This window comes from Lissotriton helveticus, chromosome 7, assembly GCF_964261635.1.
Source record: "Lissotriton helveticus chromosome 7, aLisHel1.1, whole genome shotgun sequence".
Taxonomy (NCBI): domain Eukaryota; kingdom Metazoa; phylum Chordata; class Amphibia; order Caudata; family Salamandridae; genus Lissotriton; species Lissotriton helveticus.
The window spans coordinates 1,126,957,989-1,127,030,077 of record NC_136068.1 but is presented as its reverse complement, the minus strand read 5'-3'; positions in this window follow the sequence as shown (position 1 = coordinate 1,127,030,077).

Genomic DNA, 72,089 nt, shown 5'->3' with positions numbered 1-72,089 from the left:
AGTTACCTGAAAAATTAATAAATATATGGAAGAGGCAGTAAAACACATTACATTCAGATTAATCTCGGATTTACCTACAAAATTCAGATATTTTAAATTGCAGTCCATTTTCTTCATTATTTAGAAAGCACACCTCACCATACCCTTCCTACATAGGGTATTGTGGGACTTGGCCCTTTTTGCAGGATTATCCTCAAACCTTTTTGCTTCTTCCTCCTATAATTTTCTGACCTGTTGTTGTTGGTTTTAGGACTCTGAGCACTTTACACTGCTGATCAGTGCTAAAGTGCATATGCTCTATATGTAAATTGTGAACATGATTGGTAATCAATGAATCCCCTGCTCTCCATGCCACTGGAATCAAGCTATCCTGGCTGAAACCGGTCCTAGGATGCTTGATTCCAGTCCAGGGAAGACATGGCTTGGCAGTTCGGGCTGGACTGTTCCCATGAGGCACAGGGTCAAGGCTGATTTGCATATGGCCATGTCTGAACTGGTGTGGCTTGGTGAGCAAAAAAACGATGGATTTAGGCCCAGATCTCTGTACTGGGGTGAATGTATGACATTGTTCTGCATTCTGTCCATCATCTGTTGTTTTTGATTATCCATGAATGGCATATTTTATTTACTGATAAGCCCCATGTAAAGTGGACTGAGTGTGCCAGGGTCTGTAAATCAAATGCTACTAGTGGGCCTGCAGCACTGATTGTGCCACCCGCATGAGTAGCCCTGAAAAGGTATCTCAGACCAGCCACTGCAGTGTCTGTATGCAGTTGTAAACTGACATATCGACCTGGCAAGTGCATCCACTTGTCAAGCTTTAACCTTCTATTTTCTTACATGTAAGGAACCCCTATGACAGGCTCAAGGTACTCTCCAGGGCAGGGTGCAGTGTATGTGAAAGGTAGGATATGTACTGGTGGGTGTGACATGTCCTGAGAGTGAAATACTGCCAATTTCGTTTTTTGCTAATGAAAGGCTATATTCCCTCATAGGATAGAATGGGAAATGTTTTGTAACATCATACAAGTGTAACTTCCCATTGAGACAAGATAGAGAAACTGAACTCATAATTTAATAATACATCTTTTAGTAAAGATGATTTTTTAATTATGTTAAAAAATGCCATGTTTAGAAGAAAGTAAGACTATTCTTGTTTAACCATTCTGTGTGCCTCTGCCTGTTTGTTTTGTTACCTGTCTGGTTTTGGAGTGATGGGGGTTGGGGATGTGTATTCACTGTTGACAGCCACTGGGGGGGAGGGGGTTGAGGTGTGCCTGGCCCTTCCTGGATGATTCACAGCTGAGCTGAGCTTAACAGACCTTGGCTGAATTTAGAGTAGTGGGAGGAGATTTCCTTGCACCTGAATGGGGCCTGTCTCCCTTGCACAATGCTGCCTCCACCCCCTGAGGTCATACTGTACCAGTAAGGACAGAACTGGTTTGGACTGGGCTCAGAGACCCTTGCACAAGGAGTACAAAGACAAAATGGGTATAAGTAGTAGCCCGTAAACCTCAGAACTTTAGATTACTTCTGGACTCAAGAGGATCCATTGACAAGGAGAAAAGATGAAGAGCTGTGAGGAGGAGTACTGCCCCTTTGCTGTGTGCTGTGTGGGGTTGGCCTTCAGTTGCTGTTTCTGCCAAGGAAAGGACAAAGACTGGAACTTTGCTGGGAACATGCTTGAAGAAGATCTCCAAGGGCCTGAAGTATGCTGGCCTCTTATTCTAAAGTACCAGGGACCCTCTTGCTGAGAGTTCTGACCTGCCAGGAGGTGCAAATTCCAGTTTTGGACCTCTGGAGGTTGTTCCTGAGAGAAGAAGCAAGAACACCTGTTTATGATGCCATCAGCGATGCAGCTGTGATGCAATGACCTGCACCGAGGCCCGGGGCACTGCTCGTGAAGTGAAGGATGCACTGCCCGGCATGCACCGCAGCTCCAATGCCCTTCGACGACTGCAGTTATCGGCGATACCCGACGCAGCACTTGCACCGACTGTGCCTGCATTCCGTTAAAGCGGCGCTGATAAAAGCCGTGGGTGACTCCACAAACTTGCTGACTTCGCATTGTCACCGGAACTGATGCCTCACCGCCGATGCAGCCGTCTTCCCTGTAATGGACTTGACATGTTGCCTCCTCGCAGACACGAAGCCAGATGCCCACGTGGCAGCCAGGAAGCCGGCCTTGACCTCGGCACCGACGCCGCTCCTACAGGACACCATGCATCATCATAATCTTGGTTTCCAAGGTACTGTTTGTTTGGGGGTCTGTGTAACTCCGTGCCTGATGTCGCACTCCTCGTGGGCGGAACTGTACTTTGGATTTATTGCTCCCGTGGTGGAGCTATTTATTTTCTATAAGCTTTTTATTTGCAATCTATCTATACTACTATTATAAAGAGAGAACTTGCACCTTTTGGCAAGGTAAACTCGGGAACCACAGCGCCAATCCACACACCCAATACATTGATGTAATCCTCAGGGTGTGTAGATGGACATAGGCTGCATAAAATAAAAAATAAACGTAAATTAAAAAATTAAAGTTTAAAAACAAAGTAGTCCCCTAAAACAAGCGCCGGCCGCGACGTAGCGCTGACCGCGACCTACACCTGCGTGATGACGACAGGCGGGGAGGTGCGGTCACGAGCGGCGATGTGCTGCGAGGAGTGACGTGCGGCGAGGAGTGGCACGGCGGCTCAGGTAAGGGGAGGCGGGAGGCGGTCCGAGCAATGTCAGGGCGGGCGGGGGCCCGGGAGTGGGGGCTAAGTCCGAGCGCGGCTAAGGTAGAGCGCAGCTGAGGTAAGGCAGAGGTGAGAGGCGGGTGGGAGGCAGGCGGGCGGGCAATGTCGGGTCGGGTCGGGTCGGGCGGGGGGGACCAAACAAATGCTCAAAATGCAGCCCCCAGCCCCCTTCTGCCCCCGGGCAACGCCGGGGCGGGCTGCTAGTAACCTTTATAAAGTCATAATTTTAATTGTGTATGTTGGATTTTTGTTGTTTTGGTCTTGTTTGCTTTAGATAAAGATACTTTATTTTTCTAAACTGGTGTGGTGTCCATTTGTGGTGTTTTCACTGTGTTCCTGTGAGTGTTTGTACAAATACTTTACACATTACCTTTGAGATAAGCTTGTCTGCTTGTGCCAAACTACCAAGGTGGTGAGCAGGGGTTATCTAAAGTGTGTATCCCCCTTACCCTGACTAGAAGCAAGGGTCCCTATTTGGACAAAGTTTCCTACCTCTGCCAACTAGAGACCCCCATTTCTAACAGGCATACTACAAACTTACAACTCTCCAACCAAAGAGTTCCATCTATAAAAATCACTCTAAACAGTTAGAGTGCCACCATGCCGAATAGTAAAGCAAAATGAACATCTTGTTTCTTTCTAATTTTAAGGTAGATTGGACTGCATCACACGTCCTAGAAGCTATTTGTGATACTTGTGAGGTTTTCAGGAATTTTGTGTGAGTTGTCATTTTTTTTTGTTTGCATTTCAACCACTGTTGGCTATCTTTTCTTTCCAAATTGAGGTTTCTTTAGAGGGGAAAGAATGTTGGGGTGGGCATCTGATTTAGTAACATTTTTACTTTTTTCAGCTTGCTTCTAAAATAAAGAAGGCCACTTTGTGCTTTGCAACTCCAGTTGCTCTACCACAAAATATTCAAACAAATATATTTTTAAAACATGTTTTATGCAAACAATGTTTAGAGAGCAGGAGTCAGCCTTTTTTTATTTTTTAGAAACCAAAATGTGTAAGAGAGTGCTAAAACTATCAGAGGCAACTTCAGTTGTTTGTTACAGAAATGTGGGCCATCTGATATATTTGCAAACATGCTAAGCACAACCGTTCATATAAAGTAAACACTGCAAAAGATAGCAAAAGCACTTTTTTGTAAACTTTGTAGGAAACGGGATCTATAGAGAACACGAGGAATCCAACTTGTTGAATAAAGAAAACATTGCTGCATTATAACTTGACAAAATGTTTCTTATACAGAAATATTTAAAAGACAAGGTACCTACTTTTATTTCAGATGCAGCTAAAACACTAACATAATGTTGCTACTAAATTAGATAGAATATTTTTCGGCAACCTACTTTGGCGTTTAGGAATGTTCCAAGAAATCAAACATTTTTCGTTAGCACCCATCTCTAGACCCCACCCTTGACGTGAGCTCATTTGAATACATAAAATGCATACATAATTGTAAGAGAGGTTTCGCTCTGTATGCTCTTGTTTGCCATCTATTACCTTACGTCACAGAAGCAAGATTTCCAGTCTTGCCACAAGGTGGCAGATGTTCTCAAGCGTTAACAACGAAAATAAAGTGATTTTGAAGAATAACATTGCACGGCTTTCCAGTCTATCAATTCTCTGTGAAACCCTTCTCGCAACACGTTTTTAAAAACATAAGTGTCATTTGGGATAATGTTTCTCAGAAATAATATCAAAGTTAAATGGCAGAGTTCAGTGTTCTTGTCATGACGGTTTCAACAGCAAAGAACATATAAAAGAGATTTGGCTGATAAAGCCTAGAGGAGAGACTGTTAGGAAGCTGAGCGTGCCTCTGCCTGCAGGGAAACTCACAGAGTCCCTCTATGCCAGCTGACCAGTGGGAATCACTGTTTGAGGTTCCGGTTGGTAACATCAAATGTACTTTTTGGCTCTGTGTGTACAACATGCATGGTTAGAGAAGCCTCTGATTATAAGTTCGTGGAGCCAAATTACCATATGGAATTCTGCTCTGTCTGATTCTGAGTGTTCTCTTGTTACCCTATCCGATCATCTCATGTGTTTACCTGATTTTACCGGGCGGTAATTCTTCAAAAAAATCACAAGTCTTTTGCTGAAACAGCAACCATACTTCTTACCAGCAGTGGCTTAAGGGCCTAGGGGCAGGGCTTTAAGTGGGAAAAAAAACCTGGGGGTGCTCTAAAAGGGGCGTGGCACATTTCTTACATGGGTGTGGCCTATCCGAGTAGGGGCGTGGTCTAAATCAAGAAAACTAGCATTGTGTGCTTAAGAAAATCATGATCTCACATCCAGCAAGGGATACAAAAATAGGCAAAAAAGTATATGTATTAAGTATACGCCATAAAATACCAAATACTTTAAAAAAACATTTGCTATTTCTAAACTTAGAATTTAAAAAACATCTTCACCAAAGGAAGTGTAATTAAATTCTGAGTTCAGGCACAGGCGCAACTAGAGCCAAATTTCAGGGGGGCTAAGAACATTTTTTGGGGAGGGCTGATTCTTTAAGCCATAGTCAGAGTGGAGCAGCAGGAGCTCTTAGAAGGGGTGAGACAGCAACAATTCTTCATTAATATGCAAATGGTATTTTAAAGACCTGTGAAGTGCTCGGGTGTGGCTATGTGTGTGTCCGGGAAGCGTCTCATCCCGGGCTGCCACACACGACGGGGGGGCTGAAGCCCTTTGAGTCCAGTGGGTGTTGGGCGCCTGAGTTCAGGGATTCCAGATTCCATATGTCTATCTTGCCGTTATGGGAAGATATGCAGGTAAACATGTCACAAAGCTTTCCCCATTTTATCCTATGGGCAAGATAGCCTTTCAATAGTGAAAAAAGAAATTGGCAGTATTTCACTATCAAGACATGTTATCCACACTAGTAACACCAAACAAAAACCGGGACGTCTGCTCACCCTACCTTTGACCTTTGCGGCCCAAAAATAGAGCCTCCTAGAGCCCCCTTTCGAGGCCCTCCATAAAAAACTGGGGGGCTCAGCCCCCCACAGACCCCCCCACTTAAAGCCGTGACTAGGGGCCGCGTAGCACCACTTTTTGGCGACATGAAGAGTGTCTGTCAGGCTGATAGACACTCTTTAGGTTCAGATCCGGTAGCCAGGTTCTGTACATGAATTAAATGTGCAGGTGCCTGGCTCCCTGAGCTGAACTTTGCACCACTCCAATACTATGCAACTCGTAATCAGGGTCTAAATCTGGAGGAATATTAACAGGCCTGTGTATGAAGGGAGATAGTAGCTAGAGTTCTCCTAATGTTTAGGTTTTTAATATATCGCTAACTTGTGGCTGCTTTTGAGCGCTATTTAACTCTGCAAGCATGCAGAGATACAGAAACTGCAGCACAGTTAAGACTATAGTGATGACCGCTGTACTCATTCATCAAATGGTGTAAGTGGGTTGGTGAACCAAGTGAGTGAACCCCGAGGTACGCAGAAGCCCTCCTTACGGTTACACTATGCAGATCAATAAAACGTGATGACAGAAAAAGACCATCGAGCCTGCCATTTGCCACTTTGTCCTTCTGGAACACTGAAAGGCCCAAAGGAGTCTACAGGTTTGTTCAGACCGTCCCAGCTCTTGCTGCTCTTGGCAAGCATAGGCTTTTCAAATCCTCTTCCTTTGAGGCACCCTCTGCCTCCCTTCAACTGGTAATCAAAGGGAATTTTTACTCTTGCTGGATTGTGCCTGTGGCGGGTGGATAAAAAGCCACCCAACTCAGTTATGAATAAATACAAATTAATGTATTTTGTTCTGAATTACTGTGTGTCAACTGAATAAAGTGTTGGCGTTTCACAATTCTGGCAGATAAGGGAACCGAAGAACACAGAAATAAATGTATTTGTCTTTATAGGTTATAGCCACACATTTTCTGAGATAACTAATTCTGAGCCCGGTGCTTTGGGCACCCTGGGCAAATCAATGTTTGAGTGAAGGTTGCAACTCCGAGTCAGGTGGTATTTAATGCACCAGGTAATTATCGGATGCAATATACCTCGCCTGTTGTTGAATGTAAGTAGATCAAACTTTGCCGTAACATGTGTATTTTGGTGCGTCAAGGATTCAAATTCACAAGTAATTCTCCAAAAACTTAGAATAGATGCTGTTTATTGTACATTTATCACCCCTGTTCGAGCGATTAAGGGGTATATTTTCGAACATTTTGCTCTGGGTTTAACTTTTTTTAAATTTATTTTCCAGCACAAAACTTTTTTTGTGATGGAAAGTACCCTAAAAGTAGCTCAAAGCAGCATGAAGCACTGCTTTGCATTACTTAGTGCCAATAGGGCGTTACATGGGTGGTACATGGACGTTCCCATGCAACTTACCATGCCTTTTGATGCCAAACCCTATCTACAAAGAATTGTAGAAGTGGTTTGCACCAAAAGTTAATGCCACTTCAAAGAAGGCACTAACAGGAGAAATGTTTTTATTTCTCCTTTTTTTTCCAACTTTGCATGCATGCTGCACTGTGCAGCACACTTACACATTGGGAAAAGCTTTTAAACTTGTCTAGGAATGGTATTTTGGACAGGAAGGGTACCCTTCCTGTACAAAACCTATGCTAGACTCAGGCATGCACCCCAGAGCTAAGGTGTGTGCGCGCCGCTCAGCAGCTGAGATCGGTGCCGGCTCGGCGCTGTCCTGCTCCCTCCCTGTCTTGCCACGCAGCCTTTTTGGGTGCTGCACTGCTTTTCGTGTATTTTTTTAAAATATGCCGCCAAATGTTTGATGTGGTGTTGTGTGCAGTTCCCTAAATAGCGCTCTGTGCAGTTATTTAGCTAATTTCCACGGGCTGCCAATTCTGGCAGACGACGTAATTTGGTGAACAAGGAGATACCGTGGACATACCCAGCATCCATGCACTTAGCAAAGTAGAGAACCTGGCATTAGAATTCACATCTTTCAGCTGGATTGGACTGGGAACCAAAAGCAGCCCGCCTGCAAAGGTTCGAAACAGCCTCTCTCCCTACATGCCTCTTTCCTTCTTATCTTTTTCTTTCCAATCTTTCCCTCGTTTTCGATCTCCCTATTGTTGCGTGCCGTGCTTGCTGACATAAGCAACGGAGAAGTGGAGACAGAGGTAGTGATCCTGGAACTTTAAAAACTGGCCTCAAATAGCTCCAGATCTCCGGCCTATCATGCCCTGTCTCCCCCTGTCTCCCGGGCCCACAGTACATCACATCTCATCTCTGGAACGATTTTTTTTAAATTCAAACCATTTTTATTTAATGTAATAAAAAAGAGCATTATAAAACAGAGCAGAAGTTGAGAGCATAACAAGTAAGTTGACAACATCCAACATCTGTTGTAGGGTAAGTATGAGGATCTATACAGTATAGAAACAAAAGACTGTCGATATGGGAAAAACTGGATGGGCCGTGGTTGAGACACTGCAGATCGTCACGATAGAGTCAGAAGTAGGTCCGAACTCCGTGAAGTACGGCTATTAATGTCTCCGAAATATTGTAGATGAATACCCAAGAGAGATTGATCCCATGGGCTGGGCAGAAGAGGATTGGGAAAAAAAGACATTTGCAACAAGAGAAAATAATGGAAAAAAGGCATGCAGGCGGGGATGGGAATTAGGTTTGTGTATGGCTCTTGGGAGTGAGTGACTAATAAACTGTCTCTAGTGTTAGATCAGTTGCAGTTGTAGTATAAGAGAGATATGTAGCTAGTTGTCTCAGAGGCTATGCAGGTTCTAGACTGACTTGTTGATGCTTTCAAGGCGGTTTGCTTTTTTGGAGGTAATTTTGAAGGCTGTTCCACAGCTTTTTAGAGCTTTGGATCCAGTGTGTTTTACTGAGTATTATGTTGTCAGCGCTTCTAGTGAATCGTAACATTTTCCACCACTTTTTCTATGATAATTTGATTATTGAGTGTGAGTATCAAGACTGGAATGTTTGTCTGCTGCATGTGGGACAGTGTATAGCGTTCTAAGGCATGCTATTGCCAGCATCAAAATCTTTCCTTTCTTTTCCATTGGATGAAGCTATCACTGGAAAATCTCACTGAAAAAAGAGGTGACGCAGGGAGTACATGCAGGAGATTAAATGGCATCATGTCTGACCCCTCTTGACGATGGTTAAGGAGACAGAGTACAGGTTCTGCCCACTGGCAGACCGCGATCACCTTTCTGCTCCCACTACGGTCCTCCGACCATTTGCATGCACCATGACCTGTGGATCAAAGGCAGACTCCTGGTTCCAAAGCTCCTGCTCCTCCGCCCGCCCCAGGCACAACAAAAACTGCACGCACACGATAAATACAAAAATAAACAAATACAAGCGGTGGCTTCTGGCTTGATGGGGCAGGCTGTTTCATTTCAATGAAAAGTGGCACCGTTTTGCTGTTTTTCAATTTCCTTCACTGCCCGGGCATTTCTTATAAAAGAATGAGCTCTCTGTGTCCCACACGTTTCACAACCTAACTCCTAGCTAGAGATCTGTGAAATACAAACCTCTCAGAGGGTTACACTTGAAAGAATCCAAGGTGTGTTCGTCCAGGTCATGGGTGTCTATGGTCTCTTTGTGCCAACTTAATTTGGTACTACACATGCGCTCTAGCATGCGCTACAACTTCTATCGTGGCATCAATGTCACTCAGAGGTCGTACAGAGATGGTTGGATTTTGCCCATCTCTCAATTTTCTATTACTCCATTTAAATTATTAGGGGGAATCCACGCAACTTTCTCAGATCCCAGTTTTCTAGCATCCTCAGTGACTGCAGTGATTGCATTCCCCAATTCATCGGAGTTCTCAGCTTCTGTCCAAATCTAGTCTCCATAGTGAAATCCTTCTAAATATTTCTTTATAAGCTCACAATGATAAGGTCTCAACATGGAGCAGAGTTGTAAAATGTTGTTTTTACTGATAAAGATAAAATACTTTTTTGTCTCTTTGTCTCTTATTAGAAATGTGATAAGCCACCAACCATGTGTCAGTCAGGGACGACTGACCCTAGGGAGTCCTATGTTCAACCACTTAGACCACTTCAAGTCTCGGCTATCTCAGTTGACCCCAAATCACTTGGCTACTGGAATATCCAGTCATCAGTGTCAGGGATTCCATGCAGATGAACTTTGTTCTGGAAATGCTGTTTGCCTTGACCTGACTCTCTACGACTTGAAGACAATTTCCATTCTCCTGATCACAACACTTGACGGTGACCAGCCTTTCTACCTGTCAGTCCAGTTTTGCTCCCCTCACCCCCCTGAAACGTGGCCAAACAAAAGGAGCTTTTTTTAAGACACAAGGGGGACCCAACGGATAGCTAAGTACCATGGGTATAACAGCGTTATAATGAACAAAGGTCCTTAGCTTATTTGAGAATCAAAAAAACAATACTGTATAGAAACACAATGGAAAGCTATACGTTATAAAGTTTCCAAACCCAGCCGGGAAAGGAGTTTATTTATCAAGAAACAATGTTCAATCCTACAATACAAACGTAATAACAAGACACAAGCCTGTGCCGTACAAAAAAGAGGGAAAGGAAAAATAGGATAAAGGTGAAAGCGGTGTCTATCAGGCAAAGGAAGAGAGCAAGGACAGGGCACTGTAAATAGGTAAAAGATCAATAACAGTGTCGCCTGGAGTGGAGTATACACAATCTTATTTGACAATATTGTAAATGTAAACCCACTCATGGGTGTCGACGTTTCGATCCCTATTGCTCAACTAGATACATGGGATCATCATCAGGACTTTTGTAATGAACAAAACATGCCTGATTGTGAGAAAGCCTCAGTAAATCTATGCATGAAGCCTCACATGGGAGGTGTACTTCACTTCAAGGTTTATGGCCGAAGAGATCGTGCACGTAGTAAAATGTCGTGGAGGTCTTTTTTGGGGGTCCAGACGAATTGTTCTTAAAGAATTACTGGTACAATTCGTAGTTCGTTTCCAACTGCATACGATGGCAGCGCTTACTTAGCTCATCAGGGGAGCGGGGTAAAGATTTTACGTGTAGGCAGCAGTGGCCATACACGGGGGTTGCCAACAATGTGGCGTTCAGACGAAAGTCAAGGTGAGGACTCGTCTCTCCCGTGGCTTCTCGGTCAATGCCGGTTGCAAGTCCGGCATTGACCGAGAAGCCACGGGAGAGACGAGTCCTCACCTTGACTTTCGTCTGAACGCCACATTGTTGGCAACCCCCGTGTATGGCCACTGCTGCCTACACGTAAAATCTTTACCCCGCTCCCCTGATGAGCTAAGTAAGCGCTGCCATCGTATGCAGTTGGAAACGAACTACGAATTGTACCAGTAATTCTTTAACGAACAATTCGTCTGGACCCCCAAAAAAGACCTCCACGACATTTTACTACGTGCACGATCTCTTTGGCCATAAACCTTGAAGTGAAGTACACCTCCCATGTGAGGCTTCATGCATAGATTTACTGAGGCTTTCTCACAATCAGGCATGTTTTGTTCATTACAAAAGTCCTGATGATGATCCCATGTATCTAGTTGAGCAATAGGGATCGAAACGTCGACACCCATGAGTGGGTTTACATTTACAATATTGTCAAATAAGATTGTGTATACTCCACTCCAGGCGACACTGTTATTGATCTTTTACCTATTTACAGTGCCCTGTCCTTGCTCTCTTCCTTTGCCTGATAGACACCGCTTTCACCTTTATCCTATTTTTCCTTTCCCTCTTTTTTGTACGGCACAGGCTTGTGTCTTGTTATTACGTTTGTATTGTAGGATTGAACATTGTTTCTTGATAAATAAACTCCTTTCCCGGCTGGGTTTGGAAACTTTATAACGTATAGCTTTCCATTGTGTTTCTATACAGTATTGTTTTTTTGATTCTCAAATAAGCTAAGGACCTTTGTTCATTATAACAAACAAAAGGAGCAGCAGGGAGAAAGCTGGGGCCTTTGCAATTTATTTACCAGCTCCGTTGCAAACCCTTTCCAGAGCTATTGGGAGGGTCAGTACAGCACCTTCTTGCTAATATGTTATTTCACGCATATGTGTACTCGGGAGCTTGTGATCAATCATGTTTCTTTTCCTAACCACTGGCATCTCATTATCTATGTCACTGCTTAAACATAGCGCTTTCTGATCCTCAGTAAAAGACACTACCATGATGATGCAATGTTTAGAGGTTCTCAAGTCCATGAGAGCATGCCATTCCACAGAATCCGCATCTCTCCTGCCCCAGGACAGCCCATCCTCTGGATTGCCCACCTCCTTCACCCATGCACGTGGCAGGCATGGTGCATATTTCCGAGATTCCTGTGTGAGGTACTGTTGAATCGGCTGCACCTGCCTCTGAGCTTTCTTCCTAGTCTCCATTTCACATCAGTATGTCCTTGGAAATCCATCCATAACGTTGCTGCATGTCTGATTTATGCATCTCTAAAATTCTACCCCATCAATGCTCTTTAGTTTAATCTACACGGATAATTCAACTGCATCGGAGATATTTCAGATTCTGCTGTACATCCTTTAAGTCTCTTTGTCAGTATGGTATTTGGTAACGACCTGGATGTCCTTGGGATGCAAAAATGTATTTTTGTTTTGCATTCTTTCTCCTTGAATTTAGTGTTGTTTTTTTCATATTATCATTTATTGAGCTACATTTTTTTATTCAGTTATTGTATCTGGAGTAGCACTCTTTTGTGCTTTGGGATCAGGGTACCTTTACTTAATAGATGTTTTAAATAAAATAAATAATAAAATAGTCACTTGTTGAGGTCATCTTTGACATCTGTCCTAATGCAACAATCCCGAATTCATGAACACCGTTGGAATCATCATACTCAATTCAATTCAGTAAGCTTTATTCGATTATAATAAAACAATCATAAAAGCACATAAGAACAATAAAACATATGCAGTTCATTACAGTTAAGTGGCAACAATCATGACAAAATATTAAAATATCATACTCTTTCTAGCAGCAATTGATTTTAAAATGTAGGTTGAAGTAAAAAAAACAAATGTCTGGGTCATCTAATGAGAACAGCAACCTCATTGCAGCATTCACAGATAAAGTGCCGTGCTTTTTAAACAGGGGTTTAAGGAAAGTGATACGGAGGTGTAAGTACAAATCACATATGAGGAGAAAGTGCAAAGTGCTCTCTATGGTGACGCCGTCACAAGGACAAGGGGCAGCAGGATACTTTTTAGTACGTGGGAATGCAACCAGATGGTGTACAATGCCTAGTCTCATTCTAGTAAGAATAAAACGGTGTGAGGTTATAGTAACCGTAGTTAGGTATTGTTGGAAGCCCTCAGTATCCACGTATGATGTATAGAACTTGAGAGTTGTTAGTTGCCCAATATTAATTTGGCGACCACTGACTTTCTTCCTCAGGTAAGTATGTTTTATTTCCTTTTTGGGAATATCGATTGCACAGCTGGGGTTTTCCATAATATTTATTTTAAATATGTCCTTAAATGTTGACACTACATATTTGAACCATGGGATCTTTTGACAGTTGTCCAGGCGAAGGCAATCATTTATAATACTTCTATTAAAATTGTTTCTTCCTTCAGCCAGATTGATCTCCAAACCAACAGGAGTCTTAGCCCAATTAGGTCCGTCAAGTATTCCAGCCCCACTTCATTATGTATAAGCTCAGAGGAGGCTGACAGGGGAAGACAGAGTAACTTTTTGAGAAACCTATTTTCCTCTGTTTGTAATTCTTCGTGACGGCAATGGCCCCAAACCCCAGCTCCATACAGTGCTACCGATGTGCATCTAGATTGGTAGATGTGTAACATATCGCGAATACGGCGGTCCGCAAGTTTAACAGCAAATTTAAAAACACCGTAGGCACTTTTTGCTAATTTGGCCCTGACGTTCATTACCTCCTGTGTCCACATCCCATTACTGGAGAAGATTATGCCCAGGTAGCAGAACTTCTCAACAGTTAATTTTTTTTGACAATCTACATAGAATGGTTTCGTTTTTCTTACACTTGGACCACAGATCGGGGCATATGTTTTAGTTTTATTAATCTGCAGTTTCCGACCCTTAATAAAATCTGTGAATTTATCAATGAGCCTCTGTAGGCCCAATGGTGTCCTTGAGAGGAGTACCGTGTCATCTGCATATAGCAGCACCGGTACATCCTGGCCCCCCACCTGGGGTGCATCTGACTTTACGGTTTTAAGTTCAGCATTGATTGCATTAATAAAAAGGGTAAAAAGGAGAGGCGCAAGGACACAGCCTTGCCTAATACCTAATTTAACCTTAAATTTAGAGGTACATTCGCCCGCTTGTCCATAGCGCACACATGTGGATAATTTGGTATAGAGCCTTGCAAGAAAATAAATAATAGGTTCTGGGGCGCCAAGATCCAATAAAGTCGGCCACAGCAGGGCATGGTCTACTAGGTCAAGTGCACTACTTAGATCTGCAAAGCAGAGTAAAAGAGACCCTTGCTTTGCACGCGTGTATTTCCCTATTAAAAGGTCCAAGTTAATGCATTGTTCCAAAGTTCCTTGTGCAATTGAAGAAATTTAAATAGCCAAAAAAATCTACTTGCAAATACCATCTAATATTTTTTTTGAGATTTCTATTGAAGGCATTCATTTTAATGTTCTGACTTTGTGTTATAGCTTCCTACAAATATATATTTGATTGCCCCAGTGTCATTTTAAACTTTGTCAATTCGATGTTTTCAATATTTAAGTATTCTGGCTCAGACTCCTACAAAACCATTTGACAATGAGTGAGAGTTGTCTTGCAAGAGTCTTTAGATTACTGACCAGGTAAGTGAATCATGACAGGGGAGGAAAAAATCTCTAAGTGGGATTATTACCTCTACATTCAAATAACATCTCAGATAAATATGTGTATGTGTGTTATATGTATTTATAAAGCGCACAATCAGCGGTAAGGCCTGGCGCTGGGCAGGCTTACTATTGTAGGTTGGTTAATTGAAAAGCCAGGTCTTCAGCTTCTTGCCAGATTCAAGAAGAGAGGAGACAGCTCTGATGTACAGTGGGATGCTGTTCCACACTTGAGGAGTGATGTAAGATAACACCTGTCCTACTGTTTTAGTTATGTGTATGCGTGGGATGTTTGTGAATAGGAGCATTGTGGAGCAGAGGTGTCTGTGTGGTTGGTGGAAGGAGAGGCAACTGTTTAGATAGGTGGGTTCTAAGTTGTGTAGTCCCTTAAATATGTGTGTGGGGAGTTTAAAATTAATGCATTTGTGTATCGGGAGCCAGTGCCGCACCCTGAGGTGTAGTGTGATGTGAGTTCTATATTGGAGGTTGAGGATAAGTCTGGGTGCCAAGTTCTAGATGGTTTTCAGTCTTCTAGTAAGTTGCTTGGCGATCACGGAGCAAAGGGTGTTCCTGTGGTCAAGCTTGCTAGTGACTAGGGTGTGAAGAAATTGTTTCTATTGCTGCTTGGGAGCCATTTGAAGATCTTTTTTAGCATCTTCAGGGCGTTTGATGCAGGATGCATTGACAGTGTTGAATTGTGCAGTAATGTCGAGTTTGCTGCCAGTGATTATTCCAAGGTTGCTGGCATGGTTGCTGGGTGTAGGTCCAAGTTTAGTCAGCCACCAGTTTGAGTCCCACCAAAAGGTTTTCTTGTCAAAGATCACTACTTCTGACTAGTTGTTCTTGAGTTTGAGACCGTTGGCTTTCTTCCGGCTAGCAACTTCAGGTATGCGTGCAGTGAACTTGTTTCTTGTGTTGGGGGTCTTGTCCAAGAGGGAGAGTATGAGTTGCATGTCATCTGTGTAGGAGAGTGTTAATGTCATGTGTCGTCTGTGTTAGAGAGGATGTTTATTTGTGAAGGGATGACATTGGCCAGAGGGATCATGTATCCATTGAAGAGGTTGGAGTTGAGTGATGAACCTTGAGGCCCTCCACAGATGAATTTGTGGGCTTCCGAGGATTAAGGTGCCAGGCTGACAGCTTGTGTTCTATCCATTAAGAAGGAGCAAATTGAGTGGAAAGTATGTCCTTTGATGCCAATCTTGTGCAGGTGCCTGATTTAAATGGGGTGCGAGACTGTGTCAAATACTGCAGAGAGGTGCAGGAGGATGCAGAATGCCATGTCTCTTCAGTCAAGGGTCATGTGGATGTCACCTATGGAGGTGATGAGTGCTGTTTCTGTACCGTGGTTGAGCCTGAATCCTGATTGCATAGTGTTGATGAGCTAGTGGTTGCCGAGGTGGTCAGTGAGATGTTTCTTGATTAGTTTCTTTATGGCCTTTGCCAGGAATGTAGGAGGGAGATTGGTCTGTAGTTGGAAAGCGTGGCTGGGTCAGTGGATCGTTTATTGAGCCTGAGGATGATGCTGACATGTTTTAAGGTGTCTGTGGCTGAGTTGATGGAGGGACATTGAGGATGGGTGTTAGGGATTCGCTGATCAGTAGTAGTCTTTTGGTGAAGGCGTTGTGGGATCAAGGGCCAGATGGGGCCCTGAATGGACAGTCTTCATTTGTGGCATCAATTTTGATGGTGGTGATGACAAGGGTTTGATTTTCGGCTGTTATGGAAAGTTGAGTTGTGACAGTGACGGGGTCAGGTTGACGGTTGAAATTGCAGTATATGGAGGCTATTTTGTTATAGAAGAATTCCCCGTGCTTGTTGCAAACGTCCTGTGAAGGGGAGATATTGCTTGAGGCGGCAGGAGTACAAAGGATGTTCTTTCGTGGGCCCATTGAGGAATCTTTGTGTAGAGTGATGCTCTTCACAGCAGAACAGTATGCATCCTAGTACACCAACAACAGTGGCACAAAGAGGTCCGAGCAGTGCTTAAGGGATAGAAAAAAGGCTGGCCTTACATAATAGGGTCCTTTTAACCTTAACATCAGACACTGGGTCAACTATTTACCCTCTCATCTAACCAATGGCAGTGCTGTAGGAAGGCTAATCACTGGTTCCTCTACACAAAAGGCCTATTTGAATTTCCAAAGCACATTTGTTTCCTCTGTCCCCCTTCACTGTCTAGGTCTCCTGCTACCAGCCTCAGGAATTTCAGAAATACACTTCCATTGTCTGGGAAAACAACCTCATCTCCATCCTGTGCACTGGAACCAGCCAGTGGTTCCAAAATACAACCCACAGGCCTCCTTTACACTGGCTCACTCATACTCACAATGCATGTGCCACACAGGCCACATACATAAACCTAGACAACATAATCTTTAATATTAGTACTAGGGTCTTGGTTAGTGCATAGAAGTTGAACTTTACACAAGAGTGCCAATTGGACTCCAATTCAATGACAATGACTGACCATTATCCTTTAATTCAATATGCTTTGGCCACAAGGCCAACCACATCAATGGTCCACCTTTCATTAAGTTAAACTTTGGTGGTACATGCAAACTATCCCACTGTTTTAAGAAAACGCACATTGATGGCGCATCATTCTGTATTTAGACAGTCAAACTTTGGAATTCTTTGGTGGAAAAGATAAGAAATATCCATGATCACCTGGCACAGAAGAAGGTAGCAAAGCATTGTCTATTCCCTAATAGAAAACACCCTTTCAGTGAAGACCATAAAACTAGTGCTAGAACCTAATTACATTCACAAAGGAAGAATCAGTGTGATGCATATGAAGATGGTACATACTAGCATGTGTGACTGTACCATTAACACATCTTCATTCCAAGATGAAGCACAGATAGACACATTAAAAACGCACACTCTCCGAGCGACGCCCAATAATGGTTTTTATTAGCATAAGCAATTCTATCTCTCACTCTGCTTAAGTGCAGATACACGTTTTCTACAACACAAGAGGAAAACCCTCCAGTCCTCATGATGGTTATCAAAACTCTTAGTCTTCCCTTTGATACTCTACTTCATCACCCAGGCACAACAAATGTAGTAGTTCTCTACCTGACTAACGATAAGCCCTCTCAAGAGGCAATCAATCTAGGATGGAAGGTAATCCTAGTTGGCACAGGTTCCTTCAAGAAGTGATTTCTTAACGCCTTGCTATAGGCCAGAAAAATGTCCCATAGATTCAGAGAACCCTTAAATTTACCTTGAAACAAGACATAGACCTGTATGCCATCGGCAACCGGTGATATAATATGGTATTCATTCTAATGACATTCTCCAGAGACTTTATAAACTTTGCAGAAAATAAGCAGGGATCCCTGATGATAACTGGGAGTCCTAATCATTTACTCTTCTTTCTCTAGTAGGCACAATAATTCAGGGGGAAACGGTTGCTTTTCCAATTCCTGCTAGGTGCATCACCTGTCACTCTATATCATAATCAACCATGCCAACGGCTGCTGGTGGATCCAGAATGACAAGACTCAGCAAACATGGGAAAATATGTCAGGTGGTCACAGACCCGAATGGATGCAACTTAAGCATGTTGATCTGCTGCTTGTCCTCAAAAGTTTGCCCTACAACACAAGTCATCAGCTTGCAAGTTCCCAGAATTACATGCATAAAGTGTAGGTGTCCTGCATGCATTGGCTTCTCTCTAGCGTCATTCTACTCAGTCATTACGCCCTCGGTCACGCCTTTTCTCTTCCTGTCTAGGGTCAATATGAAGGTCAGAATATTATCAATCTCCTCCCCCATACTCTGGCAGTGTGCCATATAGTGTAGAGTAACTACTAGCCAAATTGGAGAAATACCAAATAGTGTTGAAAAAGTATTCTAAATGTTTCTCCTACAAGGAAAAAGGGAATCTTGATAATATTTTGAGGGGAAAATAAATGAAGTAGTTTTGAGGTATTTTGGGGGCTCAGGCATTTCCCTCTACCACAGTAGACTAAAGCAACTTTCAAAAGTCTTAGAGCTACCCCTCTAAAAAGGGCTGTCATTAAATTCAACACATAATAAAATGTCTGTGCTTGGCAAACATTTGGGAAACATAGTCAGTGGCGATCAGTGTTCCTGTAAAGTAGTGAGGGATACACATCTGCTTAAAATACAGCTATGTGAGTGAGTGAAATATGAAAGTAAGAGTCTTTTTTAAGGTAGTTAATTTGGGAGGGGTTCCTTATGCCAAATGATAAATTCTGCCCAAAGTAAGAAAGCACGAGTGAGCAATATTAAAATACTTCAATAACTTTGAGGTGTATCAGGCAAGTCTTACCCTCTCATGATGTAATTGCCGCTTAGCCACGCCAAGAATATTTGTGAAGAAATAGTGGCAAAATAGAGGACATTTCAGTACAATTTCCTTGAAAATTGGATACGGAGTCGCCTGCATTGTAGGCAGTTAGAGAAATATGTGTTTGTGCAATTTAGTAAGGCCTATTACTTATCAAAATGTATAGAGCATCTCCCTTTCATTTATTCATCCATTTGGATTCTGAGCCACGTGTTTAGATGGAGAATCAACTTAGAAACAAACAGCAAGGTGAAAAAAGTCAAATTTGAACAAGTGTCACAAATACATTACTAGACAACAAATGCTAGATAAATCCTACGGGATTATAAAGCCATATTACTGCTTGACTATACAGAGTTTTCGGGAACAGAAAACAGGTTAGACCAATCATACAAGCAAAGGCCATATACATTGTTGTAATGGGTTTCTTGCATTGTCTGGGCTTGGCTGTGTCCAGCCCCAGAGTTCTATTCCTATGAAACGTTACCATCACGTGGTCCCACCAGCGGCAGTTGGTTTGTGACTGGCGATGGTGGATCAGGCTTCGTTGCTGCTGTTGTGTACGTTGGCTGTTTTCTTGTCCTAATAAGGAATACAGTATGGCAAATGTGGCATACATGTGGGAGTGGGGCAGAGTGCGGGGGTTATTGCAGAGGCTGCTCCCAAAGGGAGCTCGAAAGCCGGCGCCATAACTAGCGCCGTGCCCCCGGACACAAACTAGTGGGGGCTGGTTTTGGCGCGCAAAAGCGACCAAGGAACAAAGGAAATGCCTGCGCCCTCCCTACCACAGCAGCCACCAAAGAGGCGCCAGCCCCCGGCCAATGGAGGCTGAGGCGGGAGAATAACCACCCAATGGACATAGGGCATACCGGGCTGGCTGGAGGGCGAATGGCGGGGGGCATATAAGCAACGCTCCCCCAAGCAAGCTCCTATCTTATCGGAGCGGGGAGCAGCACCGGAAGCAGGGCCCACATTTTTGTTCCATTTCTCGAAGGCAAAGCCCTTCACGGCCAGGGAACTGGCCGCTGCTGCCTAAAAGATTAACAAAGGGTTGCCAGGGACGTCTGGGTGCCCACCCCGCTCCACCTGCAAGAGAGAGAGGGACTGCCCGGAACTCCCCGCTCAGGGCCACCAACGGGAGAAAGTGAGCAGGTCATAGGCGAACGGGAGCCTACCCTGCAGCACCAGGCACCCCGGGGGGTGGGCTCAACCATGTGCGGCGACCAGGAAGAAGACGGGTGCCCACGCTGCATCACCAGACACATCAGGGAGCTGGAGGAGGAGCGCAACGGATTTCGAGTCCGCCACGGGCCAGCAGTATCGAAGTACCCCACCTCGCCATGCAGCCACCAAAGAGAAAGGGACCCTCGTGGAACAGGCCGAGCAAGAGTCAGAAGTGAAGGTACCCCTCCTTCTCGCAGGACAGATGAAGGGCCGGCCAGCGCAGCAAGCGGCAGAACGATACCAAGAGGGGGGACGTGATCCAGGCGACACCTCGCGGGAACCGGGAGCCAGGATGCCGGGGATCGATGACCAGCGGTTGGACGAGCGATCGAGGCAGAGCAGGGGGCCAGAACGGCTACCCAAATGCACCTCAGGCCAGAATGGCTACCCAAATGCACCTCAGGCCAGAACGGCTACCCGAATGCACCTCAGGCCAGAACGGCGGTGCTCAGGAGAACGCGAGCTGCGGCACCCGGCAGCCTTGGGCACAAGCAGCTGGAGCAACTAAGGGACAGCAGCCATGCCACAACCAGGCGGTGATCGGTGCGGGTGGTGGTGCCCCCGAGATGACAAAGGCCGGGGCGGGCGGCAGTGCCCCCGCAGACATCAACGGAGGTAAGAGACAGGGCCGCTCGAGCATTGTTACTGCCCCTTCAAGGTACCAGAAACTAGACATGGCCAGCTTAAGAATAATGTGCGAGGTCCCTAGAACATAGCGCCAAGAAAGGATATGAAGCGCCCGATACCTACGTAACTGGGGCTATTGTACAGTGCTTTGACACCTTCCGGTAAAGTTCGCGTGTTAAAAAAAAAAAAAAAATGGTTTTAATCAAATTAGATAGATAAACAGCCGGGGTATACTGAATGTCAATTTTTGAGGCGCTTCTGGCGCGCCCTCGCAGGAGGGCCGAGCAGCAATAGTGCTACGGGCTGGGCTGCACCGTGCGGTGTGGCAGCAGGTGGGCAAAAGGGCAAGAGGGAACGAGATGGCGATAGTGGCCAGTATCCCAGGTTGCTCAGGTCACCTCACGAGGTGGCTACTGACTGGTGGGTAGGACAAGAGTTGAGCCTCGGGTTAGCCCCGCGCGGCTGTTTTTTATGAAAGGTACATAAAGAAGGGAAATACTGATTAGGGACGCAGCACAGGTGCTGGTGATGGGGCCTCTAGTGTAGCACCGATGTTACCTACGGGAAGAATAAGGTGGGAAACGACCTAACACACAAAAGCACAATTTTCAGTTTTCTTTGCGCCATGGGATGCTGCAGTAAAATAACCGGAGGCCTCAAACCTCATCAGGAGCCTCACTATATTTGGTTAATCCTGGTTTAACGGCGCTGTTTAAAGTTTGCATTCCCGCATTCTTTTATGTTGGTCCAATTGTTGTTATGAGAAGGGGAAAGATACTTTTGTAGAGCAAAAGACACACATAGAGCTGCACAGCAGGCCACACAGAGGGGATTGTAAATGCAGAGAGGCATTGCACTGTGCTGTTGATGTTCTGTAATTCCGCAGCAGATGTGTTTTGCACTTAAATATGGATGGGAAGCACTGGTATCTAATTCTCCCTCTTCTGTATAATTTGCAGACGTAAAAAACGAGCGTTCTGACTCGTACAGAAGTAAACAGCCCTAGTAAGTGTATGTTAATACACCTCATGCTGGCAGAAGTTAACCGATCTTTTTCACCTGTTGATTCTGTATCCAGGCGCATAAGAGTTGCTAGTCTGCATGTCCAGGAATGAGAGCACCTGGAGGAATAAGTTAACGTAGTCCTCCATCCATAACCCACAGGTTGAGGATGCCATTTGAGACAACTTCCCCGGTACATTTGTGCCTGGGTACCGGCTATTCACAATGCCCTGCAGGGCAGAAAGAAGGATGGTAAGCGGGAGTCTGGTTTAATACCACATTAAACTGGCAGGCCTGCCTCTAGCAGCCGTGATGCGTCAGACAAGGCCCAGAGTAGTCTAACCCCTACAAATCTACATTCACAGGTTAAAGATGGTTAATATGATTGCTGCAAATGGCTTGACCCAGGCACAGCGCACAGCATACTATTATAAGTTAAGTCAGTTAGCCCCGATTTGTCGGGGAGTCCATGGCGGTACCCCTGCCGGAATTCAAATAGTGTAATAAAGGGGTTCTATAAACCAGGAAGCCTCAGCGCCAGGCTGAAAGGAGCTAATGCGGTATATTTACACAAGACCACGCAAGCGCTGGGTACAGTCTGCAAATTGGCAGGCCCGCACTTTATGAGACTGCAGCGGGAGTGGAGCGACCGGAATAAGGGCGCACGCTCTCCAATGCCTCCTGGCCCATGAGGAGCGCGACGGGTGGGGGAACCGGTCCACAACCAATGCGCGCACAGGGTGGTTTGGTAAGGGCGACCCACACATTGCAAGCAGCACAAGAGTGACTACATGCGGAAGGATCTAATAAGGACCTGGATGGTGACGCGCCGAGGGGCCCGCCCAAATGAAAAAGGAAAGAAAAAGAAAAAAAAGTATAACCTGGTTAAATGCCCCCCAGGCTAGGCCTCCTCAAGGGGAGGGACCAATCCCAGTGTTGCCCTCTGCGTAAGACTAGAGCAGTCAACCCAACACGAGGGGTTGGGTTCTGTTAAAGGAGGCGAAGGTACAGCTGCTTGAGGCCGGCGGTTTCGGTACGCGATATATAAAAGTGCGGGAAAGAAAGGCAAGATGGAGGGGACCCCCCCCCCCGCTTGGCCCAACATTTCTAAAGGGATCGGTGATGCAAAAGAGCCTAGACACTGAACATAGGGGTCGCTGGGGCAAGTCAATCGACCTCACGTTATAATGCCCCCCTGCGACACAACGGGTGCTAGCACAGCATGCTCCTATACCTACAGGTCACGTGCCTACAAAGGTCAGGCACCCCCGCATGACAACATAACTAAGTAACAGGTTTTGTTGCATCCCGCCCCTGCCAGGAATAGAGACATGCAAAAAATCAGTTCAGCCGGTGGCGGGGAGAATACGGGAAACACAGTTGAGCAGCATTGCGAAAGCCAGTAGGCAAAAAGTAGGTAGGCCATGCTTCCATCTTGCCAACGGGAACTGGGGGAACCTTATCGGGTGCGAAGCTTGGGCAATTAAGCAAACTTTTTGTAGTAAAAGGCTCAGACAGCCACAGCATCTCGGTCAAGGAGCTGGAATATTCGCAACAAACTTCAGGCAAGTACGTAGCATGGGGCTTAGCGTCATATGGCTAAACAGGGATACACAAGCTACAAGGGAACCACTGGCTGTAGGGTAGTCAGAGCCTGCAACGCCTCTCAGAGCCCCCTCTCCCCCAAGTAGAAAGGGTTGCCATTAAGGAAACAGAAATACAAGAAGGGCCCCAACCCTAACCTGTAATATGGCACTGCAGCCGGACAGAACGAACTGATGGGACGAGGGCAGAGCGGTCGCTAACACTCCACGTGGTATGGTCCTATCCATACATGCCCTTCTCTGCATCTAGGCGCGCTAAAGCTGTCACTGCTGCGACGTCAGTCCTCCTAAACACAGCTCCTCATATCAGAGAAACACATGACAATGTATATATTTCAACCTTGTCCTCATACCTCTCGATTAGTAAGGACATTAATAATTACTTTATCACCTGTACATTTAAACTGGTGAACCCCAGAGGCCAAAATAACGATTGCAGAGTTAGCCTGAAATGTCTGCACCAACCCAACGGGAGAGGCCTTAGGAATTTCCTCCTAGTATTTGGTTAGTAGTGACGAACAGGTAATAAAACACAGGGAGCGCAGGAGGCCTGGGGCGCTAATGTACTTTTTCGACACTATACATGACAAACGATTACCTATTCAGTTTCCTCAGTGTGACGTACATGCCAAATAATGTGATTTTTTTCTACAATGCAAAATTACACAAACTTGCCAGTTAAGCTGTTTCAGGGAGTTGGGCGAGGCATGCTCCTGGGTGGTGACATCCAAGCCTACCAGACCGTGCACGAGACACATGTCCTAGCAGTTCGGGATGACCGGTGCCTTTGGGGGAACCCAGATTGACTTTATTTTGCACATTGCTGTTCCCTTCTTCAATGGCGAGAAGGCACAACACAAGAGGAAAGGCTTTAAAATCCATGCGTTCAATCCATAATTTTCACTCATTACATTATTGCAGGGATTTATATAGGGTACATTTTCCTGTCATTAGAGACAGTCCAGTCCGCATATTGCCGGCGGGGAGGGCTAACAGGCCTCCTCCTCTGGTGCACAAAGCCAGTGCTCCCCCAACACCCGGGGCCGACCCGTAATACAAAGAAGGTGTGGTGGACACCACGACACAGATGCGAGAACGAGACCGCAATTTTAGGCTAGCGAGTCAGTGACGGACCGAGGTGAATAGGGGCAGGGAAGCCAGGCCTGCGGTATGTATAACGCCCATCGTACAGTATATGACACAGCGACAGAACACTACAAAGGGCGTAAAGCAAAGTGCTACCAAAGAGTTAGCCAGGCGGTTAAACAGTGACAAACAGCTTTTATGCCACACGGGGAGGCACCCCAGGGCGGGAGCGTGACCCACCCACCCCCAATCCGGGGGGGGGGGTGTGTTGACAAGGCAAAGTGTGGATAGAGAAAGGGCAACCGGCCCAGAGGGGTGCAGGCCCCCCGCAGGATAAAGACGGAAGGAATGCAAGACGTGTAGGAGGGGAAGGAATTACTAAAAGTAGAGGGAAGCCTCCTACCAAACAGGTCATTGGGGTGACACATGGCAGGGGCACACAGAAGGAGCCAAGGGTGGCCCACCACCACAGGAAAGGTTGAGGTGAGGCCCCTGCAGGCCCCTCAGGAAGTCTCGCGGAAGGGACACTGATGGAGAGAAACGGAAGGAGGTAGCCTCACGAAAGATAGAGAGAGTGGAGGCTCAAGCCGGGCCAAACTGTGGGGAGCGAAGGGCTTGGAAGGGTGCAAATAAGGAAGAACAGGACGTAGTTGGGGGGAGCCGCAGGGAGACGGAAGCCTCCCAGACGGCGTGGCGGAGAACTATGCTGATAACGGTTGGTACGGAGGCACACCGGAGGGCGGTGTGCCAGAATAGGTCCACTCACCTTCCGTTGCTTCACAGCTGGGTGAGTTGGCCCAAGGACAGGTGTGTAGGACCACTCACTCTGGGATGCCTCACGGCTGGGAAGTTGGCCTACCAAAGACGGGGGGTAGCAAACGGAGACGGCACTCGCAGCCCAGCCCCCGCCGGAAGGCAGGGTACAACAAGAGTCGGACAAGGTAGCGAGGGGGCCTAACTCCGGGACAGAAGCTACTCCCTCCCAGCGCAAAGTGAGCGCAAAACCAACCTACCAAAGAAAATGACCCAGAAGGGCCAAGAGGCAATAACAAGGAAGTTTGTCAGGACATAACATGCAAAGTATGCAAGTATATACATGTTTCCTTGCATTCCTAATAAACTGCGGCCAACAAATGACCACCACAAGACGAACGTGTACGTAGGCTGTTTTCTTGTCCTGATAAGGAATACAGTATGGCAAATGTGGCATACATGTGGGAGTGGGGCAGAGTGCAGGGGTTATTGCAGAGGCTGCTCCCAAAGGGAGCTCGAATGCCGGCACCATAACTAGCGCCGTGCCCCCGGACACAAACTAGTGGGGGCTGGTTTTGGCGCGCAAAAGCGACCAAGGAACAAAGGAAATGCCTGCGCCCTCCCCCCCACAGCAGCCACCAAAGAGGCGCCAGCCCCCGGCCAATGGAGGCCGAGGCGGGAGAATAACCACCCAATGGACATAGAGCATACCGGGCTGGCTGGAGGGCGAATGGCGGGGGGCATATAAGCAACGCTCCCCCAAGCAAGCTCCTATCTTATCGGAGCGGGGAGCAGCACCGGCAGCAGGGCCCACATTTTTGTCCCACCCACCCACACCTAAAGAACAGCAATGTCGCAGGGCTGAGGAACAGGCAAAGCGTGGCGGAGAACTACGCTGATAACGGTTGGTACGGAGGCACACCGGAAGGTGGTGTGCCAGAATAGGTCCACTCACCTTCAGATGCCTCACGCCTGGGTGAGTTGGCCTAAGGACAGGTGTGTAGGACCACTCACTCTGGGATGCCTCACGGCTGGAAAGTTGGCCTACCAAAGACGGGGGGTAGCAAACGGACACCGCGCTCGCAGCCCAGCCCCCGCCGGAAGGCAGGGCACAACAAGAGTCGGACAAGGTAGCGAGGGGGCCTAACTCCGGGACAGAAGCTACTCCCTCCCCGCGCAAAGTGAGCGCAAAACCAACCTACCAAAGAAAATGACCCAGAAGGGCCAAGAGGCAATAACAAGGAAGTTTGTCAGGACATAACATGCAAAGTATGCAAGTATATACATGTTTCCTTGTATTCCTAATAAACTGCGGCCAACAAATGACCACCACAAGACGAACATGTACGTTGGCTGTTTTCTTGTCCTGATAAGGAATACAGTATGGCAAATGTGGCATACATGTGGGAGTGGGGCAGAGTGCGGGGGTTATGAGGTTTTCATGAAGAAAGCACTCAACCCTAAACTCTGTGTCTGGTGACATTACTACATTTTCTTGGTGACGATCGGCAGCCGTATGTAGTGACTCCCGGGCAGCATGAAAGGGTGGGAGTGTGTGGAGTGAGGCTGCCCCGTCAAATCTCACTGTGAGGAGTTTTCAGCTGACCTGGGCCGTCAGGGAAGTACTGGTACGCACTTAAAGAAGCGTAAGGTGTGGAGCGTTGTTTCGTTCCTGTGCCGAACTGAGGTGAGGTGCGGGGGTGAGCAGGTACGAGTATACAGAAGCAGGTGTCGAGCGCTGTTTCTTCATAGAAACAGCGTTTCTCCTCCTGTGTCAGTGGAGTCCACTCACACTCTGCTATATTGAGGTGAGATGCGGAGGGGGTAAGCGCACTTAATTTCCTATGCATGCAAAGCCTACTGCCTGATTCTAGCTACGAGGGGCATTTGCACTTCTAGTCGTCGTTTGTGCAGTGCTCACCTGGGCCTTTGTTGATGGACAGCTTAGAAATGTTCATCAAGTTGTGCAGCTCACAGCAGCTCTTCACTGTCTCTGCTGTGGTTCCTACGGTTCCGGTGGCTGTCATGTGACTCATTAGAGGAAAGGCTCTTGCAGTAGTTAGTGAGCCTCCTGCTGGCTGCAGTCACTATTTCTCTTCTTCAGAAAGATGTGTCTGTGCAGAAACAAGGCTGTTGTGTTCCTGTTTATCGCCTGCTGGCTAATGCAGAGCTTCGTTATTGCACAGCTCTTCGTCCTTATTGGACTTATTTGGTGTTGGGGTTTTTTCCAAGCTACTTTGCCTTTAGTTGTGCGTTCTCCTTCAGCATTGCAGTCTCATCCATTGTAATTCCTCCTTCTTTTCTTGCTCAGCCTGGGCAACCATCCATTCCGTTGGAGGAGTGGATTGACCTTTTTGAGAACTACATTGTTGTACTGGATGGTATTGAGTTTTCTCCTGAAAGGAAAAAGGCACTACTGCTGGGTACAATTGGTAAAAAGGATCATCGTACTTTTAAGTTTTTACCTCAGATGCTTGGAAGGGACAACCAGCCTGTTGAGGACATGTTTCTGGAAGCCAAACAACGCCTAGAGAAGAGGATTGCCAAAGAGGAGAACATTGTGTTGTCACATTACAAGTTCTATACCAGACCACAAAGGGCTGGCAAATCTATGGATGAGTGTGTCTCTGCTCTACGCAAGTTGTCCATTAAGTGCAAATTTGGTCAAATGGCAGATTAACTCATTTGAGATCAGTTGATTGCTTATTGCCATAGTAAGAAGGCTCAAGAATGTGTTTGGGCTGCGAAGAACCCCACTTTAAAGGATGCCTTCTCAATTGCCAAAGTGGTTGAAAAGTCTGAGCGGTGTACGTTGGTCATGAGCAAAAAAGACTGCACAGTGGAAGATGTAGCTGCTGTTGGGAGGAAAGATTTAGTCACAAAGAGTTCAGCCGACAAATCCAATACGAGGCTCCTGAGAGGTGCAAAGTCTAAGGGTTAAGGAGCTGTCCCCTCCTTGCCCTTCCTGCCTTACTGAGGTTGCCATCACACTTAACCTTTTTGTTCTCTCTCCCAGCAGCCCCCGTCACCCACCCGCATCTCCAACTCAATTCGGCACTCACACCGTGCCAGCCACCGACCTAGTACACCTTCTATTCTACCCATCCATCTAATTGAGTCCACCGCACACCCCAGACCGGGTTGGAATTATTACCGGTTCTATGGTGAGCATTTTTGATAGCCCACCTACTACGCTTAATTGGATCCTCCTACCCTGTGTCCCTGTCCTTGGACTAATTCCTGTTTCTGCTCGTGTCTCTCCTTTACACAGGCGCCCACTCTCCTCACTCCTCCAAACACGGAACAGGTAACCACTTCACCTCCACTTTATTTGTTCTGCGGGCCCAGCATCTCTACGATGCCTCACATTTATTGTCTCCTCAGTATACCATACCCATTCCTTTTCCTCAGTGTCTCTCTTTCCTACAATACAGTTTTCTCTCTATAGTAGAATCCTTTCCTCCTCAAGACGTTATCAATCGCCGCTGATCTGTGTTTGTATATTTTGTCCACATTGTTGTTTCAGGCATTGACTTACGTTTATGAGTTAATATTAGATATCACTCATGGCACTTGTCTACTGTATGATTATTCCCATCATCTATACGTATTTCCAACCGCCGCTGATCCGTGCTTTTATATATTGTCCACTTGGCTATTTTGGGTATCTACCTGCCTGTCTGAGTGACCACTAGAAACTAATCATGCCACTTACACATTACTGCTCACACTTGTGTACCATGTCACATCACTTTATTTATTGTGTTTTGCCGTGCATTTTTCATGATGTCGAACCCATGAGAGTGGCAAACTCACAACAGTCACTTTTTACCATAAGCTTTGTGTTTTTTGGTAAATTTTATTCAGATGCATCAAGGGTGATCCCTTCCCCCCTGCTCCCTGAATATGACAACGACTAGGTTACCTTCTGTTTCCAGAGTATCCCTCACCCAATGTTTTGTATCCTTCCCAGCCCTGAAGAGTCACAGGACCACTCCTAGTGACGAAACACGTGTCGGCTGGTTGTTTGGTTCAATACAGTCGTTGCTTCATGATGAAAAACTTTTCAAACTTACACTGGTGTCGACCACTGCATTTGTAAAATGTGTAAGACTTCCACAAACATTGTGATATCCCCACCACATGTGCCCAGGACAGTGCTCAAAGTCTAAGGGGTGTTTTAGGTGAGGCAGTTCCTTCCATGTGAGTGATTCAAAGTGGTGTTTTGCGTACAAACAAGACTGCAGGCAGTGTCGTAGCAGTGGCCACTACGCTTGGATGTGCAAAACTTCTGACAGTTCTAGAGTTGCTGTCGCTGAGGAATTGAGTTTGGATGGGGACAGCAAAGAACGGGTGTTGAACGTCCTTCCCGGCAGCAGTGACGACAGAAAAAGTCATCGTCCCAAAGCTTTCTTCGGAATCTTGGGAAAACAAGTGGAACTGATGGTGGACTGTGGTCGCAGGCACAACTCCTACCATGGGACATCAATCCAACGGGGTACCAGGGCAAGTCTAATGATGTATTAGGTTATTTTACTAAAACCATTGTTTTGAAGTCTAGACAAGTGGTGGGTAAAGTTTATGTTGCAGAGGATGGCCCCATATCCTGGGTTGGGGCCATTAATTTGACCTTCACATTGTCATCGATCCCTATGCTGAGGGTCAAGTTTTGTGCTTGGATGATGCATCCACCGAAGACATTTTGAGGGAGATGGATGATGTTTTTGAAGGGGTTCTTGGCGAGTTTAAAGGGTATACTCATAGGATTATTTTAAAAGAGGGTACCATCCCTGTCAAGCATAAATTGAGGAGGGTCCCAGTCATTGTGAGAGATGAGGTCAAGAAATTGTTAGACGACAGGCTAAAAAATTGGGTCATAGAACCGGTCGAGGAATCTGAGTGGCTCTCTCCAGTGGTGATCACCAAGAAAAGTGATGGTAAGCTCAGGTTCGGTGTGGACCTTCGCAGTCTGAACCAGCATATAGTTACTGACACTTTTCCGTTCCCCAACATTAATTAGCTGTTGCTTTTGCTTAAGGGCTGTAAATAGGCCTGGGTGTAAAATTCTGCTCTGCTCGCGGAATTTGTGGAATTTAGGCAATTTCGTGTTCCACGGAGAACGCGAAATTGCTGAAAATTCCACGATCCACAGCATAGCGGAATTATTTTCTTGTTCGTACTTTAAAAATGTGTTCTAGTGCTTGCAATAGTGACTTACCGAGATCCCTGCATTCGGCGATGAGTTTTCCTATCCATTTGCCTACGCCACAAGATTTTGGTACCCGGCCGCATGATCCCGCGAGAGTGTGCGATCGCGAACACGTCATTCGGACGCGCCATCGGACATCCGGCGAAATTTGGTGAAACTCGCGATCCTGAACACGCAAAATTTTCAATATGGAGAAGAATAATATCTCGGTCAGCAAAAAACCTTCTATAAAATGGTGAGTTGAATGAAAAAAACTCCTCAGATTGACATTTGGCTGTAGTTTTTTGGTTCAAGGAGACCTTTTTTTAAAAATCTTTTTTTGGGAGAGGGAGGAAGTGCCACAGAGTCTTCAACGTCCTGTTCCTGTGCAGCAGGCTCCTCCCAGTGCGTTGTCCATCTCCTGTTCCTTTTTCATTTGGATTTTGAGCCGGAAGGATCACTCTTTGTGTCTGCTGCATCATTATCATTGGATTTGAGGTTTTTGGAATTTGAGATTTTTCAAGTAAGTTGGTGTTGTTGTTTGTTTCATTGGGGCATTGCAGTTGCTTGCTGCAACTACAATTGTGGTACTTTTCTTCATTAAAAAAATTAAAAAAAAATTGTGGGTACCCAGTAGGCCCAGAGCTAGTCATGGGTGGGTTCATGATGCAACAACTGTTTCTGTGTGTTCTGTTGAATGTAAACATAATTTGGGTCACGGATGGCATTGGATTACATTGCAAAATGTGTATTTTTGTGTGTATTTCAATTTTGGGGTGTGTTAACTAAATGCCTTTGTTGTGTGTGTGGTGTGTTGTGTACCTTGCAGACCTTGTTTAGCCCTGTGGATTTTCGTTTTTGCATTTTATTGCATTATATGCAAAGCAGTGTGGTTTAGCATGCAGCCCTTGCCTGGCTATTATAGGACTGTTTTCAGTACATTGTTTTCCAGGCCTCCTGCTTGTTGCTTGTGATTTGTGAGTGTCCATTTCTGGTAGGGGTTATAAGTGTGCTGCTTTTGCCATTTAGGCCTGCATGGTTTTCCTCTTGGCTTCCTGCTTCCATCCATCCCCTTTGCCAACTGCAGCTCCCTGAATGAAGTGATGAGCAAATAATTTAATGCCAAACAGGGTCCACTTCGATTACATTTATATTTTTGTTGTTGTTCCTCTTCTTTCCTATCCTTCCTGAGACTGTACACAATATACCATGAAAGCCCTTGTTGACAACTTCTCACAAATGGCTACACTAAGATATACATTTTATTTTTGTGTTTGTACTAGCATTAATTGAACCAGAACAATAAATGCAACATTTCACTGATGTTCTTCTCTTGGCTTCTTTCCTCTTAGGTGCACAAAAAGACAGAGAAGGAGGTGTCATCATCACCCGTTGTACTGCCAGACAGAAGTCCTGCTGCGCACCATGTCATGTGTGACCAGAGACATCTCTGCAACTTGTGCACCTGCATCTTGCTGACATCTGAAGAAAATGGCCCCAAAGAAAGGTACTAGGTCCTTCAGTACCAAGAAAGTTGCCAGTGAGAAGACGAAGGAACAGAAGAAGGAAATGGCACTTGCCAAGACTGCTGTGCCGCCCTCTGTGGCTTTTGGGAAACAAAACTTACGCCTGCAGCAGCGGTGTCCGGCAGGGACGAAGGATGGGAGCAGCACCTCCGCATCAGCTGGCCCACCCCTCCAACCTAGGCCCAAGCCCATGAGAGTGGCAGAAGTAGCCAGTCTACTGACGAGCAGTGATGTTGAAATGTCATTATCGCAAAGTAGTACCCAATCAACGCACTCGCAGGAGGAAACTCAGCAGATAAGTGGTCAACAACAGCAGCAACAACAGCCGCAACAACAGCCAGAACCACAACCGCAACAACAGCCGGCACCACAGCCAGAACAATAGCCGCAACAACAGCCGCAACAACAGCCCACAATAGTAATTGTTCCTCCTGAAGTAGGGACAGTTCAGGAAATCAAGCTTTTGCAGACGAAGAGGAGCAAGCCAAAGTTTCAGAAGATCCATTGTCTACCAGACCCCCAGCAAGAAAAAGGAGGGTTAGTCCATCAACTTCTTCTTCAAGCCCCGGTTCTGGTGATCGAGATGCCACTTGGAAGCCACCAGCTCAGTCTGAGAGTGATGCCCGCCACAAGACAAGGCAAGTGAAAAGGAAGGTTCCAGAAAGCCTTAGAGTTATGGAGGTAGATGTACAAGAGGGGGATGATGATGATGATGAGCCAGTCATCTTGAACATCACTCCTGGCCCAGAGGAGATGGAGACCAGCATTTTTACCCTATCCAAAAGCGCTGCGAGGGATTTAGCACAGATACCACCAATACAGGTAACACCAACACGACCTCCTCCAGCTTCCGTATTTGCATTTGCAAAGGCCCGGCCGGGACCTACATCCAGCTCAACCACCACCTCAGTAGGTGGTAGTAGTGTAACTGCACAGAGTCAGATTCTAGGCCACCCTCCAGTTCATCTGGTATTGAAAGTGGCACCTCCAGCAGCGCCAGAAAGTTCTCCTCCCCAGTTTGGGACTTCTTTTCGGTTAGCAGTAAGGAGGAGAACATTGCTATATGCTCAATTTGTCGGCAGGCTGTTAGGCAGGGTAAGCTTGGTACAAACTATGGTACCAGAGACCAAACAAGTCATCTACAAAAATACCACAACATCCAGTGGGAGGCTCACCTACTTTGCTTAGAAAAAAGTAAAACTGAACCCATTGCTGTTGTTGGGGATGAAGAAGCAGGGCAAGATATGATTGCGGTGGAAGGTGAACAAGAGGGAGACATTTCTAGCCCTCTCCCCAGCAGTGTAGTGGTCTCGCCCACATCCTCAGCAACATTACAATGGCACCGTAGTAAGAGTCAGGTTGGGACACCAAGGCAACCGAGAACTGCAAAGAGTAAAAGTGCATCGTTTTTGTGTCTAACTGGGTTCAAGAAGACAGCTAAAGGAAAAGAATCCAGGCTACCACTGACAGCATGCTTAGGTTGGAGGGGCAGTACCAATGCAACCACCCAACGGCACGTTTGTACAATGCGAAGCTGGCTAAAATGTTAGCGCTGGACCTTCTCCCTTTTTCATTTGTGGAAGGGGTGGGTTTCCTTGAATTTGTGTCAGCCATCTTTCCTAAATGGAAGGTTCCCAGGCGGTCCTATTTCACCAGAGTTGCTGTTCCAGCACTACATCATGATGTGCTGGAATTGGTTGGACAAGCTTTGCAGCAGAGTGCTGTTCACAATATCCACCTGACAACAGACATGTGGACCAGTTGCCAAGCCACTGATTACATGTGCATCACTGCACACTGGGTCTCCTTTGTGGGGGTTAGAGAAAAGCTATCTGAAGTAGGTGCTGTTGACACAGCTGAGATTTTTAATGCTACTCAGAAACATGCAACTGTAGCCATGTTCGCCATGGAGAAATCTCATACTGCTGCAAACATTTTGGAAAAGTTTAACAGCAAGGTCTTTGAAAGGCTGCGCCCAAGATTGTGTAACATTGGTTTTGGTGCCACGAATAATGGCAGTAATGTACTTAAGGCCATGGAGGTTGGTGCCTATGTGAGGGGCCCGTGTTTGGCACACTGCATTAACGTTATAGTTCAAGACTTTCTGAAAAAAGAAGCTATAGTCAGCAACTTACTGACCACCTGCAGAAGAATGTGCACTCATTTCAGCCATTCTTTTAAAGCCCGGAAGCAGCTGAGGATCAGTCAACGTGACTATAGAATGCCAGTCAAAGCACTCATCCAAGAGGTGGCAACACATTGGAACTCAACGTATTACATGCTTGACCATCTGTTTGAGCAGTACACACCAATTAATGAATATGTCATGCGAAGGGCGGATGATACTGTGAAAGGCATGACCTTTCAGATGGACCAATGGTGCCTAGTTAAATGCCTGACAGAGATGCTTCATCCTTTCAAGGTCTTCACACGTGAAGTCAGCAAGGAGGACTGTACTATTGGCCAAGCTATCCCATTGTTGCACATGCTAGAGAAACAGCTGAAGGAGGTGTCTGAAGCGTACATAGGTGTGGGGAAAAAAGAAGCATATGAGTTGGTGGAAAGCTTATCGTGTCGCTTAACTGAAAATGTAAGGGTGCAAACTAAGATTTTGTCACAAGAACATTACATTTGTGCCACAAATCTGGATCCACAGTACAAATCGGCACTGAACAGTAAGACATTACTTCCTTTTTCAGAAGTAGATGTTCCCTGGTGCAAAACTTGGATAGCTGAGGCAGCCAGTAATTTGGAAAATGAACGGCTGGTAATTAAAGGCCCGGTACTCAAACCCACAACAAGTACTGCAGCAGGCATTCTGGCCTTAAGTTCATCTTCAGAGCCTGAGGGCAGTGCATTTGGCTCACAGCTGTCACCAACACCATCAACAACAGCAAGAACCAGATCATCAGCCCGAGTAAAAACGGCACAGGATTGGTATTTACAGCAAGGACTTGCTAGGTCCAGTGCTGATGCAAAGACAAAAGAAGCCGAACAAAGTGTAGCACCCCAGAACATTGAGCAGATGACCCAACAGAGGTCTACATTGATCAACACCCATTGCGGTATTGGTATGGCAAAAGGGACCAATGGCCAGTGATCAGTAGGCTGGCGATAAACAATCTGGCTTGCCCTACCACAAGTGTCTCTTCTGAACATGTTTTCAGTGCTGCTGGTTCCATTGTAACAGTAAAAAGGACCAGTCTCTCACCCAAAAACGTGGAGAGGTTAGCCATGATCAAAATGAATCAGCAATTTATACCACCGAATTACACAATACATAAATCAACGTAGGAAGATGAGGACAGTGGCTCAGGTGACGGAAGTAGCGGGTTAGATGATGATTATTACCTACTTCTGGTTGAACCCCCAGAGTTTGAGGATGAGCTATACTTCCCTGACAACTAGACTTCCACTTCTTACTGTCTTCTTCCCTCATTTCTTTTATTTGTGTGTCTGTCTTTCTAGTTGAAAACTTTGAATTACAACAAATCCATCACCACCGTCTTTTAGTCTTTTATTGCCAGATATGAGTTTCAGATGTCTGCATTTCAGTTCACTCCTCCGAGTCCTGCTCCTCCATCCTCCTGAATCACCCTAAATCTATCGCCCTCAAGCCAGATGATGATTGGATGTAGCATAATAGAAGAAAAAAGAAAATCTTGCCTCGTTGAGTCCCTTCAAAAGAAGTGGAACATGATGATGACTACTATTGCTATCCCCCTTTCCCAGCCATGGGAGACTGCCCATTAACTGAAGATGAGAAGGATCAGGTAATGAATGATGCCATGCATTGGACGCTGACTGAGTGATTTGTGTGGTTGTTGGTTGTTGTGCTTCAAGTTAATTCATTGTGTACTATTATCTAATCTGCACACTAAAAGTAACTCAAGGCAATGCTTGTTTCCCTTCTTGTTGTTTAATAACAAATGTGTACTTCTACTGCAGGCCGATCCATTGCATTTTGAATATGGAAAGGGGACTCAATCTATTTACTGCACACCGAGTTGGACAACACCATGATGATGACCACAGTGACATAATATATTCGCAGTCACTCAGCAGGATCTGAGATGATTGATAGAATTAGTCAGGGCTTTTCATGAGTGGTATTAAAGGTAAACAAGTCAACAACAACCACTGCAGACCTACATGTCTGTGTAGTGGTGGAGTCGAGTGTGGTGGTATGACTGACAGCGGTGCATTGATTTAGTCACTTAATTTATAAAATGCTATGTTGCTGTATATGTGCTTTGTCTGCCTCTGTAAAAAAATGTACAATAAATGGAGGATCGGTCACAGTGCTGTGGGCCTGCTCTGTCCTGTTGTTGTTGGAGGTTATTCCTGGAAACAGAGTTACAGACTAGAGTAGACATGATGTATCCATGCCGCCTCTGAAAGTGTTCTTGTTGCACTCCACTGTAATTTATGCATTTGTTTTTCTACTTGATTTTTCAATATCCCTTTTATTTTTCCATCTACAATTACAGGCCGGCACTTACCCTGTGCTATACTGGCAAAAACAACTCATCCTTACCTTACCACCTTACCAATGAATCTACGTCTGCCAGGCAGGCAGTGACGTCACCCAAGATTGATGGCTGGAGCGTCCATGGAAGGGAGGACCAAGAGTAATGCCGAGATGCAACTCCCCATTTTGAGCAGGATAACATACAGTAAAAGTATCAACTTTCATCATCTTTTAAATAATTTGATTCATTTTTTGTCTTCAATCATTACTACTGAGTGTTGTTATTATTATGTTTGCTCTCTGCTTATAATTCAATTAATCCCTACAGATATTTTAGAATTGTATTTGCTATCTTTAAAAGTGAGCCCGGGTCGGTACAACAGAACAGAAACTGCATGTAATTCGGGTCCCTCGGAGGGCAGACAAGAAAGATTGCATAATATACTGCTGCCCTGTACTGTCTAATTGTCTAGTAGTAGTTAGTAAGTACTACTTATCATTAACCATCCAGTTATCATCATCATGCATGTATTTCCTTTTTCTCCCTTAACAGATTTATGGATATGGTCGTCTGCCAAGATTGTGTTTTGTTGTTGTCCACGCATACTGTTTTTCTTTGTCAAACCTTTCCCAAAACCCCCCTTCCTCACCATTCATCAAACCCTAACCCTCTTCCCCCGGGCTAGGTGACTTACTGAGGTGTGACTAAATTAAATGTACACCAATAATTTATCACACACCTTTGCTGGGGCGGAATTGGCGAAAGCAACACTAATTCAATTTCAAGGCAGGGTGAGGATCTTCTTCTGCTTGCCCACCCATGAGCATTAAATTTGCGAGTTAATTTTTTTACCAAAGGAACGTAATCCATCAGCATTAATTGCCAGTATCGATTGGATTTGTGTTCATCCTCCTACACAGCACTAACAGTTACGCTTGTGTCGAGTGTACTGTAGGCCTAATCGAGGGACTTGACACAACTACAGTTTGTAACTCATTGTGCTGGGATATCCCCGCCACCATTGTGTTTTATTTTTATTTCGTCATATTATTGTTTGGCAGTAAGTTCTGTACTGTACTTCATTCTGCTACTCCTCCCACGGCCTCTCTCAGGCGACTGACTGTCTCATTTTCCTTTTTTGCAAATGCTAGTGTCAGTGTCTACTACTACTACCACCACAACCATGGCATGTTGGGAAATGTGGTTCTGAAAATCTGGATTCATATAATAGTACTGGACTCGAGAATAAAAACTTCGTCGAAATAGGACGAATTTGGTATCAAAAGACCGAGAATGACGAGTACATAATGTACATGTATTTTCGGCGTATTCGAGTGACGATTCCACCTCGAATTCGCCATTCTCCCATTTACATGTTGCCCTTTACATAGGCCTTAATCCAGTTGAATTTGATTCCACAAGGACACATACTCCTTAATCGACTTCTCCCTGACCTCAGTACAAGTTAGAACCATTGCCCCAGGCCGAACTCGTTAGGTCAGTTCCCTCCCAGTGGCCGAGCAAGATAGCATCTAGGCTCAACCGGCCATAAAACCATTTGAGCACGCACACCTGCCATATCTCGCTCACATCTTTTTCTCCACTCCTTTTCTTTACTTGCTTTATGATGGGGAGGTGACCGTTTTTATTGGGGGTCCAGCGATATCTGATGAAATGTTGGGCCTTGCCGGATGATTTGTTATGGGCAGCACGACATGAAATATGTACATGTCATCATGACTCTGCTTTTCTTTTGTAACCAGTAACTATAAATGAAATACCACGAATTCAAGGAATGTTTTGCCCAAGGCTGAAAATCATGTATAAAGAGAGAAGCCTGACTTCGTGAAAGTGTGCAGTCTCCTGAGAATATACCCGTATTGTACTTCTAGGACCCTGTTACCTTGGTTGCAGCCAATAAATTAATCTTTGACTTCACCTAGAAGACTCTGAGTTTCTGTAGATCTGACTCAGGAGAACCCGAGGTCTCTGGGTGTTGATTCCCTGACACCGCTGGGTTACCGGTTCTGTGCCGGTTCTTAAAAACCCAGTACCTCAATTGGCGCCCAGCGTTTGGGGCGATTCCAGTGGTACCAGTCAGCCTGAAGATCGTGAGGAGCTTCGTGTGGAAATTCCGGAGGAGGGCCCACCACCTCATCGACCCCTGCATGTCGACGTGGTCCGAAGGTCTTTGCTGCGAGGTTCCCCGCTTCCCGACGGCTACAAGGACTGCTGCCCTGGCTATCGCCCTGATGTTGGACCCTTGAAGTTTTCGGTAGAGCGAAACGCTGAGACGAGTCTTCTGGTGACGCCATCGATATTTTCAGTTAAGTATAAGTGGAGCGTCTCCCAGTCCTTAGTTGGACTTACTTTGTGGTATCTTTGGGATACAAAAGGTTTTGTATTGGTTCTTGCAAGCACCATAACCGAAGGACTCGTGTATTCACGAGAAATATCGTAATCGATAAATCCTTTGAAGTTTTGGAACTAGACTAGAGAGCGAGGATGCCTAGTCTTAGACTTGGGAATTTGTTTTGTCTTGGTAGTAATAATAGGGACTCCCGATTGGAGGACTCATGTCCGGTTCCTCCAGTTGGAACTCCGACTTACGAGCTATATGTTAAACATGGGTTAGGCCCCATCGTTTACAACGAAGTATGGATTAAATACACTAGGAAAGATGGTGTTTTAAAATGGCCCCAATATGGTAGCTTTGATTCTGAAATCTTAGACAACCTTGAAGTTAAACTCTTCAAAAAGAAAGCCCGGCCGGCGATGTTTGACTCTTTCCGCTTATGGCGCAAAGAAGCCAAACAAAAAGAAATTAAATTAGCTAAGAAAAATAAGAGAGAAGGAGGACTTTCGGTAATGCAAGCTGACGTGCAGTTTAAAGATAATGAAGAAGAGCAGATAAATGAGCAGTTGCACAGGCAACGTAAAATGGCAATAGATAAGTGTTATCCAGTTTTGCCGTCTCTTCAGCAAGAGGCAGCAAAAGAGCGTGGAAAAGACCCATTAATGTCGCAATTATTAACTTCACCACCACCCTATGCGCAGAATGCCACAGCACCCCCGCAACCTTTAGTTGCACAAGCTGCGCCTCCTGCTCTTCCACAGCACCCACCAGCTGTTCTTCAGCTGGCTCCTACTTCTTCGGTGCAGCCTCCTCCAGGCCCACCGACCACTTCTGTTTCACCTGTGTTTTCTACGATTTTGCCTACTGTACTTTTTACATCTCCTAATGCTCCCTCTACGATCCTGCCTAGTACCACATCTATTTTCCCTGATACCTCTTCTGCCATCTCTACCCCCGCCTTATCTCACCCCGTTTTTCCATCTGTTTGTCCTTCAGTTTCACCTTCCATTTGGCAGAAAATGGCCAGCACTGTTACTAATCTTCTTTTACCTCTTTTCGGGTCGCCTGTTACGACCCCTAACATAGGAAGAAGACAGTTGCGAAGTCAACTGCCTGATTATCAAGAGAGAGATTCCCTGAATAGTTTAGCTCGGAAATGGGTCATGGACACTGCAAAATATGATGTACAGTCTGTCATGGAAGTCTTCCATCAATGGGAAGCAGCGACACAGAGATATGTTTTTGAACAGATGTGTGTCTTTCTTGGCGAGGATTTAGAAGACAATGATCAAGAATGCATCCCACAAGAGATGTGTCGTGTACGATTTAAGTTTGGAGAGGGTATGATGGTAGGTCCCGACGTGGAAAAGGCAGTTGAAATGTTATTATCATATCGAAGTAAGGGAAACAGTTCTGGATCACCATCGGAATCTAGTGCATCTAGTAGGAAAAAGGCACGACAATACCCTATGAGAGAAGTTCCCCCACAGTGGAGAGAGGGTGACGCGACCGCTGTCCCACCTGTCCTGCCACACTTTCACCGTGTATGGGTACATGTCCCATGGAAGCGAGCCGAAGTTTTAGCACTCAAACAAACACTACCAGATCCGCGTAAAAATCCTGCAGGGTACTATAAAGAATTGTCGCAAACTGCTGGGTCATGTATAATGAATTTGGCCGATATCGATATGTTATTCGGGAACGTTGTTCCACAGCCTTTATGGGGTAAAATTCGTCATGTAGATCATGACCAGGAATTAGGTGACACGTGGGCTAATATTACTGCTGCAGATGCACGACAAGTTGGTGGTGCCAAGCCTGAGCCTCTGATAGCAGAACTACCTGGTAGAATAGTAGATTACATGAAAACGATAATGCCTGCAATACGCGTACATTGGGATAAGTTATCTGCATGCAAGCAAAAGAAAGAAGAAACTGTTTCAGATTTCTTCACCAGATTTGAAGAAACATTCATTGACCACAGCGGTCAAGATATGACCACAGAAGGTGGTCAGAGATTGTTTGTCGATAAATTTGTGCACAATCTGCTTCCAGAATTGTGTAGGAAATTAAAAGATTCGGAAAGTTCTTGTGCAGTCTCGTCTTCAGCCCAGATATTAGCTACCGCACAGTACTACGAGAATAGAGACAAAGATGAGAAAGATAAAGTAGAAAAGAAAACTAGAGAACTCAAAACGAAGGTTTTGCTACAGCAAGCCTATCCGCCACGTGGTGGTGGTAATCAAAATAATAATGGTCAGAATCACTACCAGAATACTTTTCAGCAGCCTCAACAATATCAGAGAAACTTGCAAAGATTCGATTACACTCAACCCCGTGTAGGTCCTAACCAGTGTTTATATTGCAAACAGGAGGGTCATTACAAGTATAACTGTCCTGCCCTACCACAACGTGCAAATGGAATTTCTGGTGTAAGAGGTCGTGGCAGTCAGCAAGCGCCTAGAGGTAGAGGGCGTGGAAACGCCCCTCAGGACGCGCGTCCCCTTCCACCACAAAACTCTATGAACAGGTTTGATCAGCAAAATAACGTATCTGACAGGACAGCTCAATACTACGTTGATGAGTATTACACAGAAAATGAGCAGTGGGAAAATGAGGATTGCTAGGACAGCCATAGACGAAGAGAGGGAGTCGTTTCAGTTCCAGTAGATCAGAGTGGACCTTACGTTGAGGTGATTACATCAGGTGTGTCAGAACCTTTTCTGTTGGATACTGGTGCTACAAAGAGTTCTATTATGCACTCCAAACTCCCTGGCGCGCCTTTGTCTGGCGAAATGAACGTTTCTGTAGGTTTTTCTGGCGCCCCAGTTAGAAATCCGATTTCTGACCCTTTATCTCTTTCTGTTGGTCCTTGTGAATTCGAAGCACCCCTTATTTTGACAACAGGTTGTGGTGAAAATTTGCTAGGATTAGATTTGCTAAAAAGATTGTATGCGACTTTGTACTGTTCTCCTTCAGGAGTACAACTTACTTTAGGTAAGAAAGTGGTTTCTCCCATGTATTTGTCAAGAAATGCACTTCCAGCAGAATTGTCGATTCTCCCAGATATTCTTTGGGCTACTGGTCCAAATGATGTAGGTCTTTTAGAAATTCCACCATATGTTGTAACATTGAAGTCGAATGTCAAAATGCCATGAATTCCCCAATACAGAATATCTAATGAGGGTGAAAAAGCTTTGCTAGCGATTGTTTACGAGTTGATTGAAAAAGACGTGATTGAAGAAACACGAGGCAATGTTTGCAATAGTCCTGTTCTGCCTGTTTTAAAATGAACTGACCCTTCTCAGCCACCTGTGTACAGATTCGTGATTGACCTTAGAGAGGTGAATAAAATTGTCGTACCACAATTCCCAGTTGTCCCCGACATTACCACATTATTGACTATGATTCCAGCTTCTGCCTCCTGGTTTTCGGTGATTGACCTGAAGAATGCTTTCTTCAGTATCCCGATCGCTGAGGAAAGCAGGGATATTTTTTCCTTCAGTTTAGGAGGTCGCAGCTTCTGCTTCAAACGCGCTCCTCAGGGCTACTGTGAAAGCCCCTCAATATACAGTCAAGCTCTGAAAGCCCAGCTTGACACAATTGTTTTGCCTAAAGGTGCCACTCTTGTACAGTACGTGGCCGATTTGCTCATCGCTGCGGATACAGAGAGAATTTGTAAAATGGCCACGTTGTCATTATTGCGTCATCTATGTGATCTGCATCACAAGGTGTCACTTTCCAAGCTTCAATATTGCCGACAAGAAGTGACCTACTTAGGTCATCTCTTATCGAAGGAGGGAAGGAAACTGACCCCAGAAAGAATTCAGGCAATAGCAAAATTGAGTGTGCCAAGAACACAGAGAGAAGTACGTGCTTTCTTGGGCATTACATCGTACTGTAGACAGTGGATTCCAAATTTTTCGTTATTAGCCAAACCCTTGGTGGCATTAACGTGTAAAAATACACCCAATCCCATTCCTTGGTCTGAAGGGTGTCAGAAAAGTTTTCTCGAATTACGCACAGCATTATGTTCGGCCCCTGTGTTAGGTAACCCCAACTACAGTAAGCCTTTCACATTATATGTCCACAAGAAGGAGGGCTGTGCATTGTCTGTGCTGACTCAGTTATTCGGAGATAGACAGCGGCCATGCGCCTATTTTTCGTCAACTTTGGATCCGGTAGCACGAGCATTGCCAAGTTGTTTAAGGGCCACAGCAGCAGCAGCTGTTTCCATTCGACAGTCTGCTGGTCTAGTAATGAATAATACACTAATCGTGATGGTCCCGCATGCAGTAGACACATTGTTAAATAGGACCAAGACACAGCACTTAACTAGTGCTCGACTGTCCAGTTACGAATTGACGCTACTAGCGAGCCATGTGCACATAAAAAGGTGCAGTACCTTGAACCTAGCCACATTGTTACCAATTGCAGAGGAATCGGATGCTTCAGAACAGCACGATTGTTTTCTTAGAACAGAGAAGAGATGAAAGGGAGAGTTGATTTGTTCGACACTCCTCTTGCTGAATGCGATGGTACATTATGGGTGGATGGTTCATGCTTTAAGCTCCCAAATGGTAACGTGACTACAGCATATGCTGTCACAACTTTGCACACAGTCATTGAAACTGCGCGAATACCACATGGTTCAGCTCAAGCCGCTGAACTCGTGGCACTGACGAGAGCATGTGTGTTGTCTAAAGGAATGAAAGTGACTGTCTATACCGACAGCCAGTATGCTTTCGGAGTGGCTCACAGTTTTGGACGATTGTGGAGAGAACGTGGGTTCCTGACTTCGCATGGAGCTAAGATTCAGCATGGTCAGTTGGTGAATGAGCTTCTTGAATCACTGACGTTGCCCCTGCAAATAGCGATCGTGAAATGTAGTGCTCACAAGAAAGTGACTGATGATGTTGGTCGTGGAAATGCATTTGCTGATGAAACCGCTAAGGAAACTGCAAAGAATGTGATGAGCCGAATGTATGTTGCGAGCCCAGAAAGATGGACTGGTGATGTTGGAATATGTGAAGACACGATAGAAAGTGTGAAGTCCATCCAAGCTGAGGCCACGGAGAAAGAGTTAAGCATGTGGAGAGAAAGTACAGGGAGAATGGATGCAAATGGTTGTTGGATTGAATTGACAGAGCAACAGAGATGGTTGTTACCCGATGCATATGTGCCTGCAGTGGTTACAATGGCTCATGGAATGGCCCATATCAGCGCGAAAGGGATTTGCGAGTTGTTGGCCCCAGTGTGGAAGAATTCAGGGATTCCCAAGTATGCAGAGAATGTTGTCAAGAATTGCATGGTATGTCTGAAGCACAATCCTGGTAGGGGAACCCCAACTCCAGCTGGTCATTTTGCACCTCCTACGTATCCGTTCGAGGTTTTGCAGCTAGATTTCATACACATGGAGAGGTGCAACAACTTAAAATACGTGCTCGTGGTTGTTTGTGCCTTCTCAAGATGGGTAGAAGCCTATCCCCTAAAAGACAACACTGCCTTGTCCACAGCGAAAGCCCTTGTAAAAGAGTTCTTCCCCAGGTCCGGAATGCCTAGAATGGTCTGGTCTGACAACGGAAGTGAATTTGTGGGTCGTGTGATGAAAAGAGTGTGTGAAGGGCTAGGCATTAGGCAGAAGTTCCACGCTGCAAATCACCCCCAATCAGCTGGATTAGTGGAATGTTACAATGGCATGCTTAAACTTAAATTGGCCAAAATCCAAGCGAGCACAGGCCTTAAATGGCCTGACGCTCTACCCTTAGCACTCCTATCCACCAGAATGACTGTGCATTCGCGAGTGAAACTCAGCCCCTATGAAATAATCTTTGGTCGGCCAGCCAACATATGGGGAGTGCCTAGGCCCACGAAGTTTAGCGAGCTGCAACACCCTATTTTGCTTGACTATTTGTATGAATTGACGGCTAAATTGCGTGTTTTATATCAACAGGTCCACAACACCTTGCCTCCGGTCTCCGAGACACCGGGTCACTCCATTGACCCCGGTTCCTGGGTGCTTGTCCGCAACTTTCAAAGAACAAGAAACGACCAGCCCAGATGGACCGGGCCTCACCTCGTCCTCCTGTCTACAAGGTCGGCTGTTAGGGTGGAGGGGAAGGCCAATTGGGTCCACGGGATCCATTGTAAGAAGATACCCTTCCCTCTGCCACATGACCAATGGGTCCAGAAAGGAGGCACTGACTCAGAGCGCACAACTGATGAACGTGTAAAAGAAGCTAATCCTGACTGTGAAAGCGAGAACATTTTTCGAGAAACTGTGCCACCACCAGAACAATTGAACTCTGTGGAACCTGAACTACTATTTCTAGACCAGACAGTAACCGGGAAAAGACGCTACAATTTACGACCAAGAAAAACAGACTAAAGTAGAAGTGATTTCTTTTATGATCCGAGAGAAGAACCTGTGGACTAATAAAAAAATGTGTTTTTTCCTCAAATCCTATTTTTGAAAGTGCAGATCTCCCATCTAGGGAACTTGCTTATTTTTGTTTTTTTCGAACCGCCATCCGGGTTCCGCTGCTAGGGTCGCGGTTGATTAAAGACTTTTGGGTGCAGCTGACGACGTTAGGTCGCTGGTTCTGGTTGGTCCAAGGGAGTTGCCCTAGACTGACGGAAGCATCCTTTAGCAGAGACAACCTACCACCGCGGGCAGCACCTTAGAGAGGATGGAGTTTCCTGATGTGGAGAGGCCTGCCAAACAAATGAACTTTAAGCAGAGACTTTTTAAAACGATGACAAAGAAAAGTTTTATAATAGTGTGTATTTTTATGCTATTCAATTTCCAATTTAAAACATTTATAAAGCGCAGCGTTCACCGTACGGTTTCTTGGCGTAATGAAGAGTCCAGCAACTGAGGTAAAATAAGCCTGTCGTGGGGCGAGAGGGCCAGTTTACACGGAGAAGGCCTGTTTGAAAAGGAACGTTTTTAGATCTTTACGGAAAGATACGTAATGAGTGGCAAAGCGAAGGTGGTCGGGGAGGGAGTTCCAGAATAAAGGAGCCAAGGTGGAAAAATTGGCTCCACCCCACTTTTTGCGTTTGAAACGTGGGATTTGAAGGAGAGACTTAGAAGAGGAGCGAAGCTCTCTGGTTGGTACATACTCGTTTATAAGCGAGGAGATGAAGGCGGGGGCAGTGCCTTGGCGGGCCTGGAAGACCATGCAGCCTGTTTTAAAAAGGGAGCGTTCCTTAACAGGAAGCCAATGGAGCTCCCTGAGGAGGGGTGTGGAGCGATGGTAACGTGGGAGACCATAGACCAGCCGGGCCGCCTGGTTCTGGACCATTTGGAGCCTCCGCAGGCTGTATGCCGGGATGCCGTTGTATAGGGCATTGGCATAATCCAGCCGCGATATTACCAGAGCGGCCATAATCAATTTGAGTGCCTGGGGGGAAAAGAAACGGGAGACAGTGCGGATGGTTCGGAGGGTAAGGAAGCAGGAGGAGACTACAGAGCTAATTTGTGAATGGAGGGTGAGATGGTTGTTCATTTTGACACCCAGAGTTTTGACCGTGGTTGAAGGAGTGGGGGCGGGACCAAGAGAAGAGGGCCAGAAAAGAGAGTTCCAGAGACTGGAAGAACCACCGGTGAGAACCAACTCGGTTTTGTCCGGGTTTAATTTGAGATGGTTGTGGTTCATCCAGTCCCTGATGAAAATCATAATGGACTGGAAATTAGAGACAGAGAGGGGAGAGGAAGATAGGTCAAAGATGAGCTGGAGGTCATCCGCATAATTGAACACGGTGACCTCCAGCTGCTGAAGAGCAAAGATGAGAGGAAAGATATAAAGGTTGAACAGTAGGGGGGAAAGGGAGGAACCCTGAGGGACACCACAGGTGACAGGGAGTGAGGTGGTCGTGAAATCTCCTAGCCGGACCGACTGGGTGCGGTCCCTCAGGAAGGAGGAAAGCCAGACCAGGGCTGATCCCTCGATTCCCGCCGCCCTGACACGGGACAGTAAGATGGTGTGGTCCACCGTGTCAAAGGCGGCGGAGAGATCGAGGAGCACCAGCGCCTGGTGTTTGTTGTGATCCATTCCCTTCCTGAGGTTGTCTAGGACCGATACCACAACTGATTCGGTCGAGTGCCTGGGGCGGAAGCCGGCCTGGCGGGAAGCCAAACCCCCATTTGCCTCTACATGGGTACTGAGTACCGCGGTGACATGGCGCTCCAGCACCTTGCTCAGATAGGGCAGCAGGGAAATGGGGCGGTAGTTGGCTGAGATGGACGGGTCAGCGCCAGGCTTCTTTAGAATGGGCACTATGGTGGCTGATTTGAGCACAGGGGTCACTACTCCCTGCGTTAGGGAACTATTGAGGAAAGTAATGGGGGTTCAGGACAGAGAGAGTAGATTTGTTGCAGGATTCGTGCCGGACAGATGTCTGCCAGAGAACCCGATTTTACTTTGGGAAGTATCTCCAGGAATGCTTCCTCAGTGAGGGGGGGAATAGTGGTAAGATGATATTGGACAGTGGGGGGGGAGGGATCGATGAAAGCAGACGAGGGGGAGGGATGTTGGCCTTAATGGTTACGATCTTATCCAGGAAAAAGGTGTTTAGTTGGTTGCACAGAGGCTGGGATGGGGGGATTTGGGGTGAGGCTCTGTCGGAAAAGGCTAGGTCATTCACTATACCGAAAATCTCTCTAGGTTTATTTTCTGCTGACGTTATTTTAGTTGAAAAATAGGTGGTTTTGGCGGCGAGGATTGCTGTTTTATATTCGGCAAGTGATGTGCGATAAAGGGTTTTTAGTAAGGGGCAATAATTTTGTCTCCAGTGCCTCTCTGCCTGTCGAACGGTCAGTTTTAACTTTTTTAGGTTGTCGTTAAACCACCTGCTAGAGTCCTTAGGTTGTCGGATGGAAATGCGACACAAAGGAGCCTTTGAGTCACAACCTTCAGCCAGCCAGGCATTAATAGCCTTGGCTTGTGAGTCGGATGAAAGGCCGGAGAGGGTCGGAATGGAGTTCTGAAGCAGAGAGGTCAAGGAGGAAAGATCAACTCTGTTCCGATTCCGCGCCCAGGTGTTTTTGGCGTGTGGGACTTTAGACGCCTGTTTGAGAGGAATGGAGAAAGAGATAAAGGCATGGTCGGACCAGGGGCAGGGAGAAACAGTCACCGGGGAAACTGGAAGGTTAAGAGTCCACACCTGGTCAAGTATGTGGCCGTGAAAGTGGGTGGGGACAGAGACGTGCGGAACAAAGTTCAGAGAGAGAAGGGATTCTGTGAATTCCTTCGAAGCCGAACACTCAGAAGGGTCGGAGGGCCAGTAGTTAAAATCGCCTAGCACTAAGACCGAAGCGTAGTTGACCACCAGGGTGGCCAGTAGGTCTTGAAATGCCGGTAAGAACAAAGACGAAGACTGGGGTGGGCGATACATCAAAAGGGAAGTGATGGGGGGGAGGTGGAAAGGGAACGGACTACAAGGAATTCAGTGGGGTGGATGGGGGGGAAGGGAAGGGTTTGAAAGGTTAATTCAGACCGAGCGATTAATGCCACTCGACCGCCTACCCTGCCCGCCGGGCGATCAGCACGTAAGGCAACGTAGGAGGGGGGGAGAGTAGCCAAGAGAACGGGGAGGGAAGAGTCACAGAACCAGGTCTCGGTCAAGAGCAGAAGGTCAGGCTTCTCGGAGTCGAGCAGGACAAACAGCTCATGATGGTGTTTGACCGCGGATCTGGTATTAAGTAGAAGCACGGATAATGAAGGAGAAGGGGGGAGGGGATCAGGCGGGGAGGGACAGTGTGGCGGTGAGGCCGGCAAAGACGGCGCCGGTGTTGGGGTGGAAGTAGGGGCGAGCCCTAATGATGCAATGTGCCTGCGGACGGATTCTGAGAGTGGCCATTGGCCTTGGAGAATAGTAATCTCCTCAGAAGAGTAAGATGTGAATTTGGCATGGAGTCGTGCCCCTAGCCCCGTCCGGCCGCGGACGGGCGCAGACGGGCTTGCCTTAGGCGCTCCCGCTGCGCTCGCCGCTGCGCTTCCGGCCCTGGCACATTTTCTAGTTGGTTGGTGGAAGTGACGCTGGCTGAGGGGGCGTGGCTTAGAGGGGGCGTGGCCTACGCCCTCGCGGTGCTCGCCGAGGGGGGTGAATGGAGGAAGGCGACGCGGCAGCGTTTGGACTCCGCTACCCGTGCCTCTAAGTATTTCAGGTGCCCTGCGGCGTGTAGTAGATGGACGAGAATTAAGAGCAAGGTACAAAATTACAGGTAAAGTTTTAAAAACACAAGTAAACACAGTGCGCTCTCCCGGCTGCTTTGCCTCAGGAGTTGTTGTCAGCGTAATGGTCTTTTTGATAAGCTATGTTTTATTCTCTTTTCATGTGACATTTGCACCCACTACATCACCCATACCTCCTCCTACTGTTTCCTCTCATTCTTTCCACCCTCTGCCTGACCACGAATCAAATAGGAGATTAGAGTTCCTTAATAACTCCTTCGTTCAGTTATTACACCAACACCAACTTGTAATGAACACAACTAACTGTTGGGTGTGTGGTCTCATGCCTCACACAACGGACAAAGGTATCCCCTATTTGGTCCTGCCATTTAGTCACAATGGATCAGTATGGGCATATAGGACAATGTTCATATATGCACGAGAAATCCAACCCCTACGTTCTGTAAAAGACAACCTCAAGACTAGCGCCCTAGTCAAAGGTATAGTTGACATGATCAAGGAAGTAACTTCTTACGAAGATACCCCGGATGATGAGATACTTGCATATGTAGGTTGGAACGTGACCGGATATGGCACTACATTAAGTGAGAAACAGCAAGCCAAGAGATCGTCCCCTATCTGGATCGTACCCCATCAAGGTCACCTGTGTCTGCAAGGTATTGGTAAGAATCCCAGAGCTCAGCTAGGGAAGAGTGTCTGTACAGAAACGTATGTTTTTGGATCTCAGACTTCCCCTGCGTTTTTAGCCGCTAAGGGTACTTATTTCATCTGCCATGATAGAGCCTATACATGGTTGCCCCCTGACTTCTCGGGCTCATGTTTTGTTTCATTCCTGTTACCTCCCACCTACACAGCAGTGGCGGATTACCATCGGACAAGGGTAGTTAGAGGTGTTTTGAGTAAAGAAGACACTGCAGGTCAAGAATTTGGTGACTTTGCAATGGGTTTTCTGCCGTTCTGGGGAGCCATGGCTAACAGCAGGTACATAAGGCAATTGACAAGGGTAGTTGAATCCACCGTGACTGAAACTGCTGGTGCCCTTAGTAACCTGACTGCTGAGCTCCAGTCGGATCGACTTATGACCCTTCAGAAACGGGTCGCTTTGGATGTAATACTTGCGGACCGAGGTGGAGTATGCAAATTGATCCAGTCCAGTTGTTGCATTTTCATCCCAGATAATGCTCCAACAGTATACAGGGCCATCTCCAAACTACATAAGATTTCCGAATCTATTCATGTGGATAAAGGAGATTGGTCGTTAATGGGATGGTTCTGGGAACTGATATCTGCCTGGGGATGGAAAATTCTGATGGTCATTGGGATGGTCTTAGCCATTCTTTTCCTGTTCTGTCTATGCATACAGTGTGCTCCTGCAATATGTGGCCTCTGTGCTACATCATGTGTAAGGAAGCCTGTGTCAAGAAATGAACTAAGCACTAGAATGATGTTACAGCAACATCTCAATGACTTTAGGAATATAGATCTGGACTCAGACTAACATGAGGATAGATTAATTGCCTATGTAAGGGCAAAAGGAGGGTCTGTGGTTCTGAAAATCTGGATTCATATAATAGTACTGGACTCGAGAATAAAAACTTCGTCGAAATAGGACGAATTTGGTATCAAAAGACCGAGAATGACGAGTACATCATGTACATGTATTTTCGGCGTATTCGAGTGACGATTCCACCTTGAATTCGCCATTCTCCCATTTACATGTTGCCCTTTACATAGGCCTTAATCCAGTTGAATTTGATTCCACAAGGACACATACTCCTTAATCGACTTCTCCCTGACCTCAGTACAAGTTAGAACCATTGCCCCAGGCCGAACTCGTTAGGTCAGTTCCCTCCCAGTGGCCGAGCAAGATAGCATCTAGGCTCAACCGGCCATAAAACCATTTGAGCACGCACACCTGCCATATCTCGCTCACATCTTTTTCTCCACTCCTTTTCTTTACTTGCTTTATGATGGGGAGGTGACCGTTTTTATTGGGGGTCCAGCGATATCTGATGAAATGTTGGGCCTTGCCAGATGATTTGTTATGGGCAGCACGACATGAAATATGTACATGTCATCATGACTCTGCTTTTCTTTTGTAACCAGTAACTATAAATGAAATACCACGAATTCAAGGAATGTTTTGCCCAAGGCTGAAAATCATGTATAAAGAGAGAAGCCTGACTTCGTGAAAGTGTGCAGTCTCCTGAGAATATACCCGTATTGTACTTCTAGGACCCTGTTACCTTGGTTGCAGCCAATAAATTAATCTTTGACTTCACCTAGAAGACTCTGAGTTTCTGTAGGTCTGACTCAGGAGAACCCGAGGTCTCTGGGTGTTGATTCCCTGACACCGCTGGGTTACCGGTTCTGTGCCGGTTCTTAAAAACCCAGTACCTCAGAAACCAAACCATCATCACCATGCAGCATCGCTGTGCTTAAGTTTAACATTAAGCACAGGTAAGAGAACAAGTTTGGGGGAGGCATCATTAATAATGGAAATGTTTTCACTAATTCAATTTCACAAACCCCTTGAGTCCAGTTGCAGAATGCATAGACTAGGAGGAGAGACTTACAGTACTAGTAGGACAAGTCACTCAGTGAGGGGTACTACATCTATCTGTTTGTGTCTTACAAAGTCAGCCATTTATTTAAATGAAACACTGGCTGTGGCCCTGCAGCAGCAAGGAATCAGTGTAACGTAAAACAGTAACCCCACCCACAAAACATTAACAACATTGTATGTAAAGTATAAATATATAATTTAATCCACTAACAAAAAGAACTATGTAAAAACTCCCACAACAACACCTGACCCACCCCTCTCCCTAATCCCAACCAATGTCTGAAACAAAAAAGTCCAATAAATTAAATGTCCAATTGTCTGTGTCCATAAATAAAGTGAAAACCCCAATGCCCAATTTCCACCCACCAAAAGAAGCAATAAAAAATTGGCAATCAACAGGGTCTGTTCATCGGTGGGCTTGCCTCTCCAGGACATGAATACGCTCCTCTAGGCAGGCCATGCAGCGCTTCAATGCGCGACAATTGCATCCACGGGGGAGGGGGCAGCAGTTCTACTAAATGACGTGCGGCTGCTAGACGGTGGTGCTGTAACACTGGAGGGGGCTGGCTGGGGCCCAGGGCATTGGAAGAGGCTGCAGCTGCTGCCGCCTCCTCCTCCTCCTCCACAAGAACCACCAGCTGCCGGTATTCAGTCTGTATGGCCTCCAGCTATCGGCGTTGGGCCGTGGCTGCCAACTCCTTCCTGTCTGATTTCCCTTTGGAAGGAGTAGCTAAATCAAGAAGAAAAAACAAGACTATTGTAAAATATACTCTTAGCAAAGCAGTAAGAAAAAATTAATTGCACACATAGTGGCACAGTAGCACTAGCAAGCTGTTAGAAAGTGCCATCTTTCTTGCCTTGGTATGCCCCCACTTTTTTTCTGAACCGCTGATGTGCTTAGCCTGAGTGTGCCCTGGGTCCCTGCAAATTAGGTACCCAGGGCCTGTGTTCCGTCCCTAAAAATTATGCTGAAACAAAATACCCAATTGGCATCTCTGGCCCCCTGTCAGCCCCTAGTAAATGGTACCCTAGGTACCCAGGGCATGGTGGCCAGAGAAGACCCCTGAGGGCTGCAGCACTGATTGTGCCACCCTCAGGGGCCCTGTACCCTGGTACCCACACCCTGCCTTTGCAGGCTGAGTGCCTAAGTACAGAACTAAAACAAGAGTCGACATGGCACACATCCCTGTGTACCATGCCCACAGAACCCACTGCCCTGGCATACCTCAGTCACCCCTCTAGCTGGGTGCCCTATGCCAGAGGTGAGGGAACAGGTGCATGAGCCCTGTGCCCCTACAGTACCCAGGATCATTCCTGGGCACTGTAAGTGCAGTGATGCCATTTAAGAGTATATGGTGCTGGAAGGTTGTCAGTACGAACTCCACAGCACCATAATGGCTACACTGAAGACTGACAAGTTTGGCATCAAACTTCTCAGCACATTAAACCCACACTGATGCCAGTATGGGATTTAATGTAACATGCACAAGAGGGCATCTCAGAGATGCCCTCCAAAACCCGAACCTACAATCCACGTCTGGGCTGAGTGGCTGCAGAGGCTGCCACACAGCAGACATGTTGCTGGACCCTGGGTGGAGAGCCCCCCCGCTCTCCTGGGTCTGCAACAAAGCACATCCTGGGCGAGGTGCTATGTCTCCTCCCCCAGGATGGACAGGGGGAAGCGTCAAAGGCATACCGCCTCTGAGAGCTTCTCCAGACCATTTGCTGTACCCAGCAACCAGCCCCCACCAGTCCTACCCCCAATCTGGCGGGAAGACTGGCGGGAAAAACCACGCCAACCTGTGCCAACTCCACCCCTCAGGTGGAGGAGGCGAGGTGAAGCACGACCCCGGGCTCCGGCCATCTTGTAGATGGGGAGTCCTGCCCAATCCCAGCTAGGCTCCTGCCTCCCTCCCACAGGAGAGGAGCAGGCTAGGGGGTGTATTCACCCCAGGACAGGGACCAATTGGTCCCTGCCCTTGCCCTACCTGTAACACCCTTGAATTTAGTATTTAGGGGCTCTCTGAACCTTCCTTCCTCAGATCCCGATATCAGAAGAAGAAAGAAGATCAAGAAGAAGAAGACCCGCCGCGCAGCTGCTAACAACAGGACAACAACAACTGCCTTGGCCCCAGCCCTACTGGCCTGTTGATCCTGGAACCTGCTCCTGCCTAATTCCGGCGACCTCCACGGACAGCAACCTTGGGACACCCAGAGGACCTGCCTGCCATGACCCTCTCGGAGATTGGGACTCCCATCAGCAGAGGCTCTGCTGCAACAACCCACCTGGTGCTCACCAGGAAGCTCCGGACCAGCCCACTCTGCACCAGCCGAGCCCGGGCCGATCCAACCCGAACCAAGACCACCAGGACGTCCCCCTGGTGACTGGGACCCGAAGTCCAGTGCCCAAAGACCCTCCTCGACAAACCAGCCGACGCCTGCAGACTCAGAACCAGAGGCCACCCCAACCGCAACCAGCCGAGGGTAAGCTTTTCCGAACCCCAAAGACACCCCTGCACCCGGTGCCCCATGGCCCCATGTGCCCCCTTTGGGGTACCTACATGTGCTCCAAGATCCCAACTTACCTCTCGAAGTGCTGGTCGCCCCTGGAGATTCACCACCCGAGCCTGCAGCCTTTGTTCCTTTCTCAAGATCCTCATTGGATAACATTGAGCTCAAAAGCACCCTGCACCCAGCCGCCCGAGTGCCGCTGGCTGGGACCTCTTTGCCCTATCCTACTTCCCCCCTTGCCCAGAGCAAGTGACCAGGAGCCCAGCTCCCAGAGCCACGTGGCCTGCTAGCCAGCAGCCACCAACCGAAGGCCCCCATTCCCTCATTGGATAACATTGGGCCTACCTACCTCTGCACCCAGCTGCCCCTGTGCCGCTGGGACTGAACTAACTGTACTCACCTGACCCTGGGGGACCCCTGAGTCTAAGCGCAGAACCCTAACTTCACCAATCAAGTACTCACCTGGAAACCGGTAATTCACTTACCTGCCATTGGATAACATTGACCCATTTTTTACTCGAAAATTTCTTGTGTGAAGTTTTGAAAACTGAAAATATTCCTATAAAATCAGCCAAAATTCGAATTCGAAGATACTCACCTGTGATCAGGAGAGAAGCCAGTACTGTACCTTTCAGCCCAGTACTGAACCGCAAAAGTAATCCCTAACGGGTTTACTAGTAACCTGTATTTTCTTCATAGGAACCCATTGTCTGCTTTTCTATGAAATTTCTTCTGTCTACTTTTGAAAACTGCAAATATTCTCTAAAAATCGTACGCAATACTAAAACGCAATTACCTACCTATTTTGAGTTACGCCCCCAGTGCAGGCCCTAAGAGACTAGTGCTGGGTTAAAAAAGTAGCGCGATCGTACTTTACCTGTAACCTGAATTTCCTCCCATTGGATAACATTGTCAGAATCATCTTGAAAAGTTTCTAAGTGTGAACTTTTAAAACAGCTTTATACTCCGGAAAATTCATCACAGTAACTAAAGCCTGTTTGCTAATCTGGTTTCAGCTTGGACCCCAGGACTGAATCTAAGATCTAGTCCTGGAACTCCCAAAGTAATCCATAAAGTAATCTACTGTACTTTCCTATGAAAAACCCATTGAGTTGCTCAATGCTAAAGTGTGTGTCAGAACTGTATTACTTATTAGGTATACTGTAATTATTGTGTGTACAAACTTATTGCTCCTCTCCAAAGTATTTACATGAGAATACTCGTATCTCGAAAAGTATATTTTTATAACTGTTGGTTCTAAGAATAAACAACTATATCTGAGGATGTAATAACCATTGGCCTGGAGTTCAGTTCTTGAGTGTGTGAAACCTTTTGCTGACTAGGTATGTACAACAAATGCTTTACACTGTCCTCTGGTGCTGCCTTACTGCTCGACCAAGCTACCACTTTGGAGAGTAAGGTCAGTTCTGGCTTTAACCTCTGTTATACCTTTGGGGTTTCTGGACTCTATACACAATGTACTGCCTTATTGTCCAGTATATATAGAGCCACTTTCTCACACAAGCACAGTACATAACATTTGTGGTATGTATCTATCTTCCCACTTCCTCAGCCTCTAACATTTGTGGGAGTTTCAGACATTCAACTACCCATGCATCTGATTCCTAACAGCCACCTATGCATGCATCCCACATATCCTTCTCTGCCAGTCATAAATAATACATCTTGCCTGTCGTTCCTCCTTCCACCCTTCTTTCCCTTTTTGCTCAACCCATCCATCAAGGTCATCTGATAGATGGAAGAGGTCATTGGTTACGCGACACTCCCGCTGCAAATGCTATTACTAATGCTAATTACAGGGTGTCTTCTTCAACTGTTTACAACTTCTTACTTAATACGTCTCAAAAGTACAGTATACAGTACACCCTTGCAGAGAGTGTAATATCAATAAGTAAGGATTAGGAATATAAATTTACCACAGCCTGCCACTGCTGCTGGCTCACCCCCTGCAGCTTCTCCTGCAACTCCCGCATCTCCTCCTGCACCCTCATCGGCCGTGTCGCCATCGCCGCTGGCCCCGGCACTGGTGGTCGGTAGTACGCCTAGAAAAACATTACACATTTTTTAGATGCCATATACACCTCCCCTATTTATTCTTTTTCACTAGCAAGATTGAAAAAAAAGGTAATTCATATATATACAACAAACATCACTAGTACAAATCAGGTAGTAGAGTAGACACTAGTAGTGTTATATGGTTCCTAGGGTCATTCTAGTCTTTGCTAAGATAGCCTGAGCCATGCAACCATTTTATCTTTGTGTCTTTTATTTTTGCACACGTTACCTCGCAGCTTGTTGTGTAAGACACCTTGGAGCGCTCATACTGCTACTGTCTGAGCGCTGCGTACAAGGTCGAAAAACAAGCCACTTTGTTATGGAGTTCTGGTGTTAGTCCATATTGCTGATCTATAAGAATACTACACTTTTTGGCACAACTGAGACATGCTTGAAATATACTAACACGCACCATTTTTCTCATAACAGATGGAAGATCCCCTTCTACGAACCAGAGCTTTGCAGAGCTTATGATGTAACCAGTACTAGGTTCTTCTAAGGAGAGGGGTCCTCAGAATTTGCTCAGAGATCTTCATTTATATTTTATATAAACAATATTCCTACCAAGAGGAGGGTGGTTCTTCCACCACTGTTCAGTTAGCATGATTTCGCCTTTTGTCTTCTATGGACTTGTTGTAGTTGTAAGTGTAACTAAGTGTAACAATGTTTATTGTTTTAATCTTATGCATTTTGCTTTTGGTGCTGGCTCGTAGTCGTATACTGCATTATAGAACAACATACAGAGCTTGTCAGTTGAAAATAAACCTTTTGCACATATATAGACTCTGTAGTATTTGGTGTGGCCTTACACGAGTGAGTGAGCGAAAGGCTGTGCATTGCTTCCGCGATTGAGAGTTCGGGAGTGTTATGTTCTGGGTTGCCTACTCATTGTGTATCTTGGAGGGGGTTCTGAGAGCTAATGAGACACTATAACTAGTCGATCAGGGGATTGTGGTGGGTTCTGATTGAGGTGTGAGGAAGGTCCAACCTCCCATCACCAACGTTCTATTTTATTGTGCAAAGTTCTGTATGTGCAGAATCCCTACAACAGTAGTAGTATGTCCTATCCTATCAAAAATAGTAAAATCGGGTTGGGCATTTTGTTGGTGGGAATTGTCAAAAAGCCTCAAGATTAAGAATACTAGTAGTAGAAGAGGACAACCCAAAGGACTGGACTCAATGACTAGAGCTATTGGTGAATCTGAGTTTTATTTAAAACCTTTAAATAAAGAGTGGCCAACTGGGAAAGGTTAGCTACAGACAGACTGATAGTAGTAGTACAGTGAGTCATAGCAGAGGCAGGTAAAGGCAGGGATAACAAGAATTTAGAGACAGATAGTCTGGTATGAAGAAGAATTTGTTAAAAATAGAATTAGGAAACCGAAATATTAGTTCCGAAAAAATAAGGTAAGTAAAAGTTAGGGAAATATAATTATTAATATTAACCACAGGAGGACTTACTGGGGCCAGCAGCAGAGCCCTCGTAGAGGAGTGGTCCTGTGACTGTCCCTGGGAGGCATGTTGTTGTTGTCCCACCGACCACGACCCGGTCTTCTTGCCCCTGGTTGCTGATCATGTAAGATTTAATAAAGAAAGAGACAAAGACTAATGATTGGTGTGAAACAAATAAAATATTTTAAAATACGCTCCAAAAACATTTTTTGGAACAACAATTGCAATAAAATTGACTATCTAATCTGATCGACTAGTAGTATTACGTGATTCACGGACCATCTTGTAAGCCTAAGTACCACCTGACCTAGCCCACCTATTCCAGACGGGTCAATTGTTCATAAGTCTGCATTTCCATTAATTTTAGTCCTCAAAAATGCATAGATGGAGGACACATGCATACATTTTTGCAAAGACCAAATTGTTGGTTTGTTGCTGCTGATGTTCTGCTAGTGCTGATAAGCCAATTAACAGTCACTAAACAAACTACAAAAGGTTCTACTAAGGACTGGGGTAAGCAGCACTCAGCAGCATGTGACGTGACAGAGCATGCATCACGCAGACCACTTAAAAATTACCAACTAATACTAATAAGTAACTAAACCTATCAATCCATCACTATCTCTTCTTAGTGGCAGGAAGACAAAGGAAGGCCTAGAGACTCTCTAGCATTACCTAACTTAAGCTCTTTAAAGTAAACTTTTACATATTCAGGCCAAGCGAGCGAAAAGTTGCAAACAAGTAAGATTATCAACCCCATCTCCCAGCTTATAGCTACCATTTAACTTTTAAGCTCAAGATTTCCTCTTTTCCATTCACCTCAACTCCTTTGGAAAACTCTCACCTTCCCACAAGATGCACCTCGCCCCCTCACCCCATTATAGCCGAACATAACCTGTCATCTGAAAATATCGTTAACTCACACAAGCCCTTGAACGCCACCCTTCTCCAACCTGCAGCTCCTCGTAACCCTACTATATACACAATTCCGACCATATCCTCTGTCAGAACCAAGCATCCGCCTAAACCCCCCCCGAGCACCAAGTGCCCCGTCACCAAAACAGTCTTGACAGAGCTGCGATGTCTGCTCCACAACTGCAGATCTGCAATCAAACACAAACTTGAAATCTCAGATACCATCATCCTTCACAACATAGACATGCTCTTCCTCACAGAGACCTGGTTCAACGATACCTCTCACGCTATGTTTGATCTCCTACTACCCACAGGATATTCTATATTTAGGAATGACAGAACTGACAAAGTTGGGGGAGGTGTTGCAGTCATCTTTAGAAACTCCCTCCAACTTAAGGATTTTCCTATCAGCTCCTTCTGCACTTTGAATGCCTATCTCTTGAGCTTCAATTACACCACCGCCCACCCCTCAGACTCCATGCCATTTACCACCCGCCGTGTAGTGGCCTTTCGTTTATGGAGGAACTCACTGACTTCATCAGCGACCAATACTCGCAAAGTAACAATCAGACCTTCGTGGGTGACTTCAATCTCCACTGGGGCTTACCGCAAGACTCTCCTGAAAATTTGCTGGCCTCCTTCCTCTCTACAAACGATCTCATCCAACACTGCACAGAAGAATCAACACACTCTAAGGGCTCAATCCTGGACCTTGTGATTTCCAAAGCAGGCATGCTTTCTATCGCTAGCCCTATTCATGTAGACTGGTCTGACCACCTCCTCATCCCATTCTCTCTTCACCTATCACACTCTATAACTCTTGGCCAACCTAAGAGGGCTACCTCCTGGTTCAGTGACACTAAAAATATTGACATCGGTTCCTTCTGTAAATCAGCTTTGCTATCACTTCCAAGGCTAGACCCGAAACTAGATGTTGACAAACTCACCTCCCAATGCCTCGCAGTCCATGTAGTCGAAATCAATAACGTCTCTCCTCTCCAAAGCAAAAAGAAAAGGCCCACTCCCTCAGCACCCTGATTAAACAAATCCCTCTATGAAGAAAGGAAGCACCTTAGATTCCTGGCGAAACAATAGAAGCAAGCGCCCTCCATCGATAATTTGGCCACGCTTTGTTCAGCAAGATCCAAATACCACAAGCACATCTTCCTTGGGAAAGCTTCGCACTTCAGAACCTTCCTTGACTCAGCCAAAAATAGACCCAAAAAGTTATTCAATCTCATCAAGAATCCTAACTGGTCTCCCCCAACCTCCAAGTTGGAGGATTCTACAAAGAAAGCAGCGGATTTTGCTATATTCTTGGACGAAAAAGTGAAATCACTGGTGGATCAGGTCGTTCATCCTACCCCGCCAGAGGAATGCAAATCCTTAGCCATTTGGCAGAACTTTGACCCCATCTCTGAAGAAGCCCTCCTCAATTGCATCCGTAAAACAAAGCCCTCTAACCATTCCCTGGACCCCATCCCTAGTGCTATTGCCACTGACTTCTATACCCATTCTCTTTCCTATTGGACCACTCTGGTCAACCTCTCCCTCTGTCAAGGTTCCCTTCCTGGCTCCTTCAGAACTGGGAAGGTCACCCCTCGGCTTAAAATAAACACTGCGGATGCGACTGACCTCAACAACTTCCGCTTCATCACTAACCTACCCTTTCTTGCGAAGATCACAGAAAGATGTGTAGCGAAACAACTCTCTCGTCACATCAAGGACAATGATCTTCTTGAAAATTTTCAGTCTAGCTTCATCCAAAATTGTAGAACTGAAACAGCCCTGCTGCAAGTGATTGATGACGCGCTGCGGATACTCGATTTGGGGGGGGGTCTTGTCTTCTAATTCTCCTTGACCTATCTACAGCCTTTGACACGGTCAATCACAACACCCTCCTCAACACTTTCCAACAGAGAATGGGCATGGAGGGCACTGTGCTTAAATGGTTTGCTTCCTTCCTCTCTGATGAATCCCAAATGATCAAAATAGCGAACAGTCTTTCATCTCCTTTGGTGGTAGGTCAAGGTGTTCCTCAAGGCTCTATACTTGCACCCACACTCTTCAATCTCTATTTAGAACCACTGGGAAATCTCCTAAGTAAATCCGGGATCCACTATCATCTCTATGCAGACGACGCTCTACCTCAAGGTTGGCTCCACTCATGATCTCTCCATCCTAAGCTCTACTCTCGACTCCATTCAAAACTGGATGTCAACTCATCAACTGATTCTGAATCCCTCCAAAACTGAATTCCTCCTCCTCTCCTCCTCGCTTTCTCCTCCCCCGGTTCAGTCATGGATGGATCAGATGAATCTACTTAAAAATAAACCTATCATTGTCGACAGCGCAAATTCCCTTGGTGTCATACTCGACAAAAAACTCCATCTAATCTCCCAAATCAATTCCATTGCAAAGTCTGCTCGATACCAATTGTGCCTTCTTTGGGGAATTCGTCACTTCTTCCCGGAGCAAGACCTTAAAACACTGGTCCAATCGTAGGTCCTCTCCAGATTGGACTACTGCAATTCTCTTCTTACTGGCCTCCCCTAATCCTATCTGTCCCCTCTTAAATCTGTTCTCCATTCAGAAGCTTGTTTCATTTTTGGAGCCAAAAGAAGCAACCACATCACACCCATGTTATCAACCCACCGCTGGCTTCCCATCGGGGCAAGATCTATCTACAACACTGCCTGTATTACCCACAAAGCCTTGCATTACTCCTCTCCTCACTATCTGGTGAATAAACTGAAACTCTCTGGAGGCTCTAGACCATCACATAATGTGGAAAATTTACTGCTCGAACCTCTCACTTTCAAGAAGGAAAGACCAATGGCCCAATCTTTTTCAGGCAACGCAGTGAGAATCTAGAACTCACTTCTGCCTCAGCTCTGGACCACCACCTCCTCCCAGGCCTTCAAAGCTGACCTCAAAGTTCTCCTCCTTCAAAGACACTTCCAAATTTAATTCACACCCTCTATTATCTGAAGGAAGACCTTCCATTATTGAAAATTCTATTCTCCATGACTATGGAAGTGCCTTCCCAGTGTGTTCTTGTGGTTTGGGTGTCTGCCAAGTATTGCAGCGTTATCCTTCTACCTGTGTTTGATACTATTTTGTAACATGCACACGTCACTTTTCTCTTGTAACACACTGTTTGCTACCTCTTACATTTTGTTTGCTTTTGATACTTGCACAAGTGCCACCATTGCCTACGTAACGTTTGTTCTTGTGTTTGAGTGTCTACCATTTATTGCAATATTATACCTCTACTAATACTTTGTATGCCTTTGTAACCTACACACGTCACTTTTTGCTCTTGTAATGTACCGTTTGCAACCTCTTGTATTTGTTTGCTCACTTTTGCCTCATGTAACTTAACGTTTGCTGGTGTAATTTGTTCACTTGTAATTTTCTCCTCATGTTTCATTACTGTTCCTATTGTGAAGCGTTCTGACACCTTCGGGTAAAGTTCGCGCTATATAAAAACGCATAAAATAAATAAAAATAAATAAAAAATTAGTTGCGCGGAGCACCTGTGTCATAACAATCACAGAAGATTTTTAAACGTAATTTACCTGCAATGTAAGCAGCAGCATTCTTGCTTGTCCAAAAAATATATATTTACAATATATAACACAGAGAAGAAGAACACAAAGTAGTAATATTAAAGTGCTACTCACCAAGTCCCAGGACCTCCACTGCTACCAGGTCCAGCAGGTCCTGCTCCTGGTCCAGAATATCGGGCCACCGGTGTATCAGCTGGTTATTGGTGCGCCGGACACCAGAGCAGCGAAACACTGCCCGACGCACCTTGCCCAACCGCTGCCTATGCTCTCGTAGCCCGTACCGGGACCCAGGTCTGCGGCCTGCTGCCAGGGTTAAGGGGATGTGGTGCTTAACATAAAAAACAAGTGTGGCCACCTCCGCCTCACAAAATAAGGCCCGTGCCTGCACCCCTTTTGGGCGCCACCTTCCAGAAGGAACGTGGTCGCGGCTATGCACCTAGCTCTTTGCCATGGTTCTGGTTAGGTCGGGGGCGGAAAAGAAAAGTAGGAATTAAAAAAGTAAGTACAAGGAATGAAAAAAGCAAGTAATAGAAAAAGAGTGAAAAAGTAGTGAAAAACACACAAAAAGTAGAAAAAAATCTGAAATATAGAATCAGGAAAATAGAGAGATAGATAATAAATGTAAAACATCAAAAAAAGTTTCCAGAAACAAAGGATTCAAAAGATAGAGGGAGGATAAAAAACCAGGCCCAGAACCATAGCAATAGAGTTAAAAACAATATGGGTGGGCTCATTGTCACCGCACGGGCAAGTTGCGCGATATTTCCCCCCCCCCCCCCCCCCGAGCACGCAAAAAGCATCGCAAAGGAGTAATACGCGTTCCTGAACAGTAAATACTCATCGCTAATGGGAAGGAGCTTGCAATACGCGACCCGGAACAGGAAATAACCATCGCAAGTGGGCAGGACAAGTGAAAAACAAGATGGCCGCATCCATTAGCGACCACATGGGCAAGTTAGTGATATATTTCAACGCGAGCACGCAAAAGCACATCACACATGGTTCTCAATTGATTCTAGTCCTTGTTTTTGCTTTGGCCTGTGGCAGCCGTCCGCGGAGCTGAGTGAGAGAGTGAGAGAGCTGAGCGAGAGATGCCACACGCTGCATGCCTCACGGATCACGGTCCCTGGTACCCGGCCCCTGGCCAAATCCCACTGGCTCCCCTCCGCACCTGCGAGTGCACTGCATGGATTACACGGACTGATCCAGTCTGGTCAGCCCATAAGGAAAGGCGAGGCGGACCAGCAAACGGAGAGTGAGCTGCGCCTCGCACCAGGTGCCCGCAGTCTTCCACAGGCGCTCGAGCGGGGAAAGAGGCGGCTTGAGTATGCGGCCCCCGGCTGCCGGAGGACAAAACGGCGGGACCTTTGTGGACAACAGAACTCCGACAGTCCTCCATGAGTACCTGCAGTGGCCGGTTTGTTAGTGCAGCCTCAAAAGCTCCCTTAGGACTTTAAAAAAGACTTTGAGGGACTCCAAGGGGGCTCCAAAAGATTCTACAGGACCCTATAGGACTTGAAAAAGTGCCCAATGAACATGAGCATCTGAGGGGGATTGTAGCTGTGATTTCCCTCCTCCCCCCACAGTACTTTTGAGCTTCCAAGTTCCTAAGGCTCCCCTCCTAAGTTCTCTTGGGAGCAGCAAATTTTTGCTCATGCAAATTGCGCAGGTTGGACGGAAGGGGATTCCTCTAGCAGCTTTGCTTACTGCTCTCTTAGCCTACTCCAGTTCGGGCCCTTCGGTCCGTTTTTGCCTCCAGCTGTCGACAAGGGGAGGTCACAGAGGCAAGTAGGGAGTCAGGAGTCAAAGTAAAACACCGGGCTCACTGCACCCTAAAAACACCGCAGGCGCAGCAAAAGCAGATCCAATATGCTTCAAACACAGCAGACAGCAACTTAGAGCCACTTCATGCGCTTGTCCAGCCAGGCAGCCGGAACGCCTAATCTACAGAAGGCAAAGGATGGCAAGGGCTGTAGGACTGCCAAACAGACTTGACAATCTCCGCGCCTTTGGCGTTTAGGCAGTCCCCAGGCGTCTGTAGGCGAACTCATGTGGTCAGGAAGGACTAGGGCGCCCCTTGTGCCCAAACCAAGGGGAACTAAAAGGAAGGATTCAAACCCCTGCGGGAAAAACACCACTGAGCCAAACCTCATTACAATTGAGCACGATGAGGATCTGGGCACGGCTGCAGTAAAGCAGCAAGTCACAAGTACAACACACAGTATCCAACCAAAGATATACACAAAATTCAGCTTTTTAAAGAATGCAGGCTCAGCTATTTTCTCAAGTAACAAATCCTTATTAGGCCTGCAAACCCCATTGTTACCAGCATCATCGCCTTCACAAAAGCCAGCATTTATCACAAACCTTTTGCCTCCTGACAAATCAAAGGTACCACAGCATCAAGACGAGGCTATGATCAACAGAAAAAAGAGCACCCCCCTAGAGGTCTCCGACTAAAGGAGAGAACTCCCACAAATTAGCTAACGATCAGCCAGCACCTCCATCACAACCCACAGACAGAGTGGAAAATGCCTGCCTGGGCAACAGCCTGAGGATTACGTCAACAGGACACAAAGAGTATGAAGAAGCTACTTCAACATCACAACTAGAAGACAAACCGGGAAACTGGATCTCCGAAAGGAACGATGTCAAGCAGGCGCCCGGGGTCAAATCAAGGACAACAACAGATGAACAAATCTGGGAGATAAATCTCAGTCCCTCTACAAAAATGCTGACCAGAAGCCACAGCACACCGATTAAGCGAATAGATCTAACGATCAAAAGTCCACCAACAATCATAGACACGCACGGATATGCCCAAGGCAGAGCGTTTATCAAATTTGGAGAACCAGGGGGATGCTCTCCGGATCCAAGCCAGAAAGAAGATGCCAGGGCAATGGTGTCTTACCTAAACACACTTGAATGGGAAGACATGATTGCTACTTATAATCCAGACCAGAAGGAGCACCCTCATCAAAACTCCTTACAGGAGTCTCCCAGGGCCACTGACCAGGCAGCCCACAACATCAATAAAAGCAAAAATGAGAAGGAACTCAGGGAAGAATAAAATTCTGGCACCTGGATCTCTCTTTTAAACACAATCCAACTAGCCGTCGAAGCCCTACATTAGCAATCAAAAAAAATGGAGTTACAATTCACACTTCTGAACACCTTGGCAGTTTTTACAGCCAGCATTGACAGACAAAAAGCTGGGTAACATAAACAGCTTGATATCGAGAGCACAAACAAATACCTACCTCAGTTGCAACTGAAACCATGTAAATGTAAATGTATTGCGACTTATATACCGCACGTATCACCCGAAGGCATCAAGGCGCTTGGTATCCCCAGGGTGAAAGCCAAGCATTCCGCAGCGGGTGGGCCGCCGTAGTGGAGATTAAGCAACTATTGCCCAGAGCTGCAGCGTGGGACCCCATGATTAGAATAGGCACAGAGGCGAGAATTATCGAGTCTGTGGACATTTTGGGCTCGGGACCCTGCCGCGTCGGGAATTGAACCCTGGTCCCGGGCCAGACCTCTGCATCAGGGTCTGCCGCTCTAATCAGTGAGCCACACTCCTCCACTGTAGTCGACAAACTAGCTACGTGCCCTCAATGCTAACTGGTCTTCTAAGCGACATAAAAACTTCAACAGCAGAAAATGCAATAAAAGATCTGGGCACCAGCGAAAGCGAAGAGCGGATACCCAGTAGGACAAAATGCGACAAAGGCTCAAAGGTCAACCCGAGGCCCAAAACGACGAGACAGCACAAATTGGAAACAGGAATCTGCAAAAATGTAATGCCAAACAACGCCGCCAACAAAGAAGGAAAGGGCGGAACCAAAAAGCTCAAACAAATACAGCAAAATATTTTTTCATTTTTTCAGGCCCTCTGGAAAAACACGTAACAAACATCAGCGATGCAGAGCCAACACATCAGGCAAACCTGGTATCAAATACTCCCGAACAACAACAAAAATTAAATAGAAGAAGCACAGATTATGATGTATCAAAGGTTCAAACCTTGCCAATAAAAGATAAAACTAATCAAAGCGATGGACAAAGACTAGCAACACTGAATAACTGCTCGCCTTCAAAAGCAGACAGCGGAAAGACCAGCCAGGGGCAACATTGTCAAATTTTAAGGAGAGATCCAAGATCCTCAACCAACAAATCTATCTCTTCAGGGCAAGCAAGCGGTCAGACGTGTAATTCAGAGACAATAGGCCCACTTGAAATTAAGCAAATATCCCCAAACATAAATCCTTATACAGTGGATAGAAGGGGAATCACTGGACCAATAATAGGACCGAACCAGGAAGCACCGCCAAGAGAAACAGATGCTATGAGCACACACACCATGCCCAGACCAACAGCGAACCCATTGGCAAAACTGCCACACGATAAGGGGATAGAACCAAAACAAACTCCTTTAAAACACACAACAACAATATCAAATACAAAGACTCCCTCAGCAGCTGGACCAAGCAAGTGCCCGGATACCAAGGAAGAAAAACCATACAAAGATCTAACGGCTACAATACACTTACTTTCAACGAAACAACGAAAACCAGAAAACAGTCGTCAGCCAACAGAGATTCTGGTTTTCCACCCTGAATACACGTCAAAGGGACAACAGGACTTGTTAAACAGGGGCAACATCCTCAGATTAATGAAATCCATCCCAAAGCTAGAGGGTATAAGCTCAAAGGACTTGGGGCCATATGTAGGTAAACTACATTTACCGATTCTAAAATACAGAATTTTACCGTTTCGGTATTTTAGAATCGGTAAATGCAATGTAGGTAACAATTCGGTAAGTATTACTGAATCAGTACCATTTGGTATTTACCAAATCGGTATTTACCGATTCGGTAATTCCCATTCATTCCTATGGAGGCCCATAGGAATGAAGGGGAATTACCGAATCGGTAAATACCGATTCGCTAAAAGGGGGAACACATTTTAGGGTGGCAGGGTGTCACTTTGACACCCTGTTGCCCCCCTCAATAGTGCATGGGTGCACATGTGGCAGACATACATGCCCTAAGGGCATGTATGTCTGCCACATGTCATTGTTTTAAATTGCAAAAAAAATGCTTCTTTTAGGGTTTTCGATATTTACCACCAACTTGTAGTTGGTGGTAAATAACGAAACCTAAAATGGGAAAAGCACTCATTTGAGTGCTCCCTACATTACGGATTTGGTAATTTACTGAATCGGTATGTTAAGAATTCGGTAATTTACCGATTCCTTAAGTTACTGATTCGGTAAAATACCGAATCCTACAATCATGCCACCTACATCTGAAAAGCCTAATACCGGTCGGTAACGGCCGAAATTCGGTAATTTCGGCCGTTACCGACCGGTATTAGGCTACCTACATCTGGCCCATAGTCTCCGTAGAATTTTTATCTGCAGCCAATCCTCAAAGCTCGGAGGCAACTAAGACAACCTGGACTTCAAGTAACATAGCATACTTGATCCTAGCAGAACAGAAGCTATTCAACACCTTGGAAATTAGGATCGCCCCTTTCTTAAAACCAGCTTACCCCTTACCATTTCTGAGTATGCCGAACTTATCATCAAAGACAAATCAGGAAAACCCTACCAGTGTGCTTAGAGGCGCCCGGGGAAGCTCACCAAAACGGAGCATAAGCAGCCCATGGGATCGACCAGACTTACGGTCGGGGGCAGCAGCAGAGTCACGACAAGGCCCAACAAGGGAAACACTGTCCCGTACCATGATAATACGCTCCGAGGTGGTCTGACGCTACCTCCAAGATAGAGATCGTAGGGGGGAAGGGAACTAATCCTAGGCTTATGTTCTTGGAACATTAACGGTCTAATCACTAAAATAGACGACCCAGATTTTCTGGTTTAAATATCCCTTTTCTACATAATAACGCTCCAAGAAACTTGACTCAAGGACCCACAGCAAATCAAGGGCTACACATGTTTTGCCACACCAGCCTCAAGGACCAGCAGGTTTGGCCATCACTCAGGAGGATTGGCTACTTATGTCTCTACCACAACAATAGCGTCAGCAACTATTATGAACTCATCTTCAAATACAACACTAGCAGTCAAAATAAGAATTACCCTTGATGGAAAAGATGAGGAGGTATGCATAATCAACTCATATGTACATCCAAAAAATAAAGCGAAAGACTCAATTAAAATTACTAATCAACTGGCCAAGTATACCACTCAAATGGAAAATCCACTCTTCCTTCTGACAGGGGACCTAAATCAAGACCTAATTGGCTCGGCAGAAGGGGAGGATGTACTGGCTTTAAATAGAACTCATAATATTCCATTGCAAATTGTCCTCTTCGATAGAAAGAAACGCCGTAATAGTCACTTACTTAACGACTTAGAACATCAAAATCTACAGGCACTGAACGAGAGATTTCCGGCAGACTCTCCTCCAGTCAATTCCTTTTACTCGACTAGAACAAGTTCCATATTGGATTACACCTTCACAAGCCTTTTGCTGTTTCCTTACATCTCGGGTTTTCAGAATGGGCGATAAGGGTGATAGCGACCATTGCCCCCAGGTATGTCACATAATATCAAAGACGCCTACCTTAATTAGGCCAGATACAACAATGGGGCCGATCCACTCTTTGAATCAAAAGAGGATCAAATGCACGATTGCTAATACGAACCTTCAAGCCGAAACTGCACTCCAACGTTTCGACATTCAAGCATCGACTGCAGCCGGGCACATCACTTACTGGGCTCACTTTACTGCAATACTGCTAAAAAAGCTCTCAGTTAACTACCTCTCAAAAGACAACCTCCGTATAGAGGGCAGTAAACATAATCTAAACAAAGAACAGAGAGCACAACTAAGGAACCTCAAAAGTTCAGCAAACTCGACCTTAGGCAAACTGAAAAAAGCTCCCAAAAATATCAGCCTACGAGCAGTGCTTAAACATCAAAGAGCAGCGCTAAAGCGATTTAAATGGAACATCAAGAGAGAGGGTGAAAACGAAGCATGGGCCAAACTACTATACGTCACCAACAGCAACAACAGTGCCCGTTTTGGGGAACAGTAAATGGCTTCATGCATCCGCGGCACAAAGAAATAGGATCTCACATCACTGAAGAGACGTGGATAACATATCTTTCCAGCCACTTCAACGATGACATAGAGCACCAAGGAGTCTAAATGGGGTCTAGCAAGATCCCAGAGAGAAATCGGAAAACGTGTATGCTAGAGACACAGGGCCAGGCATTCCCAGGCACAAACACCATCCACTCACAGACATCGAGGTGCCAGCAGTCAGACTTAATCAAAAAACAGATAGCTAAAGGCAGGAAAGAAGGCGCCCCGGCCCAAATGGCATACCACCTGCCCTCTACAAAGCAAAGAAATAAGAGTGGTGTGAAATCATGCAACCTCTATTTTTGGAAATCAGATCACTAAACAAAATTCCAGAATCTTGGAAGGGCTCGACGATTGTCCCAATCCACAAAAAGGGAGACAAGGCTGAACCAAACAACTATCGCTTAGTAGCCCTCATTGATAACAAGGCGAAATACTTTGCCGGCACTATCCTAGAGGCGCTTAAACTTTGGGCTGAGTCAAATATGATAATACCGCTGAATCGAATAGGCTTCAGAAAAATGATGGAACATCAACAAACATTCTCGCCATGTCATTAATTATCGATGCAGCAAAATCATCCAAGATTCCCTTACATCTGTGCTATATCGCCTTTAGCGCTGCATTTGATAACATCGAGAGAGGCAGACTTTGGGGGAAACTAGCGCAATGGGGCCTACCACATCCGACCCTAAATATGCTGATGCTCTTCCACACGGACACCTGGGTACAGGTGAAACTAAGAAGCGGCACCCACCTGTCCTCAAATTCCCAACTACTAAAGGCTTGAAATAAGACTGCATGCTTGCACCAACCTTGTTCAATCTTTACATGGCGGACCTATCGAAAGCGCTTGATGACTGTAATTCTCACTCCCCAAGGATAGGAGGGAAAACCTTGAGCAACCTTTTGTATGCAGATGATGTAGTGTTACTCAGTCACACTTACATTGGTTTCAACGACTCCTTACTGGAATGCAGAAATACACCAAGGAAAACAACTTAAAAATAAATCTCAGCAAGACACGCACAATGTCAATTAACACCAACAAGAAACAACAGAAGAGCTGGTTTCTTGGTGGCATAAAAATTGACCCAGCTTGCGAGTATAAATATCTGGGAGTCACATTTGATAAAGTAGGCTCTTTTGCGCAACAGAAGCAGGAAATAAGAAGGAGAGGCTCATTGATTGCCTTGACAATGAAAAATCTTGCAACCCGACTGATGGGTCCGACTATGACCCCGTTTCTGAAGGTAATCCAGGTAAAACTGCTTTCCTCGATCACCTACAGCAGCGAGGCAATGCGGGGAAGGGACTCCAAGGACCTGGACAGCATACAGGTCAAGGCCTACAGAACAATGTTCTCGCTCCCGATTTATACATCTCCAGCACAAATAAGATTGAAGTTCGGCCTCCAAAAACAAGACCTAGCCAGGCATGGAGCATACATCATTTGTTGCCATAAACTAAGAAGCGCTACCACAAACACACTAAACTCTCTGCTATGGGGCGATATGCACTCAGGGACGCTTCAGAGGCAAGAAAATACCTTCAGTCAGCCTTGGAAGTCACCAAACTCTCAGAGCTCTGGGACAAACAACTTGGGCACAGCAACTTCAAAAAATATAGTCTGGAAAAATGTCAAATGACTCTCCCTATTGGAGGATAAGGCTTTATTTTCAAAAAGATCGCATGCATGGATGACTTTTAACTCCTACAAATCATTAACACCACAAACATACGTCAACCAGTGCACTTACCACCATGGCTGAGGAAAGATGGCTATGAGACCTTCAGGCTATGTAACGCCAACAATGGTGACATCCTTCACGTAACTTGTCTATGTGAAGACCTGCAACAGGCACGCCAACTGCTTCTCAAAGACCAATTTAAGCGAAGAGGGATTGGCACCAGAAGGCAAGATGCTTGCCTGCCTGAATCCATCAAATACGCAACTAAACTGCAGATTTGTGAAATTCTTGAGAGTGGCCGAACAGAGAATGCCAAAACTGGTGGAAAATACTACAGACGCAGGCTGATTAGCAGATGGACAACAGGACTAAATGGTATCTTACTGATCATGACTGCCTAGCATCAGTGCGATATTGTTTAGCAAGTAGAGCACATGGGGCAAACCCGGCATATGGCTGAATTGGACGAGAGCTTTTTAATAGAGAGACTGGCACTGTCAAAATCGTGATTTGTCCTGCTTTGCTGAGTTTCTTCTTGATTCAAAGAAACTTTCTACTGCACGAATAATTTTAAATGTTTTCATAATGATGTTTTAAGAATCTTTGAAATCTGTGTTGCAATGGTTTTAATTAACTATTCAAATAAAAATAAACCTAAACCTAAACATCACACACGGGCCGGACGAGCAAATTTGTGTCTTTACGGAGTTTCTGCGTGTTCGCAGAGATTTTTTACAATTTCGCTGAGATTTGTGTAACGTGACTACGCAAATTCCACCTACCCTTAGTGGTAAGTGCTTTTCAAAAATAGATTTGAAAAGTGTTTATCACCAAATTAAGTTAAATGAAGAGTCCAAAAACCTCACAAAATTTATTACCATGGAGGGCACCTTCAGTTTCAAAAGGCTGCCCTTCGGGTTGTCATCCGCTGCCAGTGTTTTTCAGCATATCATGTCTAAGGTGTTGAGGGGTGTTGAGAATGTAAAATTGTTTCAGGATGAGATCCTCGTCTTTGGATAGTCAGTTCAGGCACCCAACAAGATTTTGAAGGAAGTCCTGGGCAGATTGAGGGAGGCTAGTATTACACTGAGAAAAGACAAGTGCAAGTTTTTGGTGGAGGAGATTGAGTACCTTGGCCATAGCATCTTTGGGCAGGCTGTTCACCCCAAGGTCGACCTGATTGAAGCTATTTGTCATGCTCCTGTTCCTCACAACAAGGACCAGTTACGGTCATTCATGGGCTTAATAGAATATTATGCCAAATTTGTAAAATGCTTTGCTACCAAGACTGAGGCCCTCAGGTCATGGTTA